Below are 72,089 nucleotides of genomic sequence, written 5' to 3' on the forward strand. Positions count from 1 at the left end.
TTAAAACATAACAGATACATGGTTAACCTATTCTACAAAAAAAGTATGATACATGTGTTAGTTGTGGTTTGCGCGCTATGGCTTATCAAACCTAGTGAGAATAAAATGACAAAAAATCACTTTGAATGGTTGGTGACCCTTTTCTGTGGCACTTAATACCATTTTTATACCTTATTTTGAAAGAGACCACAATTAGGTTTATTTTGATACCGAAATAAGCCAAATTGGTTGAAAAATAAGGTTTCTACACATAATTTTTTTTGGAAGAAAATCTGAGTCGTGAGAGCATGGTTGAGTATTAAAATCAGGTGATTTGGCGTGGAATGACCCTCTTGCCATTTTAACTGGTGCACAGGTAGTTATGCTACTGTAAAAACATTTAATCAAAAAACAACACGAGACCACAGGCAAATATTTTGTCGAGAAAACTCGTACGTAACTTTTATAATGTAATAAATGAATATAAGTGATTTATAAAGTCGAGATAACTTGTATGTAACTGCTATAATATAGTAAATGAATGTAGGCAGTATATAAAATATAAGTTCATGACAATGCGTCTGGAACGTCTCTGCTAAACCATAAAGTGTAGTATTCCCACGAAGCTGTAGTATGAGTTTTCTCGACAAAATATTTGCCTGTGGTCTCGTGTTACTTTGTTTTTTAATTCAGCATTCAAGTTGCAACACGGGTTTTTGATTTAACTGTAAAAACATTAGCATTTAAGGTACTGCAGCACTTGTTTGAACTACAACAGACTAACAGCTACCGATAATAGGTATGACATTACTCTGGCATCTGGAATGTTATTTGAAATGAGTCTGCTTTGAGGAATTCAAATACTTCTGGGTGGCTTGGACAATAAAAATAGGTGGCTGTCGGGAGGAAGAACCAGTTTTTATTTGGAATATTTACAGAAACCAGATTGCATAGTTATATTGGGCAACAACAACAAAATATTGCTAAGTTAATCCTCTGCACTCTTCCTTGAACAGGACAGCCCTGGAATACTGTGGGCTTATTGCAATATATCAGTTATCTATAAAGGAGGTTATTGGAAGAACACAACTTTGCAGCACCCTAAGCAACCACAGGTAAATAGTCCAGGCCAAGGTAATGCGGTTTGTGGGTAGGTGGTTTTAACATAACATTTAACATTACAGTGCAACCTCTACTTACGGACATAATCAGTTCTGGAGGTCCGTCCATAAGTCGATCCAGGTCGCTGGTAGAAGTGCCGTTGTGTGCAGGCTCATTTGGTGGCAGTGCCTAAGTAGAGGTGGCCGTTAGTAGAGGTTCTCCTGTACTTTTTAGTGCTTACATGCAACTTGTTGCTACAAGTACTGTACAGGAAAGTGTGACGTTTTCAGAAAAGAATTTTAAAATGTCCACAATATGTTTTTATGATTGCAATCCCTATGGAATTACCTGTGGGAAAGGTTTGAAGGTAGTGGGTCAAGAAGCCTTCCATTTCTTATTTATTGTCTCTTCCAGGCCCTTTGGATCTGGTACATTGTGTAGTTCTGCTTGGCTTTTACCTGTAAGTCTGGTGTCTAAGGCTGCATTCACAGGTGGTATTGTTCATGTGAGTTATTTGGCATGTCATCAGCATTCTTCTACAGATGTTTCACATACTTGAGAGTGGAGTGCAGTCTGAACAGAACTTCCCAACTTCTAAAAACCACAGTAGGGCAGTGCCTTTATTAAGATAAAAATGTCATGCAATAGTGAGCAAGCCTTTTGAGTTCTACAGAGCTCCTTAGCAGGCTGGATATCAAGCAAAGGTAGAAGAAATTGAAGCCACGAAGTCTGAATTGTTCCTAGTCTTCAGATAGATTTCAACACCTATATTAGGGTAATACCTTTATTTTGTAGAAAGTTCATAGGCATTTTAATTTGTTTTAGTCTATTGTGGTTTTAACCTTCTGTATGTTTTAAACCACAGTAGTAAATATTTTAGTGATAATCTTATTGTTTTATCTTTTTTGTAAACTGCTTTGAGGTTTTTTCTACAATCCAGCAGTATATAAATTTTATGAAATAAAACAGAAATAAATTAGACCTAATATGGTTTTTCAATTTTTTAAAAAAACTAAGCCAGCCCAACTACCATTTGTTTTTAAGATGATATTCAGGAAGAGGTAGCAGACCTAGGCCACTTCTAGCATCTAGCAGAAAGCACTGACTGAGCACCATTTTCACCAAGTGCTGCAGTCCTTCCAGACTATCATCCGAGAGTCACATGCCAGAGGTGCATAGGGAAGGAGTCAAAAGCGGACAGATCAGTGAATGCAAATTTTACCTTTGAGTAGTACACTAGTTTCTACACACATTCCATTCTAGCCTGCACCCAGGCACCATGGGGTGTTGAGGCTGGAGAGCCTGAATTTTCCCATTCATATCAGAGGTGTACCTAGGATCCCTTGCACTGAAATGCTGAGCCGTGTGTGTGTGTGCGCGCACTCTAGGTGTTTTGGAAGGACTCAAATGCCTACTGTAACAGGGAATTTTTGCATCCACTCTGGCCTGTGCTACCAGCGGGGTCCAGTTTCTCTAACCCCTAGGTAGGCCTCTGCCTGCTATACAGCATCTTAAGACTCTGAGCAACATAGATGGGTGTCTTCACTATCCATCTTTTTTCTTCAGCCCCATTTTGCTAGCCCATTGATGATTCTGGAGACCCTGAACACCTTCTCATCACTTAGTGACATTTTGGTTGGTATCTAATAAAGGTGGAACCATACTGTTGATTTTAGAACTTATGATCAAAATAACTGCCTTTGCTTTTTGTGTTTCTTGATGAAGTGCCCCCCCCCCGGGAGAGGCACTCTGTTAAAGGGAGGAAATAGGATCCATGTTCACAACAATAAATGACTGAGGATTACAGGCTTGTATCCTATAGCTGCAAGTTGCACAGCAAAGGAGTCAAGAGGATAAGGAACTAACTGATTTCAAGAAGTTGGCAGTGAGTTCCTTCTGAAATTTCCATGTGCTCCTCTTTCACTAAATATAAATTGTATGGATAGCTCTACGTTGAAGATAAATTTTCCTGTACAGCCTTCTCCATTATTTGAATCGTAGGCACTCAAGCCAAGTAGGATAGTTAGCCCAATGACATACCATATTTGCCCCCCATTTGGATCACTAGCTCTCAGCTAAGCTCTGCTTGGTTTGAGAGCTTGTTTCTATTACCGCTGCTGCTCCATCAGTCTCTACCTCTTGAGCAACCCACTATCTCTACTATGTGCCACTAGAGCTTCCCTCCTGACCAGACACCATCCCAGCAGAAAGCTGCCAGCATTAGGTCCTATTCCACCAGAGAAGGTGATCATACAAAATAAAAATGACTGAAACATCTAGGTTGAGGGAGCCAATAGTTCTTCCTTCTGATTCTTTGCTTCTCACTTTTGTAAATACCCAATTTACTGCTGGCTTTGTATTTTCAAAGGAAGAGTAGCCAATCGCAGTAGCCCTTGATAGAACCTGAAATCATTTTGCACCTAGCACAATCTATCCTAACTAGATACACATAACACCTTGCATCTTCCATCTTAAGACTGTCGCAAAGCAAATGTTTGGCCTTTTCATTATATCCTGAACCCTCCACCTTTCCTTGAAAACTGAACATCTAATTCTGACATAAGTGTTCTGGAGCACTTGAAATCTTTCTCAATACTAAAACATTTAAGTTGGTCACAGTACAATAAGGTATGTGCTTCGACATCAATTCTTCAACACAGTGATCCTGAGAAAGCTCTGCATACTTAAACATTTAGCTCTGGACCATCTTTCCATCTTGCCGCTAGATTGAGATTTATTAGCAAGTGTTTATTTCTTTGAAGTTTAAAATTATACAAAGTTTAGCTTTTTTTCTTCCTCATTACACCAGTTCATAAAAGTTCCACAGTTAACAGATTTACAAGCTAAGCAGTGACAATAATTCTTTGTGAAAGAGTGGTTTAGGAAGGATAGGAACTTGTGGCTTTCCAGATGTTGTTAGACTCCCATCACCTCAAGTCAGTATGGCCGATGGACAGGGAAGATGGGAGATGGAGTCCAACATCATCTGCTGGCTTCTCACACCTGGTTTAGCGGAAAGCAGAAGCTTGATATTCTGGTTCAGCTGCTGTCTGCCATTGCAGTCATGTATCTAAACAGACAGATGCACATGTGGAGTAATCAACAGCCTTCTGGATCTACACAGGCATTTACTCTTCTGTTTCATTGTAGACAGGTGGCAAGATTCTCCTAGAGTTGGCCTTAACCCATGGGTGCGCTATTATTTCTTTCAAGGGAAGCCGCCGGGAAGGTGTACGGTTGAGTACTTTGGATATTAGGTCCTTGGCTCCATCTGACACCCAAGAGGGGAATGAAAAGTTAACCTGGGAAGAAAAGAATGTTTTAAGTTACATTTTCTTATGAAGCTAGTTGTGTCTTCTGCTTTTTTTTTTTAAGCAACTTGAATGCATTACCCTAGTGCCAGTTTATCTGCTTCTCCACCCCTTGCAGCTTTCCTATCTGCACATCAGCTTTGTCCTAAGATGCTCATACTGTTGGACAAGGACATTGTCAAGTCTGTATCTTGTTCAGCACCCCTAGAAATAGGGTTATGTTAACAGCCATCCGTCAAAGGGCGACCTCTCTGTTATGTACTGAGCTGAATCCTAGAACAATAGGATCCAGAATGCAGCAGTCTGGTCTGCAGGAGCCACCCAATCCAGCTCCAGGTGGAAGTGAATCAGCGACCTGATTGGCCTACAGGAGCAGCCCAGAATCAGCCAATCATGCGAGGCCCACTGTGTAAATAATGTATATATAGCAGACATTTTGGGGAAAGATTCATTCTTTGCTACTACGAGCTGAATAAAGAGCATGAAATTCACACTCGACTCCGAGTATATTTCATGTCGGGGGGGGGGTATCGTCAAGGTATAAAAGGTAAAAAAAAGGTAAAGGACCCCTGGACAGTTAAGTCCAGTCAAAGGCGGCTATGGGGTTGCAGTGCTCATCTCGCTTTCAGGCTGAGGGAGCTGGCATTTGTCCACAGAGTATTCCGGGTCATGTATATGTACCAGCAGCCACACGCTAGGCATGTGCATTCACTAAACAAGCAGTACGCACACTCAACAGACACGAAGTCTCTCAGAACTCTGGTGTACACACACATTTCTTGCTCTTTCCACTCCAGCGTTGGGGGCAGGAGGAAACCCTGCCTTTTACTCTTTAAAGAACAGGCAGAGGGCTCATTTTCAGTCTCAGCCAGGGGTCAGCAATGTGTGGACCATGGGCTGGATGTGGCCCACGAAGACTGTTTTACTGGCCCACGAGCTGCCTCCTAACCAAGCTACCTGCTTGGCGAGTCCCGCCCCCATGCGCCAAAGCAGTGCAGCGTGGTGACTCACCGAGCAGCACTGGAAATCGCATCTGTGCATGCACAGATACCGGAAATCAGGTCCGTGCATGTCCAGATGCCGAAAATTGCTTCTGTGCAGGTGCAATTTTCGGCGTCTGGGCATGCGCAGAAGCAATTTCTGGCTCGGCAGACATGCGCAGGCACGATTTCCAGCATCGCGCTGCACCAGTCCGGCCCACAGACTATCTCCGTGGGAGTGATCCAGCTCATGGCTGGTAAACCTTGCCGACCCCTGGTATTAGCACTGTGGCACTAAGATCTGAGATCAAAGAAATTATCTAAAAAGTCAGCCAGAGGGCTCTTTTATTTCCTAATCGGGAGATTAAGCACTCTGTTTGCTCTTTAAAAATTGCTCTCTAAATAATAAAGGCTGTTACCTCCTGACTAGATTTTGAGGAAAAGCATCAGGGGCTGGCAGGCCACATGATCTGGCAGGGTGGGGACAGACCTTGATTGTGGGTTAGCCACCCTGGCTCATGGCTTTTTAGCTTGATGCTATAACCAAATGTGCCCATTCAAGCCTCAAGAATAAACCATCAAGATTTGGCCCCAAGTTTCAAAATTGTAGATTGCAAATTCCATTTAATCTCAAAGCTTTTTGCTCAGAAGAACATACCTGTTTTATTCTTCTGAAAGTCTCCATCTGCGTTGGTGCTTCAAATGGCGCATATCCTGCAAGACACTCGTAACAAAGGACACCAACGCACCACACATCAACATTCTCACTGTGTGGACTCCCCTCTATCATTTCTGGAGCAAGGTAGTCTGCAGTGCCACAGAATGTTGTCCTCCTAATTATTATTTTTTAAATGGGTTCAGTTTAAAGTGTCAGTTTAAACCCAGTTTAAAATGGGTTCACTTTTAACAGGACACATTCTCCCAATCAAAGCATGAATTTTACTGACCCTGTTCTGCCTTTCACGGCTGCCAAATACACAGTAATTTAGCAGGTGAATTTTTTGTTCACATGAATCTTCCTGACAGTACTGAATTCTTAAATATATATATATATATATATGTATACATACCTAAGCGATGGAGCATGCACTGACCACCCAAAGTCTGCCAACTTCAGCTCCCCTCTTAATCCTAACAGGAGGTTTTCTGGTTTAATATCTCTATGGATCACTTTCAGAGCATGGCAGTACATCAGAGCATCAGATATTTCTTCCATATACTGTAGATGTATGATGCACATAAAATTAAAAAAATTAATTAATTCTGGCTGTCAATAGCAGAAAAAAAATCCCTGGAATAGGGTGTTGCACAGGAGAGTTACAAGGGCAAAATAGAGAGGCCTGGAGGGCTATATTTTGTCCCGTGGCGTAAGGTACGGTACTTGACCATTGCCTGCAATGCTCTGACCCCACCCACTTGTGATTTGGCTCCACCTACCACTGGTAGGCAGACTCCAACCTCAGCCAAGATAATGTGGCTTTCGGAGATTCTCATCCTTAGGCTAGAACTTCATTTGGAGAGCAGCTAATGGGGTCTGGAAGTAAATATTAAATTCAATGCACCTCTTCTCAAAAGGAATCTCTTTAGCCCACTTCCTCAATTGAAACAAAGACATAAGAAACTTAAATCTGTGGTCACAGGGGATGACCTTCAAGTCTGCTGTGTCTGAAGTTTGGGTGCAATTCAGCTTGCAGAAAGAGGTTTGTATGGAGTTTGAACAGATAAAAGGACCTCCAGATTCCCAGACTATCCCTGTACTTTTAACCTCTTTGCTAACCTCCATATGCTTTACAGTTTAGATTGATACATTTTAGGTTGCATCCTGTTTACAACTTCTTTCTCACACTTGCATTGAGTATGAGGCCATCCTTGATGTATCTTCTGAGAGCAAAGGGGCAAGTATGGCTTCTTTGTTTCTCCAACTAGTTAGTTAGCTAGGACTATTCCTTTCCTTTCCAGAATGTCCTTCTGTTAATAAGCATAAGCTCTCCTATTTTATACTCCGTCTCAGTCCGATTACCTTCCAATGAAAGGCATGCTCTTATCTCACTAAAGGCAACTTCTACTGTCGCATAAAAACTCCATATGCTAACAGGCTGGACCTTAAGCACTGGTGCAATGGGCTATGCCATCCTTTATGCCCAAATGTCCTTCTCTCCATCTCTGCAAGCAATGGCTTGGTTATTTCACAATGTTTGGGGCCAGTCAAAGCTGCTTCAACATCATAGATGGTATGTTGGTTTGCAGCTGCAGAACCAAATCAGCAGAAGACACAGACAGACACGCATACACGGGCTTGGCTTTGCTCTCCTCACAATACATTTACCTACTGGTACTAGGCTTTCTTTAAGGAATATGCACACCCTCTGAGGCGTAGGTGGCGCTGTGGGTTAAACCACAGAACCTAGGGCTTGCTGATCAGAAGGTCGGCGGTTCGAATCCCCGCGACGGGGTGAGCTCCTGTTGCTTGGTCCCAGCTCCTGCCCACCTAGCAGTTTGAAAGCATGTCAAAGTGCAAGTAGATAAATAGGTACCACTCCGGCAGGAAGGTAAATGGCGTTTCAGTGCGCTGCTCTGGTTCACCAGAAGCGGCTTAGTCATGCTGGCCACATGACCAGCTGTATGCCGGCTCCCTCGGCCAGTAACGTGAGATAAGCGCCGCAACCCCAGAGTCGGACACGACTGGACCTAATGGTCAGGGGTCCTTTTACCTTTACACCCTCTGAGGCACATTAGGCCAACAAACAGGGTTGGCTCACCCATGAGGTGGACAGAAGCAGCCACCTCAGGTGACTGAATCCCCAGGTGGCAAAACGGGAAAGGCTGCCCCACCAATAAATACTGACTACTCCAAGCTCACCAGCCATATGTTCTATGTTTTGCATTACTTCATCTCCAGCCAGCTTCTCGCGTAGAGCAGTAGCCTTTGCATTTGTACTCACAGTGGCTGTTCTGATGTCATCAAAGTGTGTTTTCTTCTGTAGCTCCTTGTACAATTCTCCTCCTGGAGCATATTCCAACATCAGAAAAACCCGGGTCTGGTCATGGAAGTAGTTATACATCCTTAAGATATTTGGGTGTCTAGGCAGTTTTTTTGTTTAAAGGAAAAAAGGAGAGGACCTGTGGTTTAGGTCACATAAGGAGTAAGCTGCTGTGAAAGGTAGACAAATGAATGTACTAAGCAGATTCCCAAATTGCCCCATCCAGGAAGAAGATGCTATTGAGATACAAGTTGAATTTGGATCACTCAATGCATGCTGCCTTCGAAGCAAATCTCCATTATGTTCAGTGGGGCTTACTCTTAGGCAGGTGGTGGGCATAAGATTGCAGCTGCAACTAAGGGTGCAATCCTATGCACCAACCTGGTGTCCTCCAGATGTTTTGGACTACATAACATCTACATAATGTTTCAGAGGTGATATTGAGGCTTTCCAAGTTTTGACAGATTTAGCACAGAGCAGGTATGCAGACCGCGTGACCCTCTAGATCTTGATGGACTATAGTTCCTCACCATGCTTGACCATAGCAAGGTTCCTTAGCTCAGTGGTAAGCATCTGCACTGCATGCAGAAGGCCCTACCTTGTTGCTGTTATGATGATGATGATTTAATTAATTAAATTTGTTAGCCGCTTTTTCTTGCCCAAGGAAACACAAAGCAACTTACAACCAACCAACTCACCAAACCACATAGATACATTAAAACGGGGGGGGGGGGGGACCAGTGCCTAGCATCTTCAGGTGGGGCTAGGAAAGACTACTGTCTGAAACTTCAGAGCTGCTGCCAGTTAACACAGACATAGTACTGCATGAATCAATCAGAGTTGGAAGGGACCCCCAAGGGTCACCTACTCCAACCCTCTGCAATGCAAGAATCTCGGCTAAAGCATCCATGACAGATGGCTATCCAATGGTCTGACTCTGTATGAGGCAGCTGCCTATGCATTCAGTTGCTTTACCTGAGGTGACTTAAGATTTCTATTTCTCTTCTGAGCTGGTGCTCTAGCTGAGATTTTTCTAGCAATGATTTGAAAATGACTTTCAAGGCCAAGATGAAGTGAGTCTTTTTCTCCCGGGCCAAGTACACCGCTCCAAATCTCCCCTTGCCAAGTGGCTTGCCAAATTCAAAGTCTGAGGTGCCCCACATTTTCCTGTAAATCAAAGGGGGCAGTTAAAATCAATCACTAAACCAAGAGAAACATACATTTCCTTTACCGGCATGATAATATCGGGATAATCCCCATCTCTGATGCAGCACTGCTGCCCTCCAGGATCATGAGCCCACATGAATGTGCTCAGGGGCAGGTTGGCCAATGCGCTCAGTGACCATGCTCACGTCATCTGCACAGGTGTGTAGCATGTAAAGGGGAAGAATTCTGAAGACTTGGGCTGAGGTGTCACAGGTAGTCCAAGCAGGGCGTGCTGGAGTAGACTGACACGTAAATGCAAGGCAGTTTTCTTATAACTGATTAGGGGCATTATGATTAAAATATGCCACTGAGAAGATTAAACAAACATCCATCAATATATTGCACCTGTAAAGAAACTAGAAGAAAGGCGAAGGTTGACAAAAGGTACATAACCACAGAAAAAGTTCTAATTTGGTATCAAAGCCATTCTTAACTGCAACATGGCAGAAGATTCCTCTAGTGTAATAGTCATCACCAGACACTTTCAAATAGTTACCTGGGAAGCAGAGAACCAGAGTCACGTTTGGCATTTGCTTGAGATGCATTTTCTTGAGATCCATTTTCTTCTGCAATAACAATTGCACCAACTTAGAGGCATGATGTGATGGGCAGTAGTTATGGATCTAGTTAAAGTACTTTTCATGTAACTGAATTGCTGTACAGTGGACCCTCTGGATACGAATTAAATTCATTCCGGGGGTCCGTCCGCAACCCAAAAAGTCCGTAGGCAGAGGTGCAACTTCTGCGCACGCACATGGCGTGATTGAGCGCGCATGCGCGTGCAGTTAAACCCGGAAGTATACACTTCCTGGTTTGCCATGTTCGTAACCCAAAAGTTACATATCCAGAGCGGTATGTAACTAGAGGGTCCACTGAATACTTAACAAGTACTTTTTCAAAAGCTGTTCAAACTATGTAATTGAACTGCATTTGTTGGTCCTTAACTAGCATAATTTAAGAATTATTTTCCTCCATTTGGGAGGGGGGCAAACTTGTTTATGTAACTCGCTATCATACTGAAAGCTCTGTATAACTACAAACAGAAATACACAAAATCAGTCACTAAGAAGAAAACAAGCATGTTTGAAATTATCATGAAGCTAAACTGACAATATCGTCATACAAAAAGCATTCATAGATATTCCCTCAGAGGCAAAGCCTATATATGCTTTAAATCATCAAAGTGCTGGTACAAAGTGCAATCTACAAAGTGCAAAATACAAAGTGCCATATAATGTTCAGTATAATGTTAAAGATGGTATTGCAAATGTCTATCAGACGCGTGGGCCCATCCTTTAACATTATACTGAACATTATATGGAAATATCTATGAATGCTTTTTGTATGATGATATTGTCAGTTTAGCTTCATATTAATACAATTCTTCCAGTGATATACACGGTTTTGTATTTTATCTGAGGTACAGTTACCGTGACTGTCTGTTGTTTTTACTGTTTGAAATTATCAGCTGAAAGGTGTGGCGATCTCCACCCCTTCCATGACTACCACTTGTAGTTGCTCTGCCTACAATAAACACACACACACACACACACACACACACACACACACACACTGACATAGCTTTATAAATGCAATCCAGGTTGCCCATGTTTGCTGCTTCACACTCAGCATATCTTTTCATGGTGTTTTTCTACATAAGCAGCTAAGGAGTTCTTGTTTCAATTAGCTTTATCAAGCGAATGCAAAAATCTAAATTACAAATGTTTCTTCTCCACAAACAGTGCAAGAGGCTCCAAGGTGATTTAAGCCTCTCGAGGAAACACTAAATTGCACTGCAGTGGTTTTGCAAAAGCATTACAAACCAAACATTACTGTTAATATGCTGGAAGGTATAACGTCGTTCCTCTGCTTACAGGATTGCTATCGTAAAACACAGCTTAAGAGAGAAGGGAGCAATAAGGAAATCAGTGTACTAGCACATAATTTTGTACTAAAGGAGGAGAGAATTAGAGAATTATAAAAGCAATCAAGACAGAAAAAAAGATCTCCAGTTCTGGAAAGAACTAGTAAGTGCAGCACTAAGAACACAAGGAGGTAAGAGTGCTGGATGAGGCCATCTATTTCAGCATCTTGTTATAGGAAGCCTGCAAGCAGGACCTGAGGGCAACAGTACTCTCCCTTCCTGCAGTTTCCAGCAACTGGAATTCAGAAGCTTACTGCCTCCAATAGTGGAGATTGAACATAGTCATCAGAGTTAGGAGCCATTGATTGCCTTATCCTCCCTGAATTTGTCTTTTCCTTTGTTAATGCTATCCAAGTTGCTGGCCATCACAGCCTCTTGTGGGAGCAGATTCCATGCGCTTGGGAAACAGGACAGCAGAAAGATATCCTAAAGACATTAGGAAGCAGAAGAAGAGGAACAGAGCCAAGAAACGCAAGAGTGGACCTAAAATTTCCCACACGTTCCTCAAGAAAGGAGTAACTAATTCATCTTGCCCCTTGCCCATGAAGCACAAAGGAAGCCATCTTTTCCTACTAAGTCTGGGGCCTATTGGGATGAGAGGTGGAAGTTGCATCATAAGGTGGAGGAAGCTCAGGCAGAATGAGGCAGTTACCTCAGGAAGCTTATTTTGAGTATCATGAAAAGGCAAATTGCTCATTATTTCGTTTATTGTGCCCCCAATGAGATACATTTATGGGATTCTCTGCTGCAAAGTGCTGAAATAACTTTTTCAGCCATGACATTGATGCAACTGATTGCTTCTGCTACAAAAAAACATGGCATGATGTCTCCATATTGCTTAACGGATACAAATGTCACTCATTGATAGCCACTCCCCCAACGAAAGGTGGTAGGGCTAGTGGGGGTCTAACATGTTTCATCTCCACAAAGTTGAATGCAACTACAGCAGCCATGATTCCATGCAACCCGTTTGCAACTGCTGTCTTGGTTATAGTTCTGAAAGTATGTTTATTGCCGATTAATGTCTACATACCACCTTGTCAACAACAACAACAACAGCAAAACTACTGTAAATGCTATCTGGACAGAACTAGAAAATTGTATACAATCCCTCGAATCCCTATGTCCTACTGCAGTGTTTATCATTGCAGGGTATTTTAATGCATGCATGGGAGTCAACAGTGTAAATTTGTACACCCATTACAATCAGATTCTGGAACCAGATATTTACTTTGCCAGAGGTACTTCCTGTCTGTCTAAAGATCATAGATGTAATTATTCAGAGCTTTGTTTAGCTTAAGTTGTGAGGCGGAGGGACTTGCTAATATTAAATGGCTTGATAGAGGGAGATTGGCCCGGGGAATATACCCACTTTACAAAGCATGGAAGCAGTGTGATAGATTATATTGTGACCTCACAATTTGCATATTAGTTTGTCATGTAGTTTGAGGTGGGCATAATATTGAAAGTGATCATTTACCTCTAACAATGGTACTAGTAGGCCCAGTATTTAACAATTCTTCCACAAAATCTCAATCTGTAATGCAAATTTAGGTGTGACTGTAGGCAATAGTATTAAGTACTCAATCTAGCCCTGACCCACCTTCTTCATACAGATAACTTAAAGGCTATTCAAGATCAATGGAATCTCCCAGCTGGTTTGACAAAGAGTGCAAGCAAGCTAAAAGCCAGCTGAAGAGAGTTTACTGTAAATATAGGAACTCTAATTTACCCCTCTTAATTAATGAATATGTTTCCCTCAGACAGAAGCATAAACTTCTGCTAAGATGGAAAAAACAGAAAGCCTCTCACGATAAGGACATCTCCCTCTTCTGGCGTACAACTGGTTGGTGGAAGGTTCCATTTGTTATTCCACTTCTGACAGCAAAATATCTCAGGCCAGCCCAGAGAGCTTACCAGGATACCCAGCTACAGCTCTGTCAAAACTGAATGGGATGCAGAACAGCATACAATATAAAACAGCAGGCAACGTACCTTTTGGCTCCAATCTTCCTTTGTCTTTGTTGAGTTGTTTTCTTACAGGCGTCTGCTGTACCGCTGAGCTGGCCATCTTTGGCTTAGGAATAAAAGCATAAAGGGATGAACCAAGAGATTACCTGGTTGCCTATGAAAACAGGATGCTGGACTGGATAGGACTTTGGCTTGATCCAGCAGGGCTCTTCGTAGACACCTTCTCCAGGGGCCATTGACTTTTACTTTAGCACTAATTACAGGATAGTATAATCCACTGCACTCGAGGCAACTGGATGGTTTGGGTATGGATAGCAGGCTGCGTAGCATACAGACAGCTCTGTTCTCCAGACAGGAATACCCAGGGGGCTTCCTCTGCCTGCTCCCAGCATTTGCTGCTTGGGAGGACTGTCTCAGTTTGCCAAATGGTAGGGATGCCCCTGCACCAACTTGTCTGGAATTTGGGTTGCTATACAGTGGTACCTCTGGTTGCGAACAGGATCCGTTCCGGAGGCCCGTTCGCAACATGAACAGACCGCAACTTGTAGCGCCGTATCTGCGCATGTGTGCAGTGCAATTCCGTGCTTCTGCGCATGCCAAAACCCAGAAGTAACCCATTCCGGTACTTCCGGGTTCGGCGCATTGAAATCCCGTAGCGAACGCAACCAAAGGTATGACTGTATGTTGGAAGTTTGGTACTTGGGCAAGGTCCGATACACCTCAGAACCTGAGACACAAAGAGCAAAAACTTACAATTTCTTCCTGAGCGGAGCTTTGACTGTCACAGCAGGCTATGCTGGGCTTCCAATGCAGGAAGAAGGAGCTACACCAGGAAAAAGTAAAAAGTATTGTGGCATCTTACAATAAAGCCTTGCTAATTTATTATCACACACATTTTTGAGGACCGTTTTTGAATCACCTGATGTCATGTCACATGACATTAGGTGATTCAGCTTTAAAAGAAAAACGGAGCAGCCTCTAAATGCATTCCAAAATCTTCCTTTGTAGTCCTGGCTTTGATTCATGCCCCGCTACCATGATTCCTACTAAAAGGAAGCCCCACTTTGGGCAGGGATTAGCTGCCAATTCCAGTTCCTATTCCTGCTTGCAGAGACACAATCAGAAGTTCACTCTAAGGCTGCCACTTGTTCATCTGAGCCACACCTTTACCTGTCCTACACCTGAGATCAGAGATATGCGTCAGATGGGAGCATTGGGGGGGGTGGCCATACATCCCAAATGCCTGAGATTGCCCAGACCCAGTCTACACTGACCAGCAGTGTCTCTGCAGGGTTTCAGGTGGAAGTCCTTCCCAGTGCTACCTTGGAGATGTTTGGGAGAAAAGGTGTTGACTCCTAGTGACTGAAGCAGTTTTGCCCCCCCCCCAGTACTTTTTGAGGGGGCCAGCCCCTCTCAGTTTTCAGAGGATGTTCAGCTCTGCCTCCAGCTCCATGCAATATTGCGTTGGGCCCTCTCAATCCTCTGGAGAAGCTGGTGCCTCTGCCTAGGACTCTCAGACCTTTTACATTCAAAGCAGTTGTTCTAGCACTGAGCTACCGCCATTCCCACAACACTTTATATTTTTGCTGCATTACATCAACACTGCTACCACTCTGGGAATTGCCACAAAGGAAGGCACCAGGTACCTATACCTGTATGGAGTAGAAATGCATACCATTGTTGTATGGAACAGGAATCCACTGATTTACCTTCTTATTTAAATCAGCTGAGGCAGGATGCGGAGTGAGAATCTGGTTAATACCCCTAACAGTTTATATACCCTCCTTGTTGAATGGGAACTGGTTCAACTGCAATGATGTCTAATCCCAGGCAATTGAAAGCCCATCACATAAAACAAGCAAATATCAGCACCAAAAACTTTTCAAAATGTATCATGCAGAAAGCATTCAAATATGTTTAAATTAACATCCTTCAGAAAGTACTTGTTCTCTTAAAATCTACAGAGCTAGGTTACTTGGCATAGCACCCTCCACCACCCTCGCAACACCTATATTCACAGTTCATTACCTAATAGACCAAACCAATTTGCAGAGTTCTTCGCAACTCCAGAAAAAAGCAGGATTTCAGTAGCAGCCTTAGCGCAGGCTTTTTCTAGAGTCACTGTCCTATGAGCTCAGGCCTTTCTGCACTGGAAATGGATTCAGGTGCAAAGACTGGAGCCAAGATGAATTCTTAAAGTCACACAGTTTCTGGGAGTTGAACAACTAGGTGCAAAGGGTTTCAAGGCTCCAATACCTTTGATACAGGGATGGGTAAGCTACAGCTCCCATCATGTCTGACTGTTGGACATACCTGGCTGGGGCAGAGGGAAGTTGGAGTCCAACAATATCTGGAGGGGCTGCCCAGATATTGCCTTAAATAAAATTCATAATATAGCTACCAGTGGTACTGCCTCAAAGTATGGAATGTTCTTTGGCAGGGCTGTAAATCAAACATGACTGTGATGACTTCGTTAAGTAAGAGGTCACAGGTTCCCACCCCTATTTCACTTGTTATGTAAATGACATAATTTTTATGTGCCATAAAAGGGTGTGGAGGGCAACAGCAGCTGTAATTCTGCCCTCCTCCCAACCGTCTGCAACTTTTAAAGGTACAGGGAAACTGTCCTCCTTCACATTTAATCATCCTTGCTGACTCATCGCAAACCTTGTTCTTGAAAGCATTTTTTTTTTAAAAAAGGTCCATCTGGGTGAGTGGTGAACATGCAAATTTGCTGCTTGTTATACAGTTCTGCAGGGACGCGGGTGGCGCTGGGGTCTAAACCACTGAGCCTAGGGTTTGCCGATCAGAAGGTCGGCAGTTCGAATCCCAGCTTGGTCCCAGCTCCTGCCAACCTAGCTGTTCGAAAGCACGTCAAATTGCAAGTAGATAAATAGGTACTGCTCCGGCGGGAAGGTAAACGGTGTTTCTGTGTGCTGCTCTGGTTTTGCCAGAAGCGGCTTAGTCATGCTGGCCACATGACCCGGAAAAACTGTCTGCGGACAAACATCAGCTCCTTCTTCCAGTAAAGTGAGATGAGCACCGCAACCCCAGTGTTGTTCGCGACTGGACTTCACTGTCAGGGGTCCTTTACCTTTTTTTTTATACAGTTCTGCAGAGGACAATTGAGAGGGTTCATTAGATCAGTTAGCATGGGATGGAACAGATGTGAAAAGCAAATCCTCCAACTGTCCCTATGTTCCAGAGATGTCTCTGATTTAGAGAAGCCATCTCAGTTTCTGATTTGATCCCAGAATGTCCCACTTTTCCTTAGGATGTCCCTATTTTCATTGGAGAAATGTTGGAGGGTATGGAGTTACCCAACCCCTAAGCCATCTGAAGGCAATCCTGTATAGGGAAGTTTTAAAAAAAATGTTTACTATTTTATTATGGTTTTACATATGTTGGAAGCTGCCTAGAGTGGCTGGGGCCACCCAGTAAGATGTGTGGAGTATAATTAGTAAAATTATCATTATGGAATGGGCCATCCTATTTTTATTGGAGAAATGTTGGAGGGTATGGAAAAGGCAAATTCATGAATGATGAACACAGCAGAGCTAAAAGGCATACTGTTTTTCTATAAAATGTTGGTGGTGTACAGATGTGGCTCTAATCTTTGATCTGATATTAATACATTTGCCACTCTCCCCCCCCCCGCCCTGCTCCTGTGCCAAGGCTTCTAAGGCTAAACGGTTTGAGTTTCCACCAGGCTTAGGGCTATCAATTGATTTAACAGGTCCTGCTACTGTACCTTTAACAAAAGCCTGACAAACAGAAAGTACGCAAGCAGCTGGAGCTTCCTCCGAAACAGGAAGATCTTCATCTGCTAAATTTGTGTGTGTCAAGTTGTTCTTAAAGGCAGCGGAGCAGGGACAGTGAAGTTGGCAACCAATTCATTCACTCATGAATTCTTTATTTGTTTTAAAAGGACATAAAAGAGGAACCCAACAAAGATTGCTAAGCAGTTTATAACCAGGTGAGGTGTCACTGTGACCTCCAGTTCAAGAGAAAAGAGACAAGCAGAGCCGGCAGCTGCCTCAGACAGGCGGTACCTGAGAGAAGTGGCACCGAGGAAGAAAAGGAAGCTGCTGTCCCAATGCTGCTTTGAATGGCGGGTTGCTTTGAATAGCGGGTTGCTTCCCTTCCTTCTTCTCAAGGTGCCATGACAGCAGCAAGCCTATTCGCCAAGCTCCCAGAGAGCAGCAGGACTGTAGCAGAGCAGCAAGCTACTGCCCCACTTCTGCCACAGCTTCACACAGAGCCTACGACAACCCTGCCTTATGAAGTCCAAGTGGGGCAGCAGCTTCCTCTTCTGCCTTGCCACCTCCTCCTCTGCATGCCCATCCTCTCACTTTCTCGCCTTCCTTCTGCTTCCCACCATCACCCGCTTCCTTGATTTTTGCCTTGGTCACCTCCTCCGCTTGACTTCATATTTCAAATATTGCAGGGCTACAATGGATCTATTGCATTTATGTACCCCCCCTTTAATCCATGGAGCTCAAGGTGGTGTGCATGGGTTCTGCCCCTCATAATTTAATTCCCACAACAATCCTGTGAGGTAGGTTTAGGCAAAGTGTGTGTATGTGTGTGTGTGTGTGTGTGAGAGAGAGAGAGAGAGAGAGAGAGGAAAGGGGGGGGGAGAGAAAGAAAGAAAAAGAAAGAAAGTAACTTGCCCAAGTTCACCCAATGAACATCATGGCTGAGTGGGGATTTGAACTCTAGTCTCCCAGGCCCTAGTCTAAATACTACACAACACTGACTCTACAGAGTCAAGTCATCCCTGACCACTGGCCCTGCTGGGAGCTGGTGAGTGTTTGGTGCTATACAAACATGGAAAATGTCCTATTCAGGTCGCATGTTGGGTGTGGGTTTTGTGGTTCGCCTCAGGCACCAAAATGTATTGGGCAGGCCCTGGAGGCAAGGAAGCAGTTGTGAATAAGCTTACTAGAGAAACTCTATGGGACTCACTTGTAAGAGTAATCAATTTCAGGGCCACGGCAGCACATGTAGTCTAGAGCTGCATTCCAGTATGTGATTTCTCAGGCTTGCAGTTAGAAAATCGTTTTAAAGAGCTGAACGTGGTTTGAGACAGCACGAATTCTTTATGCCCTCTGTTGATTCTGATCAAACAGCTTTTGTAGGTTTTTGAAATGCTAGAAGAAAAAAGTGCGAGTCTTGTTTTTCAAGGGCAAATGTGGAACGGGTACGCACTGTATATGTAATCACCTTTCAAAAGGGTTTCAGCTAAAACTGTATCCATCCTGTGTTAATTTATGGCTTAATTTGAATGTGGCCTCATGGAGTGTTCTCCACCAGGGGGCAGAACAGTGCTGTGAATGGCGCAGGATGGACATAATTAATTGTGGAAAGCCACTGTTGGACTGATAACTAGTGGCTTGCCATTATTTATAGCTGTTTATCAACTATCATACCACATTCTGCCCAGAATGACTCTTCAGTCTTAGCCAACTCGTTTTGTAACGTTGTTGGCTGTGAATGGTTTTATAACAGTTATAAAACAGCTATTGGCTAATGCCAGTATCTTACGGTGCTCTAGATCGAAACAGGCTTTGGTGTCCCGACAAATCCTACATACCCTTAAAAGTAAAAGTACACAAAAACATTGTCAAATGCAGGGTGGGGGGGAGAGAGATATGGTTTTTCTCTTTCATGGGAAATCCTTTTGGGAACCACCTAATTTCCACCTCTGCTATTTCATTTGCTTTTTTATTTTTGTTTTTAAATAAAGGGCTTTCATTTTTAGGACTAATTCAGAGTACTTGCATGCTTTGGTCCTGTAGGACAAATAGCAAGCTTTTAGGGTGTGTGTGTGTGAAGGTTGGATTTGGGGGAAACTACACAAGGAAAGCTGACTGCCCCTTTAGTGTCAAGCTCCTAGAATGGCTGCTTTTTTAAAAAAAATATTTTTATTAAAGATTTTCTTGATTTACAAAGGTAGTGCAACGTCTCTCTCGTATTTTTCCATATAACATTTTTTCAAATCAGTTTTGTTGTTGAGACATTAGGAAGAAAAGGGGGAGAGAGGTGGGTGGGATGGGGAGATAGGTGGGGCGTGGTGACGATGTTTCTTTTTTACTTGATATGAGTAGAGTTTGGTTTCAGCGTTGTTTGTGTAGGTTCTCTGTTCGCTTGTGCTTCTTTGGCGATGAGAGAGGTCGGGGTTGGCGTGGGGTGTGATTGTTCATTTGTGGTTGGCTGTGGTGATCTTTGGTTTCCTGTGTGAGTGGGGTTGGTGGGTGTTTTGGCTCAGGTTAGCCATATTGATTTGTATGCTGTTGGTAGATTTTTGTCATTGTCTTGTTGGGCTGTGTGTGTGATGAAGGGGAACCATACCGGGGTGAAGGTGTCTTCTTCTGTTTGTCCCCGTGTCAGTTTCAGCTTACTGGTTAGTTTTTCTAGTAGGGCTGTTAGAATGGCTGCTTTTAAATTTAAACAAACCAAGAGATCCTATCATGTCTCCCCCAATGTTTCATTTAATATAAACCCTGAATTATTCAGATATTTACAATGCAATCCTAGGCATATTTGCTCAGAAGCAAATCCTACTGAGTTCAATGGAACTTACTAAGTGTGTAGGGATAGGAATGCATCCTAAAATAGAATCTGGGTAAGGGATTGTGGCATTTTAAAACTATTCCTCTTTTCCCCCTTATCCCTTGCCTTCTTAATATCTGTGGCACTTCTCATTTGCAGTGCCATTTCCCCATACAAATAGCTGGAAAACAGCATTTGGGTGGGGGCAATACTAAAAAAGGTATTTGGCCCCCAAAATCAAAAAGCTCAACAACTTTGCCCCCAAAAGAAAAGCTCAATAACTTTTCTGCCCGGATTTTCACTGTTTGAAATATGGCAAATAATAATAATAATAATAATAGTAATAATAATAATAGTAATAATAATAATATGGTTGTGGGCAAGATTCCTGCAGTGCAGTGGGTTGGACGAGATGACCAACATGGTCCTCTTCAACTCTCTAATTCTATGCTTCTATAAGCAACAAAAGCAGGTTTTTTTTTTTTTTTTTAAAAAAGCTAGAACTTTTGTGGCATGAAAAATAGCAAAATTTCAACAGGAAGTAACTGGTTGGACACTGATTAGAAACAAAATAGTATGTCTGCCATGAAACTTCTGTAGAAGCTGCCAACTATATTGAAAACAGGATTGTGTACAACTGCCTTGATACCATCATGAGTACAGAACACAATGTATGCACAATAAAAAGGATATCTGGAGGGGCCCTTGGGTGGCTGTATGTCACTGGTCTTCATCTGGTGGGTCAAGACCCACTAGTGGCCTGCAGCCTGATACAAGCTGGGTCACAACAGGAGCATGACCACCATGCAAAAATATGGCAAAATATTAAGAAATGGGTCCCCCAAAATGCAGGTTTTGGTTAAAAGTAGGTCCTGGTTCTTGAAGAGGTTCAAGATAACCTGCTCTATGCAACTTCATGCCAGACAAGTGCAGACAAGTGAGATATCCTTGCAGCAGAAGGAATGTGAAGAAGATGTGAGAAAACTCACAAGCATTTTTGGTGCAATTTTTGGATCATACTTGAGTGGCGTATGGAGGTTATTGTGTTCAGTTAGGTCTGCATCAACATGGACAGGCAGAGTTCTTCATTTAGTTCCTGTGCTGCTGTTATGAGCTGCATGCACATTCCATGCTGCCAACGATCTGTACAGAAGTTGCTCTTTTATTTGAGTGGAACCTAATAGAAACAGCTGGCTGTGGCTTTGGCTGGGGAATAGAGCCACTCACGGACAGAGGTGCCAGCCTGCTGTTTGAAGTGGCTGTCAGAACGTGTCCGCTATGCCAAGGGCAGCGTCTGATCTGCTGGCAACTGCTGAGTTCGCACTGTTGCAGCCCACGTTAGAAAAAGGAAGGCAAGAGGTACCGTGTCTTCTCCCATCCTGTTCCTGGAAGCTGAGATTATCTTTATTCTGGTGCACAACAAGAAAATAATAGCGAGGACTAGGGAGGCAGCTAGACACCCACTAGAGAGCAGCAGCCAAGGAGAACGTGAATTATGTTTTTCTATTTTAAGGGCAGGAGAAGGGTAATGGGCTCGAAATGGACAGGCCTGGTCCAGCATATCTTTCGTTAGGCAAAGAGGGCTGTTATGGAGTTAAGTAGTTATCCAAGTACACTACAGTACAGGCAATATGTTGCTATGGGAACTAGCCATATTAGGAAACTCTTTTGGAAGGAGAGAGCCTTTTGGGAATCAAGACTTGCCATCCCTCCACTGGGGGCTGATGTCATCAGGCTGTCTGTGGGTGAAAAGGAAGACCGGCAGTCTGAGGCAGACTGAGAGACGCAGACACAGAGAGTTTGTTTTTGGGCTCTGCAGGGGTCCTTAGCAGACTGGGAACAGCGGCTTCATTTGTCTCCTGGAGCACCAATGCTGTGTGCCTCCACCTCTGCGATAAACTCAGATTTTAGGTAAAGGTAAAGGGACCCCTGACCATCAGGTCCAGTCGTGTCCGACTCTGGGGTTGCGGCGCTCATCTCGCTCTATAGGCCGAGGGAGCCGGCATTTGTCCGCAGACAGCTTCCGGGTCATGTGGCCAGCATGACTAAGCCGCTTCTGGCGAACCAGAGCAGCACACGGAAACGCCGTTTACCTTCCCGCCGGAGCGGTACCTATTTATCTACTTGCACTTTGATGTGCTTTCGAACTGCTAGGTGGGCAGGAGCTGGGACCAAAGAACGGGAGCTCACCCCGTGGCAGGGATTCGAACCACCAACCTTCTGATCAGCAAGCCCTAGACTATGTGGTTTAACCCACAGCGCCACCTGGGTCCCCTAAAACTCAGATTGTACACAGTCACAAAAAACCTCCAGTGACCAAACCCAACGTTCTCACTGTTTGGAGAAGGGGGAGGGGGGGCGCTACACAAAACAGTACTAATGGACCATGTAGGAATATGAATGACACCAAGCCTCAAACAACAAAGGCTCTTCCCTGCTACTAGAATTTTGGTTGGTGGCCTGCTTCATCAAATCCTAGAAGTGTAGAGTTGGAAGGAATCTGAAGGGTCGTTTTGTCCAACCCTCTCCCAGCAATGTCATTAGCACTTACTGCCTGTGCCATTGGCTGTTGTGACATTGATGCCGTGTAGGGCATGTTAAATTTTGAAATTTCAATTTCCAAAGATGAGGCGTGCTGAAAATTTATAGCATGATTTGGGGATTCAAAAGAAATTTTGGTTAAATATAACTTAGTTTGCTTGGTAAGTAAATGTGTGTAAAATTGCAAAGAAATCATTAAACATTTGAAGGTATTGGAATATGCGGAGTTAGACAAAATGACAGGGAGAGTTCGGGAACAGCGAGATCAGAAATTCATTGGAGACTGGGAAAATTTTGTAAATTATTTGAAGGAAAAAACACAATTGAATACGTTAATAGGAATGCAAGAGGCTTTGTAGTAAAGAATAAATATTTTTGTTAGATGAAATAAGTAATGATTATGTTAGATATGAATATTAAAGCAATGATATATGGAAGAAATATAAAAACAAAAAGGGAATAATTTTGGAAACCATATGGAAGGATTGAGGGAAGTCCTGGCTAACGGAAGCCAAAATATTAAAAGATAATATGTAATAAATTGTAAAATATATTGTATGTTTGTAAAACTAATAAAAATGATTATGGCAAAAAAAGAGAAATCATTAAAAATTATTGCCAAATATTTCCAGTTATGTCACTTATTATTGTTGTTGTTTAGCACCAGCTGACATTTTCAAATGGTAAAATTTAATTTTTTTGGTTTTCTGAAAGCAGTTTGTGTTTTGTTTTCAATCGTAGCCTTACCAAACTAAATGTTGTCCAATCACAAAAATAATAGACTTGTATTCCTCACACCCAAAAACATATTTTTAAGTCCCCTCACTGAAGAAATTTGTAAAAAAATTAGTTTCATCTCCTAAAATGACATGCCCTAATTGCTGCAGGTTGCTCATGCATATACTAGTGATTCCGTACCTGTAAATGCCAGGGATTGAATACAGAGCCTCATAGGCAGGATGCAGTGTGTCTCTGTGTTTGTGTAAGATAAGATTCATAATGAGTTTCAAATGCTTGCCTTATTATGCATAAGTTAGAAAAGAGTGGATTTTAGATATATAGAAAATAGTAAGCTGCTGTGTATATGCTGTATCATATACAGTAAATGCCAGTCTTTGCTGTCTGGTGGGGGCTCTTCAGGGTTCAGACAGAGTCTCTTCCAGCCCTACCTGGAAATGCTTCTGAGTGTTGACTTGGGGACCTTCTATATTAGAGTCACCATACGTCTGGGAAAATCCATGTCAAAAGTCTAGATTTTGCCGAATTTCCTTAAAAATAGCTCAAAAACTGCAAAAGAGAGAGCTCCACAACTATTGCGTCCCTATTCTATATGCAATGCTGAAATCACAGCCCATTTCTGTTAAGATGTTTTAGATCAATAAACAATGGTTTTATTGTTTTTATAATCTGAATGTGACTCTGTCCAGAGACTGCCTACAATGAAGGGAAGAATGGAAATCTTATAAATAAATAATTAAATAATATATAACTCCTGTCGGTCATTTTTTAAAATGCCACTCCAAAGACACATTTATTTATACATTGGGCTGTACTTGTGGGGGGGAAATCTTTAGCTGCTGCAGGTTTGCTGTTTTGTGGGGTTTTTTTTGGTAATTGTGTTTTCATGCTTTGTAAATCACCTTGTGAAGGCAAAGAACTCAGCAAGGCATCAACATCACTCTCTCTCTCTCTCTCTCACACACACACACACATAAAATAACATGTGATCTGGAGGGTGGGGAGGAGTAAGGTATGCTCACACATTGGGGCAGTTGTGATTGGGCAGAAGAACTGGTAATTTAAAGCACATGAATGTTTTGTTTAATAGCAGCAGCAGCAGCAACAGCAAACCTGCTCTTTCAAAGGCATTTTTGCGTTTTACTTTTGTATAGTTTATTAGAATATTTCCTCTTCTTGCCAGTTCCACACAATTTTATCTTAAATTTTGTGTAAATGCAAAACCAGCATATAAATCTGTGTCTTTATACAGGATATCATCAGTTGGTTCTGAAGGCTGATGGAAGGAAAGTAGGGACAGATGATGATTACCAATCATCAAACAATGTGAAAAAGAACATGATTCAGAAGTCATTATAAAAATACTGGGATAGATTTGCATTGGAAAAGTTTGCTTTGGAAAAACATCGCTGCGTGTCTAATCTGTTTCCTTCCCATTTGCTTCAACATTTTTAAAATTGTTTTTAAAAATGCCAGTCATAAGCTGTTGGTTTTGTAGCCTGCATTCTTGTAGGCGTGTTTTTCTTCTGTTGCAGGCATAAAAGTAATAAATTACACTTGTTTGGCCTTGGCAATCCTTTCAAGATGTTGCATTTTCTTCAGTAGATGTAAGGAACATATGGTGGAAGAAACATCTGTGGTGAAACATTTTTAATGTTCAAATTCTGCACGCAGATGATCCCCAGATGGAGTGATGTGTGCCATTTTGAAGGCAGTCTAGCCCTTTATGGAAGGAAAGCCTGTTTAAAAATGCCCAGTTCTCTCCTCTTTGTGTAGGCTGAAAGGAAGAGCAATATTTTCAGTTTATGGAAAGGATGGGGAGCTTCTGACTCCCCAGGTGCAGCCGGACTGCAGTTCTCATAATCTCTGTCCATTGACCATGCTGGTTGGGGTTGATGAGAGACAGAATATTGACTAGATGATCTGATTCTGGAGGGTTGCACAGGCTCCCCACCCCATCGTTATTGCCAGTGAGTGCTGATGCCACATTGGTAGGGTGGAAGGCAGGGTGACCAAAAGAATGATGGAACCACCAACTTTGATGGCCAACAAATCAGATGGCTTTAAAAAAGGATGGGATATCATTGGCCGCTGCTAGCAGTGATGGCTATGCTCTGCCTCCAGAGGCATAAGCTCACCTGAATGCAGAATTGCACGAACTCAACAGTTTCCATCAATTAACGACATCTGTTAAGTCTAGAAAGAATGTAATATTTTCAAATGACCCATTTCTTTCAAATTTGGCCTCTGACTTCTTTATTTAAGACATTAAATAATGAAAAGAGACAGCAGATTGTGCTCACATGCATTTATAATCCGTACATTTTTCAGAACACCAAAATGTCCTATGCAGATGGCACACAACTTTCTTAAGTGGAGGTGTTTTTTTTTTAAATCTGTTCATGATAGATGCATCATTTCAATTTAAAAAGTGATTCACCATGTTTGAAGTGAAGCACACATATTGCATGACTCATGCTACCGGCTGCAGCTTTTTCAAAGAATTTTTCCAGAATAATGGAAATTCACTGTTAAGGGATGTATTCCAACCTTCACTTTTCATTCCTGGGGCAGCAGAGAGAGAGGGGTAAACAACCCTTTTACCAAAAACAATTAGGAGCGTGGTATCTGGTCAATTTGTGCTACAAATGATTGCAGAGATTAATCAGGTGCATTTGCAAGCTGAAACTCCAAATATTCACCCTTCTACTGCAAGCTGCACTCCAGTGGTGAGCATCCAAAGGCCTCTGCTTTGCATTTATCCTCCTAAGGGTGGCCCATGGGTCGGTTGCTAATGAGCTACGGAAAAAGTGGTGTCTGTGGCAACAGAGCCCACAGGAAGGCCACTGGAGGGGAATCAAAGAAGAACATTGCTTGATCAGATCAATCTAATTCAGCACTGTATTTCCCACGGCAGCTGTAAAGCAAGCTATGAAGGCAATAGCTTTCCCCTGCTGTTGTTTCCAGGATGTGGCCCTACAGTAACACGGCTACTTATCCTCCATGCATTTATTTAACCCTACTTGAAAGCCGTCCAGTGTAGCGGCTGCTATCACACCTTGTGCAGTGACTTCCACACCTTAATTATGTGCTTTATGAAGCACCTCCTTTTGCCTATTCTGAATTTGCCGCCAATCATTATCATTGGGTGAACCCAAATTCTAGTATTAGAAGAATGCATCTCTTTCCATGTGCCCCCTCCAGTGTACACTGCATTCTCCTTGGGGCAGGTAAATGAATTTTTGCTTATGCTAGCCTATAACGCATCATACACCTTGAAGGCACTGCACAATAACAATCGCTAAATTTCTTGGTCATTAATTAAACATGTTCTTGCTGTATATTATTTGGTAAATACCAATACAGCACAGCAGACATAAGCACACAGGTAGCTTTGACCTGAAAAAGCTTCCTATTCCAACACTAGTTCATGAAGCTGCAGTGGCACAATGACCACTGATAACATATGGAAAATGCTTGGATAGTCTGTGTATGTGTGAAGCTATTTGGTTGTATGCATTTCATACTGTAATTTTGTCAGTACATGTGCTCTTATCTGTGGGTGGACTATTTTTGTCACTCAAGAATGTGATAGTGTGAGCCCCAAGAAATAATATATCAGCTACGGCAGATGACTCACATAATTAGATAATTTTGTATCAGGATGATTGCTTGATCTCTGAATTTTACTATGAAATTATACTTTCAACTGAGGGCTTGTCCACACTTATGCTTGTCCCATGTTTGAGTGGTTTCCTGCTTGACCCACAATTTCTAGGCACAGGTCCAAGCAATTTTCCACTTGCCCTGCTCCTTCCCAGGGAAAATATGCTCGTTGGCGCTATATTGTAGCAAATGTCAACCTGGAGCAAATCCAAATTGCTTTTTGCTCTGATTGAGTGCTAAAGAGCAGTTTTTCCCAGGGGAAATCAGCAGGACAAGAGGAACTGTGGATAAGCCCTGAGTTGAGGAACTTCCATTGACTTAAATATATGAATGTAGAAGAAACCATATAAATAAATAATAGTATTATGAAGTGGTTCTCTGTTAATAGAGGCAAGGCCTACATTTCAAACAATATGACTAGATATGAATAAGAATACATCTGTGTTCTGCCACAACAAAAAATCAGGTTGGTGTTTGTATATCAAAAAACCAATCTAGTTCTATCCATGGCAGAGGAAGATATCAGTATGTACTTGGATGCAGCCATACTGTGCAGCCAGATTTCTTCCCTAAGGCAGATCAAATAAATATGGCCTTATGCCTTGTTTGTGTCTTATTCTAAAGTTAGATGAGTTTGCATCCCTTCATAGAAGGGAAAAAAGAGCAATTTCAAAGCTATTTAAAAAGCAGTGTCAGTCAGCCAGTAATCATCCCAGAGCACTGAGACAACTGACTTAACTAAATATTTATCTGAACAGGATGTGAAGGTGCTCAACTGACAACTCTATAATATACTTTATCTGATCTATGAACAGTGAAGTGAATAAATAGTCTTGACAGGCTGAATCTTGTAAGCCATGACCAAAAAATAGTTGGAGTAGACACTAGAATTTTCAGCTTAAAGGAAAATCAAACACGGTTGAAACTGATGAATGAAAGGGGTGTATATTTCTCAGATCATGTATACAATGTACAATAGGTACCGGTAACTTTAGGCTAAGAACATGTGAATAGCAATCCAGAGTTGTTAGTCTTAAATGTTAGTTTGATGTTCCTGCACAATTCTTGAAGTATACATATGGCTAAAACACCCTGAAGCTCAGAGACAGAAGTCACAAGCAAAACAAAAATGGCTAAGTTTACTGTTCTCAAAGAATAAATAAGAGTGAAATGTAGCTGGATTAAGAAAAATAATTTATTATTTATACCCTGCCCACCTGTAGTTATGTCCTCAACATGCTAGCTCTCTCCACACACCCTGTTTTATATCACACAAGATTTCACTTAAAGGAAAATGATTCCCCCTTTCTGGCTGGAGAATATATGGATAAATGGTAGAATGTTGCAATGAAGAAATATTTCTGATAGTTACAGGGCAACATATTTGCTGTGGAACATTCTCTTAATGATTCATTCTTTCAGGAATGAGTCATAATATCCCTTCCAAAACTCATGTAGTTTATGAAAACATTTTGGATTCTAACAATGGATATCCTTGTACTTATAATCATTTTTCTGATAGACTAATCTTAAATCTTCATGCAACAGTAATGTATACTTAAGATGAAGAATACTGTACCAAGAATCACTGCAGGACTTAGATATTTTTACACCTGATGCAAAATGACTGCTCAGGACTGGAATTCATTTAAAACAAAACACCACGATTCAGAGATGGAGGACAATGGAGGCAAGAGAATGAGAACCAGCTGCCTGCACCAAGTACTTCACAATGCTTCATGGTAAGCCTATCATTGACAACGTGAAACAATTAGCAAGATGTCAAAAACCTGATGCTGAGATGAAACTGTCATGCATTATAACAGGGTTGAATGTAGAATGTCCCAATGATCAGGGTGTTAAATCTGTGGCTTTAATCTGAATAATGTGTTAAAATGAGATTTGTTTGCTCATTTGAGACTACACTATAAAATTTTCTGTGAAATGTTACCTGAAAATTACGTATGATTTTCTTTATTCTAGTTAATTGAATGAAATAGTGGGTGTGATCCAGACCCAAATTAAGCTCTTTTAAGTCTAGCTGGTTGAAGCAGGAGATATGTGAGCACTTTCCCCCCTTTGAAATCAATGGAATTTAAAAGTTTTTACTTTGGGGCCAGGCAGGTAATTCCTACACAGTCATCTCATACAGGGCTATGAAGTCAGACTCCTTGATGAGGGAGTGCATTTGTGTGAATTGCTTCTTCCACCAAAGTTTGTGCCAAGGTTGCTTTTAGAGTGGCAACATTTCTTCAAGCTGCTGCTGTTGCTCTCTCTCTCTCTCTCTCTCACACACACACCCCTTCTTCCTATAAATAAAATGTAAGGCTATTACCGGTATTGTGCAACCCCCTTGGAAGATGTGCAGTGCCATTATCCTAGGTTTGCATGAAGTCAAGGTGGGATAGGAAAGCAAAAGAGAAGGCAGGTTGAACAAGTGTTGACTATGGCATGTGAATGAGAAAGGAGGGACACAGGAAATGTGGTGGCTTAAAACAATGGCAGTTTGGGTAAAGAAGGGATGGAGAAGAAAATGGCACTTTTAAACAATGGCAGATGTTTGGATACAGTACCTTCATACAAGAGAATATTTTAGGGCTAAACATCTCAGTCACTTAAGGCAGCTGGGGAATGGAAAAGGGAGAAGTTTGAGTACAGTGAGGAGGAAGAAAGAGTCAGACAGAGGGGAGAGAATGTGTGTGTCTGATCATGGACATAGCCAAGGGGGGCAGTTGCCCTCCCTGGATCAAGTGAAACCATAGAAATAACTAACTGACCAATCACGTCGGTTCTGCCCCCCCCCAACAAAAATCCTGGCTATGCCCACATGCATGATTACATGTATCTACATGAGTTGGCAGTTCAGACCAAGTAGGTCTTCCATGTGGGCAGAACCCACCTGGAGATGTACCCAAGGAGGAAAAAGGCCAATAGCATGCAAGGCTTTCACCAATACTTTATTTTCAATCTTCTGATGATTATAAAATGAACACTAACGTTTGACTTTTAAAATATGAGTTCTTAATATAAGGTCAGAGTTTCTGACAGCTAATATATATTAACCAAAGCTTGGTTTGATGTGATGTCTTATTTAATTAGATGGAAGTAACAGTTCTTTGGGCCCTTTAGTCCAAATCTCAGGAGGCAGCAGGTTCAGCAGGAGTTCTGAAACATTTCAGATATGTTACCACAAAATAGAAGTTCTAGGAGTATTCAGCCTACTGCATGCTCTTAGTGATTTATAGGCTACATTTGGCTAGAAGATTTTTATTACCGCTGGGGGAAAACACAGTAAGATTTTACAATGAGAAATATAATCTGAAAGGCCTGGAAATGGTGCACCGTCAAACATAGAGGAGAATGCTGGCTATGCCTGTACGCTGCCCTGAATTAACAAGTTAAATCCACCATTGCAAATAGGTCTTTAATTAGTTTGTTCCACCTGCTTTGTACATTCTGGACACTATGCTTGAAAACATTTAAAAACAATGTCCAAAAGATTTAAGTCATGCAAAGAAAGTAAGAAAAGCCTGCTGGATCAGGCCAATGATGCATCTAGTCTAGTATCCTGTACTCACAGTGGCGAGCCAGATGCCTGTGGGAAACCCAAAAGCAGGACCCAAATACAAGAGCACTCCCCCTCCTGTGGTTTTCAGCAGCTGCTATTAAGAACACTACTTCCAACTGTGAAGAGCACAGCCACAATGCCTAGCAGCCACTGACAGACCTATCCTCCTACACGACTTCAGCATATTCACATCCAAGGTTTTAGTTCACAAGACCTGAGATAAAAGGGATATTTGTTGAAATTAAATGTTCAAAAGTCTCATTCTGGATTAGTTCTAAGGGAAAGGTTGCCTAGCCTTCATCAAAAAGAAAAGACTTGAACACCTGCTAAGGAAATCCAAACTCCTCCTCTTCTTCTCCTCCTCCTCCTCCTCCTTCCGATTACTGTCTTGGAAATGGCTTATCCATTAATTATGAAAAATCTAAAATCTTAGTATTCGAAAGAAGCTTCACCCAGCTTAAATGGGTGCTGGATGGCCATAACATTGAACAGATTAAATACTTCAGCTATCTAAGGCATACATTCCATCATACAAGATCTTGGAAGTACACTGGCAAACCTCCCTTCAAAAGGCGGAGATCACAAAGCAGCCTTAAGGGTTTTCAATGCAAAATCTGTCTCCCAACTCCTGTACGCTGCAAATGTCTGGCATAATGGGGACCTGCCCAAGCTAGACGGCTTCCAGGCAAAAAATTTATGATCTCTGCTGCAGGTACCCAACTGTGTCCCCAACTCCATACTTTTGCTAGAAGCTGGTGAATGCCCAATTTCAACTAAGGCTGCACTAAAACATTGGCTCAAGATTGCAGTGTTTGATCTAGGGAAGGGTTTGTATCAACACCTGACCAATGGGGAGTATGTCAGCAATTGGCAGAAAACCATGGCTAGAAAAGCCACTTCTATTGGTCTGTCACCTCCCCCCCCCCCCAACTCTATTACCTGGTTATGAAGGTACCCTAAAGACGTTAAAGCAAAGATTATGGGATAATACATACAGTGATTTGCAATCTTGATCACACACAGTATGCAGTCCATTGGCAGTAAGAGTACAATATGGGTATGTCTTTAAGTTAACATCTTACATTAAAAACCTGACAGTACCAAATTACCAAAGGCTATTCACCAAAGCCAGACTAAATTTTTTTCCTTTTGCAGTGTTGGATGGCAGGTTGAGAGGAGTTCCCTACCAGGACAGACTATGTTGGTGTGCCCAAGACACTGATTCTATAAAACATATTTTTCTGCACTGTGTGAAATTCAAGCAAGCCAGGGCTGAACTGATATTACTCTTGCTGGTTCCTTTCCCGGGAAAATCAGAGGCTTACTATGTCAGGTTCCTATTGGAAGACCGGAGAAACGCTAGAACATTAGCAGTGGCGAAGTTTCTATCAGTGGTTGCAAGAACCAATGATCCCTATCTCTAAGTCTGAACAAAATGCTTGTGAAACCTGAAGGCAGGTTGTCTGAATTGTGTATTGCTTTGTAATGATTTGTTGGGTCTCTGGACCGTAATAAAGATTGTTGTTGTTGAAAAGACTTGATTTATTCAACTGGATCTTGTTACATGCCACAACCCTGATAGCCGCTTGTAGATACTATAATTATTTAAAAAGAGGTAAATTGCATCCTTAGTCCTATACAGATTCATGACTGATTTAAGACTGACACATTTATGGGTATCTGAAAAAGTGTGCATGCACATGAAAGCTCATACCAAGAACAAACTTAGTTGGTCTCTAAGCTGCTACTGGAAGGAATTTTTTTTATTTTTTATTTTGTTCTGACATTTATGGGAACGTTTAGGATTGTATTTTAGGAACATTTAGGATTGTAGTTCATATTCACCAAGATTATTTATGTGAATTTGTATTTGGGTCTTGCTCACAGGCTCAGGAAAAGGAACAGAACATGTCAAAATACAACACATATAAAGACCCACTCACTTTCATTAACCCTACTAAGCACAGTATAGAGCCGTATTTATTTTAACCTTTTAACTAAGGGCTTGTCCACATTGGAGTCTACTGTGTGTTTGCAGCTGTTTGCATTCCAATTTAATTTGCACAGTCCACAGTCATAAAACACAAATCTCAATGTTTCCCCCCTGTAAAATTGGGTTTACCCAATCTGGGGATAATGCAAAAGTGGGAAATCAGACTCCACACTGGTGCACTAGATGTCACAGATGATTTGTTTCAATGTTTTGAGGTGACTGGATCAATTGCCACTTCCTGCTACGGTACTTCCCTTTCTATGCCCACTACTTTCTCTCCCCCCCCCTTATTCTCATAACTATTTCTGGTGCACTCTTGCTTTCATTTCTCTTCCAGTATGCTATTTAGTGTGCACCAAGAGCTTCTATATATTTCTTTTGATCTCCTAGAGTTGCAAATAACCAGAAAATTGCACAAGAACATTTACAATTGCCTGACTGTGTACACTTCTTAGGTGGGTATTTTAAATAAATAAATAAATAAATAAATAAAAAACAAGGTGCAGATGCAACTATCTGTGCATATGCTCTGTCTGTACTTAACTGGCCTATCAAAATCAATCAATTACAAGATAGGGACAAACACAAAAGGGAACACATACTGCCTTAAGTTACCATGTATAATGCACACATTAAATATGTATGTAATTCAGTGTGGTGTAGTGGTAGACTCGTAATCTGGGGAACCGGGTTCGCGTCTCCGCTCCTCCACATGCAGCTGCTGGGTGACCTTGGGCTAGTCACACTTCTTTGAAGTCTCTCAGCCCCCCTCATCTCACAGTGTGTTTGTTGTGGGGAAGGAAGGGAAAGGAGAATGTTAGCCGCTTTGAGACTCCTTCAGGTAGTGATAAAGCGGGATATCAAATCCAAATCCAAACTCTTCTTATATATACCCAATTTTCCTATACAAAAATTAGTAACATTGTTTAAAGCACTGTTAATCTGATTTGGTACATTTCCCCACTTTCTATTTTGATGGCACTATATATTACGTGTCGTGAGAAAAGGCCATTTTCAGTAGACTTAATCTTTAAGAAGAGGTTGTTACGAATGCTTTTATCTTGATTAAAGTTTCACTCTGTTCCATAAGTGAGCTTGCACTTTTAATGACCTTATACTTTCCCCAGGTTCTTCTCTATGTGCATTTCCTTTTACGTTTTGCTGGAAGAGAAAGAAAAGAACACTAAACTTTAGAATATTTTCCTACATATGGGAATGTAGAACCCTCCCACAAATGCTCCCCTGGAGAAGTGTTCTGTGTTTCCAGACCTGGAACCCACTTCCTTTAACATGAATTTAGGGAACCATTTCTTAATTTTTGTACCATATATTTGTATGGTGGTAGTGCTGATGTTGTGACCCAACTCAGGCTAAGACCAGGCAGTGCGTCCTGACCACTGACAACCTATGCTCTTCTGGGTTCTCTGCTTCCCCCACTTGTAACTGCTGATGCTGTGCTATTCATGTTAATATGAGTTCCAGCTGGACCTCACATGCAGCTATGTAGTGACATGCTTCTCTCCAAGTCCTCAGTGTACAGAGAATTTCAGATGGCTGTGGAAGTGGCTTGTGTGCTGGACTTCTAGAGAACTATGTGTACTGGGAGAGCACCTCATGAGGTCTGAAATGGTAAAGCTGTTGCAAAGCATTTAGTACAGTGGCAGCATGGCTGGCCAAGAATCTTTGGGGTGAAAGGGAAGGCTCAGCAAAATGACTGTGGGAATCCCTTCAGTGCCCAAAAGTGCACCCAAGAGGCATTGTATTTATCACTATAGTCTTCTTACAAGTGAAATAGAACTTGCTTCTGACTGAACACATTCACAGCTCAGTCTTAGACAAGTCATCTCAAAAGTTAATTGAATGCATTGAAATTACTCCCAGGTTAAGTGTCTTCATGACTTCAGCGTTTCTTGGGGAACCAACTTAAATGACTCTTCTCACTTATGCATTGAATATTGGGAAATTCCATTCCTTGTGCCAGCTACAGCACTGAAAATACAAACAAAAAATCCTACTTACCCCACAAGAGTTTTGTTAGTTGCTCCCCAACGAAGTAGAAGATTACCATTATAAGAAAAGCTACGGAGATAAATATTGCCCGTCCACAAGGAGAGAGAACTCCTAAAACTGGATATGCCCAAATCCCACTTGCATAGTTTACCCACACTATCCTAGAAACAAGGGGAGACAGAGTCACAAATAGCCATAAATTTTATAGGTAGATAGTTGATTTCTGAAGTTGCATGGAAAAAACTATTGTATATTTGCTGATAATTACAAATACAAAACTGTAAGTGCATAAATTTGGATTTCCTTAAAAATATAGAAGTACAATTCATACTTGAAAGCAATATTGATTTAAATGGAGGACCATATGAACTATGAATATTTTACTTCTGCTAGATCATCTCCTAATTTCCTAAAACAACTAATTTTTCTTCATTAAAAAATAAAGATTATTCAGCAGAAATTTCTGAGTGAAATGGGGCTTGGTAAATATTTGTGAAATCTTTTTAGCATCTAGAAGAAATATAAAGCATGTGAAATCTAATGTACCGGTAATGTTCCACACCATCCAGTTGGTTTATAATTAATGCTTGACATGGTTAAAAATGGGTTTGCATTGGTTTGAGGTAGCTACGGCTAGAATCTCTATCAGGATACCAACCACAGTACCATAAAAACACCAGACAGCAACAAGTACTGTATATAGCTTCCTCTTCAGAGCTCCAGCAACTGCATGCTAAGGAAGCTAATGTAACAGACACTGAAGGGCAGCTTTATTGAGCCCTCAGGCTTCTATTCTTAGGAACCTAATGTCAAGGGACCACCAGGGAGCAGCATAGAGCAAAGCGGGGAGGCGCAAGGGCTCTCAGATGCTGGAGAGTCTGAGCAAGACCAGAGCAGTCAGGCATCGTCACTCAGAAGCGACAGGCAGGAGGGGAGCCCGGTGGAGGGGGTCTCTAGCCCTAGGGAGCCTAAGAAACACTTTAGCAGTTCTGGGACGGAAGGGGAGGTAGCAGCCCCTTCTCCGCAACTGTGCAGAAGTCTCAAACGCAGGGAACAGAAGCGGAGACTCGCGGTACCCAGGTTACTTTGCTGGAAAGGATCGCGGAGGCAACTACTTCCAGGATCTGAAACTGACTGAAAGGATGTGTGAACTATGGACTCCGTTGTGTTCTTTTGTACATAATAAATTCCTGTACTGTATATATGTACCCACAAGAGCCACAGTGTTTCTTTGCGGAAAGCCCCTAAGATCCCCTTACACCTAAAGGAATGATATGCGGTTTCTGAACTGTGTATTTACACCAGCTACATGTGGCATCTGTTGTCAATATTTAAGACTAAAAAAGCTATTTGCCTGTGTGCTGCTCATGATAAATTAATTTAACTAATAATTTAACTAGTCAAAAATACTAACTAAATGGCTACACTAGAATTAATCTGTGCCTCCTACCACATAAATAGTATTTTAAGGTCTTGCATAAATGGATCAAATTGATGATAGTAGGACTATGTTCATGGTAATTAAAGAAACAGTAATGGAGCAATAGGCATTAGCAGCGTAATATTTGCTTGCAATATTTTATGGCTGCATAAACAGTCCAATGAATTACAGAAAATGAGTTCAAAGAAGCCAAAAATTGTTAGAGACGTAATACAGTGGAACCTCGGTTTTCAAATGTAATGTGTTCCAGAAGACCATTTGACTTCCAAAATATTCTAAAACTGAAAGCGGAAGCCTCAAAACAATAGGGAAACTCAAAATGGCATGTTCGACGTCCGAAAATCGTTTGAAAACCAAAGCAGTTATTTCTGGGTTTTTGGTGTTCGAAAGTCAAAACGTTCGACTTCCAAGATGCTCAAAAACAGAGGTTCCAGGGTGGGGTGGGGATAAAAAACAAACACAAAACAAAAAACAAAAACAGAGGTTCCACTGTATAATTACATTGCATCAATTACAAATTATTTTAGGCTATTTTGAAAATGATGTGTGATCAGATCATCATAATTTATTGAGAAATTAACTGCAGCAAAAATGTTAATTAATAGCTGCTAAGTGGCACATTCATAAAATATCAACAAGAGTGGCTTAATAAGATACCAACACTGCAATGACCTTTAAACTTATTAAAATGGTATGTTTAAGAGAAAGGAGGCAAAACCAAGAACAATTTGGGAGGCTCTGGTCTAATTTTATTAATTATATGAAACAAATAGAATATTGAATATAAGCGTTTTCATATAGTTTTATACTAGATGAGTTTATCAGACAATTTATGATAAAATGTTGTATGTTTAAAGTATCTTGAGATCAACATGGTAAATATAGTAAAATAGTTACTTTAAAGCAGTGTTTTTCAACCACTGTTCCGCGGCACACTAGTGTGCCGTGAGATGTTGCCTGGTGTGCGTGGGAAAAATTGTGTTTATTTGAATCCTATTCAAGAGAATTACTTTATATATAGTCAATATAGGCACAGAGTTAATTTTTTTAACATTTTCTAATGGTGGTGTGCCTCGTGATTTTTTTCATGAAACAAGTGTGCCTTTGCCCAAAAAAGGTTGAAAAACACTGCTTTAAAGAAGCCATTGCACATACAGATTCCAATAGGCAGCATGCACCATATGTTTCCTATGCTTTTTAAAATTTATTTTAAAAAAGGATTTGTGAATATAAAAGGAACAATCCAACTAAAATGATCAAAAATGCTTTATATCTGAATTGTATTTGAAAAAGATACTTGATACCTACCATGAGAGGTATACAACTGCAAAGACGCAAAGTCCCAAAATTCCTCTTGATCTACGAGGATACTTATGATCACAAATGAACAGTTCTATGAAAAGCAGTGGGAGGATGGTGGTATGCTAAAAAACAAAACACACACACACACACACACACAAATAAATAAATAAATAAGATGGAAACATATGGGAAATCAAAACAAAGTTTTATTGTTTGTTGTATTGTTTTCAGTAGTTGTATTAAATTACATTTTTTGAATTTCTATTACATGTTTTATTCCAAGTAAATATTTTTATAGTCTAGCTTAGCTGTTCTCAAATTTACTACCCTTAGGGCCCACTTAGGATGGTTGAAAATGACTGAGGTCCACTGTCACATGCAGGGGTAGCAGCACTTACAAAATAGTGGCACATGGGGGCATTTTCAATCAGCTGGCAATTACTGACATCATTTTCTATGGCTGTCTGATCCATCTTGGGAAATTTATGAACTCTTTGCCACAGTGGTTTCCTCCCTGACACAAGCAGTTCCTTAGCTCAGTTTCCTCAAGCAAAGTCTTCTTCTTTGGCAATCACTTGTAATATCACACCCTGAGTGAGGACAAAATTTGATGCCCCCAACTTTGAATAGGTACCTGTATAAATATGGGTTAGGCCTTATTATCATTAGTCCCCTCGGCTCAGTAGGGGAACCATCTGCACTGCCCTAAATCCGCCACTGTCATGACCTGCTACACCTGCTATTCTTTTTTTTTTTTTTTTTAACAGAATTTATTGGCATTTTCACAAAACAACATAAACCCAACCCCCACACCTACAAATATCAAAACAAACACAAATACAAATACACATACACATAATGTCAGGATTCTTCTTCTTATCTGTATATCTTGCTATAGAAAAAAAAAAAAATTCTGGTTCCGAATCTTGACACTTGACTTCCCCCGCCTATACACCTTCGGTTTTAATACAATACACTTTCTCCTTAACATCTTTTCTCCATAGAAGTTTAACTTATCTTGATATAGAAAGAAAAAACACCTTTGTCTTATCTTTTGCATTATAACCTAAAACTTAACCAAATATTCTTAGAGCTAAACTTATTTCTTCTATCATTTAGCATGCTGCTTTTAACTTAAATTCAATATCTCCTTACTTATTTAAAATAAACTTATTTAACAAACTTCACACTCCGATTTCGGATACCATGGCAGACCATCTATGTTATACAATGATTAATTCAACCCACTCCCCTTTTGTCCATTGTCTTCTCCTGTCTTTCACCAGAACCGAATCCCCTATTGTATGCTTCTGAATGTCCACAGATCCAGGTTACAACCACAACAAACCCTGCATCGAGCTCCAAGATGTTCATCCTCTGCATTCTGAGCTTCTCCGTAGCTTTGTACCAAAATTCTTCTTCTTGTAGAAATCTTAATTCTCTGTCCCTCGACCCCGAGCTGCCACCTCGGAATCTAGATATTAAAAAACTTTCCGTTTCAGGGTTTCTGCCACCCCCTGAAAACAGTCCCTGTTCCAATCGGATTTGCTCTACCATCTCAGACCATCCTTCCAGCACATCTTCCAGCTCTTTGCAAAAGTCTGTTTCCATTGAGTAGATTTTTTGGAAAGCCTCCTCTGTGGAATACAGATTATTTCCATTTATAATCCCACACAAGACTCTTAATTTTCGATTAGCCAGCTCCAATTGAAAGACAGTGAGCTTTTCCTCTACCTCCCAGTCCTTCTGTGCCAGCATGAGCGCAAAGTCCAACATCTTCGGGGAAGGGAGGTGGGTATCAAATTACATTTCCTGTCTTTTTCCTCCTTTGTCTCAATTTTCTCCTGCGCAATTCCAAATCGCCGCCATTTCTTCCGAAGCCAGAGTATAAAGACCAAAACTTCAAATGGAGATATTTTTCCTCAATTAACCCCTGAGAGGGAATCTCTACAGAGTCAGTTTTCAAATTCCAAGCACTTTCAAGTGATTAGTGTAGCAGCAGTCACTTAAAGAGTTAATTCCTTCCAACCCCCGAAGGGAGAGAGGCGGGCTGCCTTTTCTTTTGATCCCAGAGCTTTTCCCGAAGTACAAAGAGTCAGTCAATTACTCACAGCTTCTGGTTTCTTAGCAACTTCTTAATGACAGGTAGAACAGAGACGCTCCTCACGGACTTTGCCGCCGCATGTAAACATCCCGGTTGGGGCATGTCCCCTGAAGCCCGACTCCGTGGTCCCTTCACCCCCACTCCCCCCTTACAGGGGGCGCGGGGGAAGGGTTCGGAGCACAACGGGCATAGCCGGGGAGCCCAGGGCGCGGGACGCTCTTCCCGCGCCCCAACCAGAGCCCTGCATGCGGCTGCAGGGCTCCTAACCCCCGGGATGAACTGGGTGCCTCGCCACCGAAGCAACCCAGGACCATCCGCAATGGCGCCAGCCGCCGGAAGTCTGCTACACCTGCTATTCTGCTGTCTCTGAAGCTACTTTCAAAGGCCCAGGAGTTCTGTTGGAGTGACTGGTTGTCAACCACATACATGTGTGTTTTTCCTTTCAGAGTCTATTCTAGCCCTGAGAATGTCAAACAGAGGCTTTGATTTTGTTGTTTAGAGTTAGCATATAAAATAACATTTTCCCACACCATAGTTCAATCTCGCTTTGACTGGTGGAGTGGGTGGGGGTAGTGACCCCTCTACCACTCTCTTTTCATGCAGGCTCTGGGGAATGTCAGGGAGTAGTCTCAGCCTGCACAAGTGAGACAAGGGCTGTCATGGTATAAAAAGTAAAAGGTAAAGGACCCCTGGACAGTCAAGTCCAGTCAAAGGCGACAATGGGGTTGCGGTGCTCATCTCGCTTTCAGGCCGAGGGAGCCGGTGTTTGTCCGTACACAGTTTCCCGGGTCATGTGGCCAGCATGACTAAACTGCTTCTGCTGAAACGTAACACCGTGATGGAAATCAGAGCACATGGAAACACCGTTTACCTTTCTGCCACAAAAGTACCTATTTATCTACTTGCACTGGCGTGCTTTCGAACTGCTAGGTTGGCAGGAGCTGGGACAGACCAACGGAAGTTCATTCTGTTACGGGGCTTCGAACCACTGACCTTCCGATATGCAAGCCCAAGAGGCTCAGTGGTTATATGAAGCAGCTAGCAATGAAGGGTGAGTGGATGATGTCGTCTGTTTATGGTGGGAATAAGGAGATATACATCTTAAAGGGGTCTATCTGAATGTTGTGCTACATGCCCTCTCCTTCCTTCCCTTTGCTGTAGAGTCCAAATAATGGATATGAGGTATGTTTGCATAGTGGTATGAGGCAGGGGTCCCCAAACTAAGGCCTGCGGACCAGATAAGGCCCAAGGGACTTGTTTATCCAGCCCGCAGCAACCCCCACCCCCCACTGCCGCCGCCTGCTCTTACTGGTGCTGCGCTACGCGGCTGCCCACTTCCGGGTCGGAGGAGCACTGGAAACAGCTTGTGCGCATGCGCAAGCATTATTTCCGGTGCACATCCGTGTCGGTGGAGGCCCATGCACATAAGCTATTTCCAGTGCTCCTCCGACCTGGAAGTGTGCCAGAAATAGCGTGTGCCCACGCATGTGGGCACGCGCTCCCCCGCCCTCCGCACAATCAGCACTGGAGACACCATCCCGAGGCACGGTAAGTTTGCTGACCCCTAGTATAAGGGGATTCAAATTCCTGTGTGCAGAGATTCCACAGGATTCATAGTGGCTGGGTTCTTGCTGTGTGCCCCACAGTAGTTTGGACATAACAGGGTGGTCCATTTAATTTAATCCTAGAAGCATGTGCTTCTGATCTCATCTTTGGCATGATCCAGAAGAGGAAATGGGAACACATGACCCAAAGATTCACTGCAGCTTATGCACACAATGTTAAATAATCATCTCACCTATTACATTTGAACTGACCCTTATACCTAAGTTCTGCAAAATATTATGATCAGATAAACAATAAATGAACTGAACACAGCAAAAGAGATACCGGTACCTGAAAAACAAATGTTGTACACTTACCATAGTATGATTAAGCCAAATTGGATTGACTTCATCCAGCTCTAAAGGATACACTAGTTCTCTGTCATATGCATAAAGGCTCCAGAAAGCAACAGGTACAAACTGTCATTAAAACATTTGACAATTAACACTTGTATCCTCAGACAAATAGTAACAATAGACAGTTAATGTTTTTCCAAATCAAATATTTGTTAACCTTTCCCCTTCTTTCTTACCACAGCCCGCTTATTACAGTGAATAAAACCTGACTATTGTGAATACAAAATAAAAATTTCTTTCCAGTAGCACCTTGTGAATACAGTATAGTTTTCTTTTATTTCTCCAGATAAAAATAATAAAAAACCTTAACATCCAACACTCTGTATTAAGGGTCAAGCTTTCTTGTTTTGCAAATAAATAGCTGCAAGGAAACCTAAGTAGTGAGTTTAAGTGTTTGTCCACATTTGAGCATCATTTAGCCATGAATTCCCTTCTCTCTCACCTCATTTGAATAGGACTGAATTAGTTCACATCCAAATGTATTTCATAGAATCATAGAATCATAGAGTTGGAAGAGACCACAAGGGCCATCCAGTCCAACCCCCTGCCAAGCAGGAAACACCATCAAAGCATTTGTATATGAGGTACAACTTCAGACTCTCCCCTTCTTACCAGCTGGTGCTCCCTCCTGTGTTTGTCACCTCCTAATTTGTTTATTTTGTTATGCCAATTAAGTACAGAAAGGGCACTGATTGCTTTTACTGTCCGTTGTTCAAATTCTTAATAAATAAATAACATTGAGGAAGCAGTGGATGTGAAAAGGGGAGTAGCAGAAAGTGATGAATGATCCACCCACCTTAAAACACAGAAACAAATTGTCTGTGACCCCAAGCAAAGCATCTTGTAGCCCAATTTCCCAGTTTACTGGATTGGTGTTGTTTGAGGGTAACATGCATGCTTTGCAAATTAAATAGGTGAACAGTTGCAAACAGAATAGTAAATTCATGTGGACAAGCCCTTACACACACTCTCTCTCCCACGCAGTCCTGCCAAAAATGTTCTCTGAAGTTGCCAGAGATGCCAATGAAGACTTTCATTGAAATGCAAATAGTAGCTTTGGACAGGCTATTATTGTTAAAACCAGGTTTCCCTACTGCTTCCTTTTATCAGGTTTTTCTGCCCCAGGTGAAGCCTCCAGATGGGTGCTATTGAGGTTCCTAGCCTCAATGGTGAGGGGGTACCAAACTGGGAACTAGACACCTGGAGGGAGTCTTGAACCTACTAGGCTTTCTCCAGTGGCATCTATGAATGCTTGTGCTAGAGACTATCGTTAACTATAGAATCATAGAGTTGGAAGCAGGGCCGTCTCGTAATAGGGGCTGGGTGGTGCGGTGCACCAGGGCGCCAGGCCCCCCAGGGGCGCCCCCGCGAGCCCGCTGGCATACCGGGCGCTCCCTCCCCAACCCGCGCCCGCCCTCATGGGCGGGCGGGCGCTCGCGCGCCGGCGGGCAAGCTACAAGCCGGCTGCCCTCCGGAGCCCCAGCTGGAGCGCTGGGAAGAGCGCGCAAAGCCCCGCGCCACTCCAGCGCACGCCCCTCATCCCCCGCTCGCCCACTTCCCTGGGGATGACCACAACGGCCATCCAGTCCAACCCCCTGCCAAGCAGGAAACGCCATCAAAGCATTCTATAGCTCTGTTAGCTTCATTATTAAAACTGAACTATCTGGGCTCTTCTTCTCAGAACAAAGTTTCTGATTTAAATGTTAATGTGGTAGGTTTTAAGAATGGGATTTGTAAAGCCCCACACTCATCTTAGATTCAAACCATTTGGAGGGAAATCATCCCTTTTTAAATATACCAGGTGACAATCTACTCAGCACCCTTGGAATGCAGCAAGATAATTAAATGAAAACTACACCACCAGCAGCATCAGACAGCATCTTAAAAAGCAGAGACATCACCTTGCCAACAAAGGTCCGTATAGTTAAAGCTATGGATTTCCTAGTAGTAATGTATGGAAGTGAGAGCTGGACCATAAAGAAGACTGATTGCCGAAGAATTGATGCTTTTGAATTATGGTGCTGGAGGACTCTTGAGAATCCCATGGACTGCAAAAAGATCAAACTTATCCATCCTTAAAGAAATCAGCCCTGAGTGCTCACTGGAAGGACAGATCCTGAAGTTGAGGCTCCAGTACTTTGGCCACCTCATGAGAAGAGAAGACTCCCTGGAAAAGACCCTGATGTTGGAAAAGATGGAGGGCACAAGGAGAAGGGGACGACAGAGGATGTGATGGTTGGACAGTGTTCTCGAAGCGACTGAGAGGCAGTGAAAGATAGGCGTGCCTGGTGTGCTCTGGTCCATGGGGTCACAAAGAGTCGGACACGACTGAACAACATCACCACCACCACCACAACCGTTACTTCTTGTATTTTAAGAAATATCAGTACTGTTGGTTTCATTTAGACATGCGAGGCTCTTTGTGACAGTCTTTTAGAAATCTGGAGAACATCGCCCATCAGACTTAGCCAGCAGGGATAATGGAAGTAGTTCCAAATATCAGGATGCATCAGGTATGAGGAGCGCTGTTCTATAGTACACATGTATTTCAATAATAGAAACTGTAGTTACTTACTAGGCCAATAGGAAACACATATGCAGAGAAGATGAAATCTCTGAGAGGCACCACCACTGATGATATTCTTTTCTCTAATGAAGGTGTGCACAGAGCTACAGTATCAGATATGACACACAACAGATACAGGATTGTCTGGAAAACCTATGAAATCACAAAGAAGCTATTAAAAATGTGCATGGGGCTCAGTATGTATATTTTTTCCTTTTCTGGTTTAGTTTCTTAACAAGGGATGCACACACCATAAGTTTAAAGCACATTGCTTCCACCCCCCCCAAAAAAGAATCCTGGGAACTGTAGCTTACTCCTGTAGATAATGGTGGGATTATCTATTTATTTATACCCGCCTTTTTCCCTGACAGGGACTCAACAAATAACAATAATAAACGGGGGCATGCGAGTCATAGCGTACTTGCAGCGTAGGAGTGACAGAAGCGAGTTACTGTGATTTATAACTAATTTAATTACTTTTTCCTATAAAACTCACGGGACACACACACAAAAGAAACTAAATTTACCTCAGCGAGTAACCTATTTCAACTCTCTCTCTCTTTTTCTCCCCCTCCCCCACCTTCCCGCGCGCGCCGCCCTTCACGTGCGGCTAAGAAGCGCTCCATCTGCGCATGCGCGGCGTCTTCCCGCTCTCCCTTCCCCCTCGTTCCCTTTTCGCAGCCGCCGCCACCACCACCTGGTTCAGGAAGGTCAGGTGTTTCCAGGAGCCCCCGTAGGTGACGTCCGGTTCCTTGCGGACCGACCTGGGAAACCCCGCGTTCTGGGTGACGGCGAAAACCGCCCAGAGGAAGCAGAGGAAATGTAGGAGCGTCGCGGCCCGCTGGCCCCGCAACGGCACAGCCATTGTGGCTCAGCCAGCGCTACGCCGGGCGAGGGGACTCGTATGGATGTGGTGGAGAAGCGGCGGCGGCGGCGGCTGCCCACCCGCCCGCCCTGGCTGGAATGGCGGGTCCGGGCCGCAGCCTCTCGAGGCCGAGGCGCCACCAACGGCGGCCGCTTGCGCCGATGGTGCCCTCTGCGCAGGCGCTGCAGGAGGTCGTCGGCGCTCAGCCGCCCGCCGCCATCTTTTGGCGCCTTTCTGCCTTGACGGAGGTGAGCCTGACTGGCTCCTCGCGACGCCTCCTCACCTCACAGAGGATGGACCGTACCATGTCAGCGATTGCTCTGTCTTTTCGCCTGTTTATGTGTGTGTGTGTTTGGGTGGTGGTAGCACAGTGAGGTGGCCAGGGCCGCCCCCCTCCTCCTCCGCCCCGTGTTTTCTTCGAGAAACCTTCATGGCAGGTAGGCAGTCAGAACACTTAAAACCCTCTTGATCCGTGGCAGGGGTTGACCTGGGTTTCCCGCTCTGACAGCGCTGCTCGGATCCTTACCCCCGCCCCCAAATTAGAAATGGTCCTGACCTCGCCTGGATGCTGTGGGCGGGGCTTGAGCTGTGACGAGGGTGGGCGCGTCGTCATTTGGACCCTGTTTGACATCTGCATGGAAGAATGGGTTGCTCTCGCCAGAGGCTGTCAGTGCAAGGTACTCCTGCTGAAATTGCCTTTTTAATTTTTTATTTTAAACACAGCTAGTAAGTGCCCTGCTTTTTTCTACTTGGACCACCCTACCTCCTAAAGAGTTCTCGAACCTAAGAAGAAGTTTGTTACTTGTTTAATAAAATTAATAAAATTTCTATACCAGTTTGATTGTAGGGAAAAAATCTCAAAGCTGTTTACAGAAAAAGATAGCAAAACAATAACATGATCACTAAATTTTTTACAACTGTAATTTTAAAACATACAGAAGGTTAAAACCACAATAAAATAGACTTGAGTTTTATCTTACTTGGTGCAGTATATCTGCAGAAGACCCAGGGGGTATCTCATTGCTGAACATGGTTTCACCTGTCCTGTTCCCAGCACCTAATTTGGCAGCTGTTCCTAATCAAGTTTGAGATGCACGTGGCTTTAAATACCACTTATCAACCATAGATTTTTCAAAAGTGCTTTTGTAATCTGCATTTTCCTCAGAAGTGGGATGGGCTTCATTTGTTTTCTTAAATATTCCATATTGTATTTAGCATATAAACTGTATGTATTCACTTCCACAAGACTTATTTATAACACTTGCATCCTATCACTCTTAAGTATAACTGAAGGCAGTGTAGGATGATACACTAGGAAGATCCTTCATCCAAGCATTGATTAGACCCACTGATTTAGGTGACTTGAAAAGGGAATTAGATTCATGAAGGATGACAGGCATTATCAACTACCATTATTCCAAACCTCCAGTGCAATGACCTTAAAGGATGAGCAGTTGCTGCCCATGATAATCCCATGCTATTGAAGGTGGACAGGTGGGTTGCACTGCCTGCCAATTAAAATGAGTGTGTTATGCTGGACAAGGCCTTATACAGAGCTTGTTCCAAGCCTTGGCTGAAATCTCATGATGGTTGGGAGCCTTTCCCAGTTTGTAAGAAAGAGACAGATACTGATTTCCGCAGTTGTCTTTTAAAGCACCCCTAGCTATCTTGTCCCACAGTTTAGTATTAGATCCCACCTTTCAAAATAATGTCTAATAACTTGTCAACAATCTGTAAAAATAATGTTCATAGTAAGTAGTAAGTAAGTAAGTTTTATTTACGGCCATTGGCCCAACACATAAAAACACAATTCCAAAACACATGTAATATTTAAAACCTTCGACAGAGGCTGAACCCTCTGCTCGTTACTAAATAAAAGCACAGACTGTCCGACTATATTTTCGCATTTTGGCTCCTGGGTTAGTGGGTTCTCCTGACCATACCAGAGCCCTTTTCCTTCTTTAGAGCTAAGACTCTGTTCAGGTATTTGGCAGCAGTTCGTGATCTAGATGGATCTTCGTCGTTCAATAGAAATCTCAGTTTGGTTTCTTTGGCATCACCTGTGCATCCCACTAGATATGGAGCAAGTAACTTACCGGTACTCCTGAGCGAGGAATAACGAGGACAGTTAAGGAGAATGTGATGCAGCGATTCAGGTGATCCACAGTTACAATCACATAAAAGAGACATCTGTCCATTAGAGATTCTATTTTCCATTACCTTGGAAGGGAAGGCGTTGAATCTTGCCTTTATAAAGGCATATCTGTGGGCTGCTACAGAAAGAGAATCCAAGTACTGCAGGAGTTTTTGCAAGGGCAATAAGCCAAGATTCAAGGGGGAACAAGTGCCATTACCCAGTGCCATCTTCTGGAGCAAAGCTATCTCATCTAGTTTATAAATTACTGTTATTTTGTCTGAAGCTAGATCCTGCTCCAGTAGATTTGATGGAGAGAGTCCCATAGCCATAATTCTCAGTTGCAGTGCCTTAACCCATGGGCTTTGGAAATCATCCCTCCACATACACTGTATCAAATACAGATTTGAGAGGTTATGCCAGAGCGATACCCAGTGGCAGAGTATATGTTTCCAAAGGGCATTTTCAAGGGATGTGATATTAAGTTCCATTCTTATCGCTGTATTGCTTACACAGTTGGGTAGTTTCATTAATCTCCTCAGAAATAGATTTTGTATTACTTCTAGTTCGGGTAATTTAACAAAAGACCCCCAGACTGAAATCGCGTAAGCAATTGTTGGAACCACCTTGGCCTTGAACACTTTCAGTGCTGATGGAATGTGGAGGGCCCCCTCGGAGAAGAAGTATCGCAGAATTGAAAATGAGATGGTTTTAGCTCTGTTTGTAACATAGGCTAAGTGAGCCTTCCAACCAAGGTTGTATTGGAGCTGAACTCCCAAGTAATGGAAACTGTACACTTGCTCGATAGACCTCCCATCAATTCTCCAGCTGTAAAGTTTCCGGCTCTTGGAGAAGATTAGTATCTTGATTTTACGTAACTTATTGTGAGAAGGTTTGAATTGCAGTATGACCCAAATCTTTTCAGTGCCCTCCTAAGACCCACTCTGGAAAAAGATAAGACCATTGCATCATCAGCATATAATAATAGGGGGCAGCGGAATTGTGCAAGGCGGGGAGCATGAGGTTCATAGTAAAGGTAAAGGTAAAGGTCCATGGCTCCTGGATTAGCAGGTTCTCCAGACCATACCATGGGACTCTCAAGAGTCCTCCAGCATCATAATTCAAAAGGATCAATTCTTCGGCGATCAGCCTTCTTTATGGTCCAACTCTCACTTCCATCCATCACTACTGGGAAAACCATAGCTTTTGTTATTATAACTACTTACCGGTAATTCCTGAATCTAGGTCACAGGCTCACATCCTGTTCATATCTTGAATGTGCCCTTAAGACAGGATTTGTGAGGAAAGAGACAATGGGGAGATTTCCGACTGACCTTGCAGAGAAATATTTGAGGTCAATTGGTTCAGGACCTTTTCTATGGGGTTTCAGACATGTGGTTTATATATACAGTTATGAACATTTTTTAAATATATATGACAAAATTCTTATAACACCCATATATAGTTTCAAATTAGGGAGTGGAGTTGTTAGCTATGAAACAATAAATTGTGTGGAGCCCCCTTTTTCAGCTTATTCTTCAGAAAATAAAAACATGAAATCCATTAGTCTATTTCTCATTTCCATATTTTCAGCTGTGGGCAAATTTTTCATCATGTGCCTGTAATTTTTTCATTGTTGTAGATTCTGTCAGAGCTTCAAGCTTGGTGTTAAATCCATGAAATAGCTTCTCCATAGGGCACAGCAGGGTCTTAATTAAACTCTTAAGTGTCTCCTGTTGATTTCCTAATAAGACTTGTAAGTTCTGCCCTTGTCATATCAGCAACAGAATCTCTTGCTGCAGCCTGCTTAGGGTTTCATTAACTTGTGACCCCAAAATTCAGGATCCCCCCATAACTGATGCCAAAGTTGTATGTAGTTTTGTGCTGTGAACCCCGTGTTTTATGTGACTACCCCAACCAAATAACTTCTTAGAACTTCTTACTAATTGGATGTGTACTACTTTTGAACAGCTACCGGTACCTATTAATAACTTATCCTGTACAAACTTATCCTGTACAAATTAGTCTAATCCTTTTTAAGGTATCTAAATGATTCATAGTAATGCATTTCATAAGTTAGTTATATACAGTTTTACCTCAGGTTACAAACGCTTTGGGTTACAAACTCCGCTAACTTGGAAGTAGTACCTTGGGTTGAGAACTTTGCCCCAGGATGAGAATGGAAATTGTGCGCTGCCGGTGCAGCGGCAGCACAAGGCCCCATTAGCGAAAGCGCACCTCAGGTCAAGAACGGTTTTGGGTTAAGAACGGACCTCCAGAACGAATTAAGTTCGTAACCCGAGGTACCACTGTATTGTACAAATGAATACTTTCTTTGTCCTGAACCTATTTCTGATCATTTGGCTGATAAAGATAACTCATTTTTGGCACATTATAAATCTCTGTTAAGTTCTTCTACGTCCCTGCTAAAAGGCCTCATCTTCTTATGCCATTACTTCAGACCTAAGACAATGTTGTTTCTTGATCTCACTTTCTCTAAGTATATATGCCATGGCACGTGTGAGAGCGCTGTATTGGGGTTGGTTTATTTATTTGTATGAATTTCTATACTCAATATATAAAATACCTGAGCCATGTACATTTTAAGACCTGAAAGCAACAAGCAGAATAAAATACATGAACAACTGTAAATCTTCTTTAGTATGGACATACTTTCACAAAGTACAGCTGGGTGACACATAGAGAAATACCATGCAGGTATCAGTTCTTGTTTTAGTCTACAGCTGATTGAACAAGGAGACATAATGCTCCTTGTTGTACTGAGAAGTGCATTGAGTCGTAGTTCCTCCATTTTGCAGCAGCTTATATAAAAAATAATTCCCACTGAGTTCAGTGAAGCTTTCTCCCAAGTTACTGGGTATAGGGTTGCAACCTAAGCACATCCATTGCTTTTAGTCATGAGCGCTATATACTATCTCCAGAATCAAAGTCATGCCTCTGAGTACTGATCACTGGTAAGCAACAACATACGGTAAGCATGAGAGAGCTGTTATCCTGCTTGTGGACTGGGTTGACCAAGAGGAAATGGAATTCTGGGCTGGGTAGACCTTTGATCTGATCTTGCAGGGCTCTCTCTATGGGATAATTAGCTGAGTCATGCGTCAAATCCTGCAGGGCTCTTCTAATGGCTAATATTTTAAATTTTCAGCTGTGCAATGCTTTAACAGAGGAGGCAGGATTGCCCTTTCCTCATTCTTTAGCTAGTGCTAAAGCTGTGGTTTTCCCAGTAGTGATGTATGGAAGTGAGAGCTGGACCATAAAGAAGGCTGATCGCCGAAGAATTGACGCTTTTGAATTATGGTGCTGGAGGAGACTCTTGAGAGTCCCATGGACTACAAGAAGAAGATCAAACCTATCCATTCTGAAGGAAATCAGGCCTGAGTGCTCACTGGAAGGACAGATCCTGCAGCTAAGGCTCCAATACTTTGGCCACCTAATGAGAACAGAAGACTCCCTGGAAAAGACCCTGATGTTGGGAAAGATGGAGGGCACAAGGAGAAGGGGATGACAGAGGATGAGATGGTTGGACAGTGTTCTCGAAGCTACCAACATGAGTCTGACCAAATTGCGGGAGGCAGTGGAAGATAGGAGTGCCAGGCGTGCTCTGGTCCATGGGGTCACAAAGAGTCAGACACGACTAAACAACAACAACAACTATCAGCTGACCCCCAAGCTGTTGATGACATCTTTTGCAAAACATAGCTATTGCTGGTAGTGATAAGTTAGAATAAATGTTGTTATAAATCTCAGCCGAATTACTAAGGTTTCTCTGTAACTATGGAAACACAGTTCTAGACATTACAGTGCAAAAGTGAGAATCTTAGTGTTACTGTGACAACTGATAACTACATGAAAGCTAAAAAAGTGACGGAATTTTTACAATAAGATCATATACAAGCCTGGTAAAACTGTGTATGCTTGAGTGCTGAGATACTGTACAATCATGTATATACAGGTGATACTCAAAAAATTAGAATATCGTGGAAAAGTTCATTTATTTTAGGAATTCAACTTAAAAGGTGAAACTAACATATGAGATAGACTCATGACATGCAAAGTGAGAGATGTCAAGCCTTTATTTGTCATAATTGTGATGATTGTGGCGTACAGCTGATGAAAACCCCAAATTCACAATCTCAGAAAATTAGAATATTGTGAAAAATTGCAGTAGCTACTCAATCCATAACACCTGCAAAGGGTTCCTGAGCTTTTAAATGGTCTCCCAGTCTGGGTCAGTAGGAATCACAATCATGAGGAAGGCTGCTGACCTGACAGCTGTGCAGAAAACCATCATTGAGACCCTCCATAAGGAGGGAAAGCCTCAAAAGGTAATTGTGGAAGATGTTGGATGTTCCCAAAGTGCTGTATCAAAGCACATTAATGGAATGTTATGTGGAAGGGGAAAACGTGGAAGAAAAAGGTGCACAAGCAGCAGGGATGACCGCAGCCTGGAGAAGATTGTCAGGAAAGGACCATTCAAACGTGTTGGGGACTTTCACAAGGAGTGGACTGAGGCTGGAGTTAGTGCATCCAGAGCTACCACACACAGATGGATCATGAAGATGGGCTTCAGATGTATTCCTCTTGTCAAGCCACCCCTGAACAAGAAACAATATCAGAAGCATCTTAACCTGGGCTACAGAAAAAACTGGTCTGTTGCTCAGTGGTCTCGAGTCCTCTTTTCTGATGAGAGCAACTGTTGCATCTCATTTGGAAACCAAGGACCCAGAGTCTGGAGAAAGAGTGGGGAGGCACACAATGCCAGATGCTTGAAGTCCAGTGTGAAGTTTCCACAGTCTGTGTTGATTTGGGGAGCCATGTCATATGCTGGTGTTGGTCCACTGTGCTTTATTAAGTCCAGGGTCAACGCAGCCGTCTACCAGGAGATTTTGGAGCATTTCATGCTTTCTTCCGCAGATGAGCTTTATGGGGATGCTGACTTCATTTTCCAGCAGGACTTGGCACCCACCCACACTGCCAAAAGTACCAAAACCTGGTTCAATACCCATGGGATTACTGTGCTTGATTGGCCAGCAAACTTGCCTGACCTGAACCCCATAGAGAATCTATGGGGCATTGTCAAGATGAGCGATATGAGACCAAGCAATGCAGAAGAGCTTAAGGCCACTATCGAAGCATCCTGGTCTTCCATAACACCTCAGCAGTGCCACTGCCTGATAGCATCCGTGCCACGCCACATTGTGGCAGTAATTGATGCAAAAGGGGCCCAAACCAAGTACTGAGTACATCTGCATGCTTCTACTTTTCAGAGGTCCACTATTCTATTTGCAATCCTTGTTTTGATGATTTCATTTAATATTCTAATTTTCTGAGATTGTGAATTTGGGTTTTTCATCAGTTGTATGCCACAATCATCACAGTTATGACAAATAAAGGCTTGACATCTCTCGCTTTGCATGTCATGAGTCTATCTCATATGTTAGTTTCACCTTTTAAGTTGAATTCCTGAAATAAATGAACTTTTCCACGATATTCAAATTTTTCGAGTATCACCTGTAGGTACCCTTACAAGGGTTTCACATTTCATCTGATTATATATACAGTTGTTATAATATAGCTTGTATGCTTCAAGCATATGTATGTTCATGGATGACTGCAAATCTTCCTCCTCAAATTAAGAACCAGGGAGGGACTATCACTCACTATATGCTTTGTGAACAGAAGGTCTCAGGTTCAAACCCTGGCATCCTTTTGTGGATTAGGCAATAGGTAATGCAAAGATCCCTACTTGAGGCCCTGGTGATCTTCTTCTGGTCAGAATAGAGTAAATGGAGCTGGACTGGACAGATAACTTGTCGGGCAGTGGTATAAGGCAGATTCCTATGTTCCTAAATAAGCAAAAATAATATTCATTGCTGTTGGGTGTTCCACTTCTGACAGTGTTTGAATGCGTAAAAAAGTCATCCTGTGAAGGAAGCTTTTACACAAGTGAAAAGTAGTTGAACCTTCTTTCTTTCTTCCTTCCTTCCTTCCTTCCTTCCTTCCTTCCTTCCTGATCATCTATCTGTGTTTGGGGAATTTCTTCTTGATGGATCATTCAAACATGATTCTTACATCAGTAACCTCAGATTGTACAGTTTAGGAAGTGAAGCACACATTTGCATATTTTGAATTGGCCCAGAGGCCGCTTGAAGTATATGAAAGTGAAACTAATACATGCCAATATTGTCTCCCATCTGTGCTTTGGCTCGCTTTGCTGGCTTCCATTATTGGGAGACCCAGTTCCCAGTTTCAGAGAGATGAAAACAACCCATTTTTAGACTTTCCTAGTTATGATAAATTTGAGTAAGTGTACATTTGGTTTGCAGTCTATTGGGAAGTACGGTATCTTAATTTCTTGCTACTTTCAGTCAGTGAGGCACAAGCATCTTTGTTCATGACACCATACACTTCTGTGCTTTGGGGGATTCCCATATGTATTTCTATGAATGTATACAATGCAACTTGAATTTTATATTTAAAAATGGATTTCAAAATGCAGATGTTTTCTGTTTTCAGATATAATGGCTTTTCTAACCTGGATTTGATATTGGCATGAAAGTCAAATGGGGCCACCCCATTTGATAGGATAGGAGAAAGAATTAGCCCACTCAAGCCTTATCAGTCTGGAAGCGGGGGATTAGGTTGGGGAGAATGTGTGTCGCCCAGAGTGGCTGGGGAAACCCAGCCAGATGGGAGGGGTACAAATAATAAAAAATTATTATTATTAGCTTAGAAACTTCAGGGTTTTACCATGGCTTATGATCAAGAACAAATCATGGGTTGTTGGTTTGGGTGCAATGGTAAGCTGGGGTTTGTTTCAAAGCAGGAAAGGAGGGAGAGTTTCACTAAACAAGAGTAAGGAGAAAGGGGAGGAGGAATTTGTAATGGTAAACCTTCCAAAATTCCCTGATACTGAGTCAGATTATTATGACTGTATGATACATCACCTTGGTTAGCAGTTAGTATGCAGTATGAGACAGCTCTGACTTAATTTTTACTTATTAAATAAAATGAATCTGCTTTCTGAAATGTATATGTTTTTGCTTTTGGAAAAAGTAGTTTCATGGTAACATCTTTCATATGTGTTATTTGGATTAAATTACAGGCTTAAAATAGACAGCATTGCTTATATGTAAAAAAAAAATAAAAGCTTCATATAGACTGAAACATTCAAACAAATTTTCTGTGAACGTAAGCTCTTTCAAATCTTTAATAATGGAAGAAGATTGCATAGATGTTAGAATGATTACTGGCCTCAAGGCAAACAGTGAAATTAAATGAGTTGCCTTTATATTTCTAAACCATTTTGTCTGTAGCAATACTGATCTAGATGCTAAGCTGCAACAATAGAAATTGTAGTGTTTCCCTGACAACTGAGAAAAACAGACATGCATAAAAACTGAGGTTGAAAGATGCAGCACTCATAGATAGTGTGGGTTGGGATGGCTTCTTACCTCGCTTGAGACAGCAAGTAAAGAGTGGGGGGGAAATATTATGAGAAGAGTAGTTCTAAACTCTTTGGCATCTGGATGGGGCTTCAAGAAAGCAAGTTTCTGTCTCATACATAAGAGAATGCAAGATCCTGGCCAGATTTGATTATAATTTGGTGTGCTTCAGGTAAGTTTTCCTTTTTGCACATTATATGTAGAAATAATCATAAGTCAGATTCTTGTCTGTTCATTCCATTCTCAGTGCAAACCCATATTCTTTCTACTCCCAGACCCTTCCCATCCATGCCACTAAAACTTACTTCTTAGTCTATAAGCAACTACTTCCTGAATTTGCAGCAACTACCCGTAATCATAATTTTTGTTCAGTTCATTTTGGCCTCCTATCATCTTTCTCTTATACACAAAACAAAATAAAAAATAAAAAAATCCTTCCATTAGCACCTTAGAGACCAACTAAGTTTCTAAGGTGCTACTGGAAGGAATTTTTTTTTTTAATTTTTAATTTTGTTTTGACTATGGCAGACCAACCCAGTCCAATCATGACTTGTTGGAGCAGTGTGAAAAATTGAAACCTCAGTGGAAAGAAAAGCTCGGTGAGCACAGTAGGGTGAGTGATATAGGAAGCACAGAATTGCTGTGCTAGCTCTTGAGTTACAGTACTCTCTAGCTGCCATGAAAAGTCTGTGTGCTGTAAATGGCTACATGCAGAAAAAAGATTTGCAGATGTGATAAGAGAAGTCATCCGGAAGGAATTAGTCACAGTAGGCTGTTGTGCAGGTGCTGTTACCATAGCAAGGAACGTGTGCACATGTGATCCTTTTTTGAAATGCAGTATAGTTGCTGAGGAACAATTAGCTGCCTGTCTTTACCATAAGGATATAAGTGAAACTGGGCAACTCATGAATGCACCTGCTGTACTAACAACTGTTTTCACTATGAAACAAAGTGTTATCTATGAATTTATCAGTAACTGATATCAGTTTAGATGTTTTGACTTTGTATGTTTTTAGGTGCACGCAAGATGCTCCTGGGTGGGTTTGACTTTCCTGCTAACTTTAAATTAAATTTCCTTTCTCCAGCTGAATGTTGTGCTGCCTGCTCTAGATGGGGATCACACTCCCTCTAAAGGATCAGGTTTGCAGTTTGGGTTCACCTTGATCCATTGCTGTCACTTGAGACCCAGGTAGCTTCAGTGGTATAGAGTGCCATAAGCTTGGGCTGGTGCCCCAACTATGACCCTATCTGGACAGGGATAACTGGGCTACAATGATAACTACTACAATCTACTAACCAAGATTGGATTAGTGCAACATGCTTTATATGGGGCCACCTTGGAAAACAGTTCGGTTCTATTAGTGCAGAATAGGGCTGTCTATTGACAGATTTGAGAGGAACAGTTCATATAGCACCAATTCTGTTACAAGTACACTAGATTGAATGAATGATTATGGAATGAGAAAACTACATGTTTTTGCTGCAGAGAGGGTGTACAGTTTATACATAGTGTATACTCAGCTCTCTGTGTGTGAATGAAAGGTAGGTGTTTGTATGAATTATTTTAATGTTATAATTTATGTTTGTTTTTAAATATATTGTAACTCCAAGTGGCGCTGTGGGTTAAAACACAGAGTCTAGGGCTTGCTGATCAGAAGGTCCGCGGTTCGAATCCCTGCCACGGGGTGAGCTCCCGTTGCTCGGTCCCAGCTCCTGCCCACCTAGCAGTTCGAAAGCACGTCAAAGTGCAAGTAGATAAATAGTGACCGCTCCAGCGGGAAGATAAAACGGCATTTCCGTGCGCGGCTCTGGTTCGCCAGAAACAGCTTTGTCATGCTGGCCACGTGACCCAGAAGCTGTCTGGGGACAAACACCAGCTCCTTCGGCCTATAGATCAAGATGAGTGCCGCAACCCCAGAGTCGGACACGACTGGACCTGATGGTCAGGGGTCCCTTTACTTTTACCTTTAAGTTGTTTTGAGACTTTCAAGTAACAAGTGACTAACAAGTCTAAATAAATAAATGCATGTCCAGAGCGGTCGCAGATGTTACACTGAATGTGGGAATGTCTGAAAGTTGAGAATGGGCATATTCCATGTGTGTACTGGAGATTCCATGTTTCATTGGCGAAGGGGAGACAGAAGAGGAGGTATGGGAAGGCCTGCTTCAGCCACCTGCCTTCCCCACTCAATCTGCTGGCCTACTCAATCATACTTCATCTCCCAAAGCAACCAGTGGCAGTGACAGGGAAAGCAGGAAGGGTTGCAAAGCCCACTGCACACTGATCCACCTGCCTGCCTCTGGTTACCTCCTCATGACCAAGGCTGCTTGCCTGCTGGGGCAGCTTTCCAGTGACAGGCCTGGCTTGTTGCCACTTTCTTCCTCCTTGACACCTGATGCTGCTGGGGCAGACACTGTGTTGCTGGAATGAGGTATGCAGTTGCAGCAGCAGAGCAGTAAGGTTGCTCAGGGGCTGCCCTGGCTTGCCTTAGCTGTTCCTTTGCAGCTCATCTGGGCCCACTGCTTGCCTGTCTGCCTGCCTGCTGCTCTGTCATCATCGGTGTGGCCACCTACTGGCGACCATGGGAACTGCAGCATTATGACATTCTTTGATTCAAAAATACAGTACATGTAGGGCCTGCCATCCAAATGCTCGTTATATGAAAATTCACTTATCCAAACATGACAGGTGCTGTCTCCAATCCTGTTTCAGTAGCTGAAACCTCTGCTTGTGCAACTGCAGCTAAATTGTTACCATTGGATCTGGTTTGTCATCATACCATGATTGGAGATCATGGAATGTTAATAGTGGAGCACCACTTCATCTTTGAGACTTCCAGGAGAGATTGTATGGATGCTGTTTTCTTGAGAACTGGCTCTAGGTTTTTCAAGATAGGCATGACCTGGAACAGGTTTGGCCTCTGCTAAATGTAGATCAGTTTATCTGTATACAGTAATGATGTTGTTTCTCCAAATCATTTCAATACATTCTCCATAAAGACATGTTAGAATGGATAGCCTTATTTGGTGCCAGTGACTTCATTTGTTTCCATGGTGCTTTTAATTTTTGCCAGGCAAAATTATTTGCAGTTTTGAGCAAGTTAAGTGTCTTTGCTGTGCCTTTAATTCTATGCATACACAACTATCAGTTTTGCCAGGATTTGTTTATTCTGTTTGCTGGTAGAAAATTTTTTCTGTATTCCTCTTTGTTAATATATTTTCTGTTCCCCAAATGGAAATACAATTATTTATTTTAAAGGTAAAGTGAACTCAAAAGGGAACTATAACCTCATTTCCAGCAAGATTCACAAAGATGCTTCATTTCTGCAGAGCAATTAAAAACTGATCTTTCCCCCAAAAGTTGCACTGATGATAATCATGGGAATACCTGATTTTGTGGATATATTTTATTATGTTTTCTTGTATAAGAATAGTTAACAGTGTTTCTATTCTTTCAGATTAACACTCTTATACACAGATAATAGCAAGGACTCTACTTTTCAAGAACCCATTATTTGATTATGCATGTGCAGAACACAAGTGGTAAAAATTAATCTTTATTCATGAAGTGCTCTGAGACCTTTATTCATGAAGTGCTATGAGTTGTAGGAGTACAAAGAATTATTCGTGTGTCAATGGGAGAGTGAAAATACTCAAGATGCCAGTGTAATGGAATTAAGATGCTTCACCTATTAGGTTGCTTTAGATTAGTTAGCAAGAGCCTGAAATTTTCTTATATTTAATTGCAGTGATTCATCAAATTGGGATGGGTGAAGGGAGGGAAAGTGGGTATTATATTTATGATTCCTTGAATCCTAGTGAGCTTGATAGCAAATCCAAGATAATGGATATTTGTAGCAAAATAATTTGTTCTTTAATGGCAACTAGCAACTTTTGTTGTTTCCAGTGCTATTAAAACTTATCATCCTTTCATCGTGCAAACTGAATAATTTTATTCCTATTCCCTGCTTCTTGTTCTTTGGCCAGTTACTGATCCATAAGAGGACCTGTCCTCCTATCCTGTGACTTGCTGAGCTTGATGAATGTTTTCCAAGGGTTGGATCCAGTGGCATATATGGCCACATCTGCACAATACATTTAAAGCACAGTTTTATCCCTTTAACAGTCATGGCTTTCCCCCAAAGATTCCTGGGAACTGTTAAGGGTGATGAGTTTTTAAGAGACCCCCATTCACCTCACAGAGCTATAATTCCCAGAATTCCCTGGAAAGGATTGAAAAACAACTATGGAGAGCCACTACTAGTCACTGTATAGTATTGAGCTGGATGGACCTATGGTATAAGGTAGATTCCTATGTCATTCCTAAATCCTGTTTGTATGCCAGATTTCACATACTCACAAACCATTACAACTCTGATTGTGGTTGTGCCAGTCTGATGGCCATGATAAAGTGACATGTATGCATTGATTTGATGCAATAAAAGAGTTTGACAGGTATTTGTGCAGCAGCTGAACACTAGCAGCATAGTATATGTGAGATTTGTTGCTTTGAATAATAAGGCATCTTGTGGAGTTTCAACCTCATCTATTCCAGGGCTAGGAACCCTGTATTCCAAGAGTCACATGCAGCTCTTGACCTGATTTCATGTAGATGGGGGAGCTGGAAGGGAAGGAGGAGGAGAAAAATGGGGCAGTGGTTGAGAGGAATAAAGTTGAAGGGGCTCTTTGAACAGTGTCTGCAGTAGAGAGCAGTTGTATATTGATTTAGAATAACCAGAAAGTGTAATGATAATAACCAAATGTTTTCCAAAAGACCCTTAAAATGAGGGAATATGATGACTGTGCACAAAACAGAACCATAAGAAGGAATTTACTAGTAATTTTTGACTTGACAAGGCCATGTGATAGTCTTAATGAAATTGTACCACCTGAGAAACTGCATGATGAAATATATCTCTCCTCATTTAAAAAACTCCCAGCCAGGTACAAAGATAGCACCTTTGGTTGAACACTTCAAGCTTCGTTTGAATTTTCAGGTGCTTTTAAAAACACACAAGTCCTCATGTGCAGAAAGGAAATGGTATGATTCTCTGTGCACTGCTGAAAGTTGGATTAAATTATACTCTCAATTAACAAAGATAGTGGAGGAACTTGCCTCTATGTGAGAGGGGGAACAGTCACTGTCCTCAGTCTGAAATCACATTGAATCATTGCAGTCCTGACATTTGATTAAATATCTCAGAACTCTGAGGCAGTAAAATGGACTTTGGGTTCAGAGACTTGCATGCTCGAAATGTTCTCACAATTGAGACTTCCGGCGAGGATGCCATTGCGGGCGGTCGAGGGTCGTTTCGGTAGCGAGACGACCCTGGCCTGCCCCGGGGGTAGGAGCTCCGCTACCGCACAGCGGGCTCCGCTAAACCGCGGGTCGAGCGTCCCGCGGCACGGGCTCTCCAGCGAGCCCACTATGGCGCTGAACCCTTCTCCCGTTCACCTTGTAAAAGGGGCGCGGGAGTGAAGGGACAACGGCGCCGGGCTGTGGAGGTAATGCCCCAACCGGGCAGGCGAAGTGGCGGCTGCCGCCTGCACTGAGCGCGTCGTTCTACCTGATTTGGAAGAAAAAAAGAAGAAACCCGTAGGCCGTGAGTACGGAGTTAATTGGATTTAAAATTTCTGACAATTGGCACTCCGGGAGGAACGTGAAAAAGGAAGCCCGTTCCTTCCTTTGTTGAATGAAGAAAATAACTTTGTTTCTAGCTGCTGCTGCAGTAGCGGATACAAAGTTTCTATGGAGCTTTTTGACAAGCGAGACCGGCTAAACCCCTTTTAGGGGAACTAAGATGTTGGAAATATTTCTTTGAAGTTGTTGGATTATAATCTTTTCACCCTGATTTGGGGGAAAATGGCGGCTGAAACTTGTGGTTAAAGATGGAAAAGTACTGAAACTTGATACCCTCTGCCTACTTCTACCATGCTTGGTTTCGTTTTTAAACTGGCTTTAGATCCGGGCCTGACCCATGAACAAAGGATTATTCTTTTGGAGTTAGAACTGTTAAACCAGAAATTAAATTTGTTGAAGCAGGATGTCAAGGAAAAGTTATATGCTACAGGAAAGACTCTTGAGAACTTTGTTAAACTGGAAGAAAACCTTGCTAGGGAACTTGAGGAAGTTTTTGAGAAACAAAATACAGTGACTATGCAACTCCGGGAAGATGGAAAATCCTGTGGGTGTGAGATACCCAGGGTTAGAAGACAATTTATATCCAATTTCTGGGGTGAGAGCCCAGAAATGAAGGGAAAAAGACTTTTGAAACTACAACTAGAAGTTGACTGGAATTCTGAAATGGAGATGCTGGAAGGTGATGATTTGTGTTTCCTGGAGCTCCCTGCAAGGATGATTATGGACTGCGTCTGGACCTTTGGTTTTAAAGAAAAAGAGGACATTCTGGACAATGATGTTGGAGGGAGATGGAGAAATGTCTGGGGGTGATCCCGAGATGGCGAAGGAAAATGGTTAGAAGAGGGATAGGGTGAGAATATTTAAAATATAACTAGGATGGCTCACCATGGTACCCTGAAGTCAGTGTGTTAAGAATTTAAGATTTTGAACTAGTGAAGAGATATGTGAATTGTTTATCAGCAGCAGTTTAAGTAAAATAAGATGTAAGATTTGAGTTAAGAAGTAATAGGTCGTATTACGAAGTAAAAATAAATATTAAGAAGTCTGTTTAGATATTATGACGGTGATGATTTAAACTTTAGAGATGAGAAGTTATTAAAGTAAATTAGAATTGGAAGCAAAGGAGAGAAAACGGGGGAAGTCCCCCTATGTAGATTCAAAACAAGAATTTTTTTTTTAAGTAAGAAAAAGGAATATTGGTGTTCTAGTTGAGGTTTGTATTTGTTTTTTTTTATTCTGTTTTGGTTGTTGTATTTGTTGTTGTATTTGTTCTGTTGTGTTGTCTTTTGTTGTGTGGAAAACCAATAAAATTTTTGTAAAAAAAGGAAAAAAAAGAAATGTTCTCACAATTGTTATAAATGGCCTTGATACATATTTCACCAGTAGAAATTTGAATGAGGAACTCTGTAAAGTGTTTTTTTTTTTAAATAATGGGTTCCATTCCTCATTTATGAAGGTCATTATCTGTAGACACAATTGCTTTACTTTGGGGAAGCTACTCTTAGTCTGAGATAATATTTTTTGTGGGATGGGGGGCACACTCTAATCTAGACCTTTGAGGATATTTATATAAATGCATGTTGTGGACTACCTCCCCCCAATAACGTCCTTATTCTACACCTGTTATGCACCATTTCCTGGGAGCTTAACATAGAAATTCAAGTGTGGTTTTTGAACTGTTAGTTGCTTCTGTTTCTGATTTCCTTTCATCTTTGTGGTTACAAGCTATTAGCTCTTTCTGATCTCAGGGTGGTTCACAACATTGAAATACAAGATAAAATACATAATAAAAACAAGAACAAAAACAAACCTCATCCCCTCTCGCAAACATATTTAAAAGGGTATCAGGTGTTAATCAAAGGCCTTGTTGAAGAATAATGTGTTTGCCTGCTGCAGCCATGGAGGAGTGTTGAGGGTTTCATTAATTCAAATTTCAAAAGCATTAGTTTATATTATCCAATAAATATTTATATAGTTCACTTTTGTGCACAAGTGGAAAAACTTCATCATTCTTTAAAAATTATCTTTATGCAGGTGGGACCTGCAACAAAATGTATTAGTGTGGAACATCCCTGCCTTCTTAAAACCCTGCCTTCTTAAAGGATACTCAAATTCCATGCCTCTGCTCCAGTCCTCAGCATTTCATGACCACTGGGCATGCTCAGTCCTCAATTGTGGTTTTTTGGGGGGCAGGGGGATCCCTCCCCAGATATCTTTTCCTAAATATTCTTTGTATTTCTGTAAACTTCGAGCTTCTTCCAGTAAGCTGGCTGATACCTCTCTCTGTGTGGATAGTACTGTTTTGGCTACATAAGAACAGGCACTCAGAGAATTAAAATTACTGTTAGTACTGTATATAGCACTGGGTCCCTGCAACAAAGGAAGTGTATGTGTATGTGCTGGGGGAGGAGGGGGAAGCTTCCCTTTTCAGGTAGGAGACACTCTAGATTGTGAGAAGGTGAATTTTATTGTTGTTTAGTCGTTCAGTCATGTCCGACTCTTCATGACCCCATGGACCAGAGCACGCCAGGCACTCCTGTCTTCCACTGCCTCCCACAGTTTGGTCAGACTCATGTTGGTAGCTTCGAGAACACCATCTCGCCCTCTGTCGTCCCCTTCTCCTTGTGCCCTCCATCTTTCCCAACATCAGGGTCTTTTCCAGGGAGTCTTCTGTTCTCATGAGGTGGCCAAAGTATTGGAGCCTCAGCTTTAGGATCTGTCCTTCCAGTGAGCAATTAGGGCTGATTTCCTTCAGAATGAAATATGAAATAAAAAAATAAAAAAATCCTTCCAGTAGCACCTTAGAGACCAACTAAGTTTGTTCTTGGTATGAGCTTTCGTCTGCATGCACACTTCTTCAGATACACTGAAACAGAAGTCACCAGACCCTTATATATAGTGAGAGAGTGGGGAGGGGTATTACTCAGAAGGGTGGTGGGAATGGGTGATTGGCTGGTAGGTGTGGAAAACCTGTTGACGACTGTTAATGACTTTTTAATTTTTTAATTTATATTTTGTTTTGACTATGGCAGACCAAAACTGCTGCCTACCTGTTCCTTCAGAATGGATAGGTTTGATCTTCTTGCAGTCCATGGGACTCTCAAGAGTCTCCTCCAGGACTATAATTCAAAAGCATCAATTCTTTGATGTGTGTCTCTGTGTTTTTGTCATCTTCCTACTTTTCCAGCTATTCCATTGCCCATCCCTCTCCTACCCCCCCCCATTGCCAGCATTCTATAAGCATGGGTACACTCGGTTCTCACTAGATTCTCTTTGGAGGGGCCCTTTTCCCCAGTTATGTAAACCTTGATATTATCCTCACTTGGTCTGCTGATGCTTCTCTTTTGTATGGGGCTGTTACTGTTTGGGCTATATAAGTGAGGGCACTTGGAGATTGGAATTGGAAATGGAATTAGAATATAGGGTAATTATTACAGAGAGCCTAATGGAACAAATGGCTGAAATGCCATTTGAAACACCTAACAAAGAGCTTACAGAAGTAATCCATACAACATTTATTACATGAAAAAGTTACCAAGTCTATTCCTATGTATTGCAGCTGATGATTGTGTTTTACAGGACCAGAAGGAGGGTTCTGATGGATTGAAAGGGTATTAGTCCTGCTGTTTCTTTAAAGTGGAAAAAAGAGATTTTTTTCATTTGTACCTGATGGTTTTTTTTTTATCTGTTTGCAAATGTTGCTCTAATGGTTTGAAACCCAGTCGTGTCATTTCTTTACGCCCACACAGAGCTGCAGTAGTACAGACACTGTAGCAGGAAAACCATATTACCAGCTAGAGCCATTAAAACTCTTCCCACGCCAAATGTGGGTTGAAATCACCCTCTTCTTCCCTCCCCACCCCAAAGCCCACCGCCCACCACCAAACCTGTGCATCGAATTTTTGTTTTTTTACACATTTTAAAAAAGAGAGCCAGAACAATTGAAAAGAAGACTCTGAATCCTTTGTTGTTGTTTTTACACATTTTAAAAAAGAGAGCCAGAACAATTGAAAAGAAGACTCTGAATCCTTTGTTGCTGTTGTTCCAGCGCTTTCCCAGAGAAACCTGAAGCACACCTCTGGCCTATGGACTTAGCCATCTAAAGGTTAGCAAGAGCTTTGTTGTTAATCTCTGTGCTTAGTTTTGATGAGAGACCGCAAAGAACGAGAAGGGTTAAGTTGTGGGTATTTTAATGCAGTGACTGTTAGGATGGTTGCTTTTCTCTGACACACACAGCACTCCCCCCCCCCCGCCCCCAAACAAATAACCTTAAATAGGGCTTTATTACTGGTATATTTTGCACCTTTTGCTCAAGCATTAGAAACTTTGAAATATGGACCAGGTTTGTTTCTGTGCTTATAGAAAAAGCAAGCCTGTTGATGTGTGGTATGCATGCTAAGGACAGTTAACTCTTTTCTGGCACTGTAAAGCACAAGTGATGTTGACCAGAATAACTTGAAACTCCCTTTTATGCACGTTTGCAGGAAAAAAGCTTGTTTGTGCAGCTTATTATGAAAATGCTGAACACATGTATAAAATTTGTTTTTCCTTTAAAAGAGCTGATCTAAATTTAATTGCCATGAAAATAACCCAAATCGTGCATACTTTATGTAATTCAGTTTGCATGAATACCGTTGCTAGAATTAGTATGGGAAATATATTCATATTGAATTAACAGTGGTCGAGGAGAAGGCAAGTGCTCTAAACAATATTTGCTTTAATACTTATTGTGCAAAGGGTATTTTTATTGAGGTCAGCTTTTGAAATTTCCAGCTTTGCAAATGATCAAACAGGAGAGTAAAAATAAGAATGGTTTTTTTCTTACATATTGAGATGAATCAGAGATTCTTATTTCCTTTCCTTTGAATTTTTAATGAACGGCTTTAGAATCTGCTCTGTATCCCTTTGTACTAATTGTAATAATTTGCTCTGTCATCCTATTGCATGCTCTGAAGTGACTTTTATTACTCTAGGATAAGAGTTAAGTAATGGATAAATGCTTTTACGTTAAAATAAGATTGGATGGGACTGTATTGTGGCACTAGCAAAGGTTGGTATTAGATGTTTGCTACAGTATCTATAGAAAGTCTTGCCATTCCCATGACAAAAGCATGTTTTGTAAACTTCCATAAGCATGTATATTTTACTAGAACAAAATACAGTTTCTAGCACATTTTGATATTACAAGCTGTCTCAGGTGACTCATAGGCAAGGCTAATTAATTATTCAAAATGGTTTTAACATTTACAGATACAGTCGTACCTCGGGTTATGTACGCTTCGGGTTGCGTACTTTTCAGGTTACGAACTCTCATAACCCAGAAGTGTAACCCGCCGTGTGCGTGATCCGTGCATGCGCAGAATCATTCTTTGTGCATGCGCAAAGCGTGTTTTTTGGGTTACGTACGTTTCGGGTTACATACAGCGACCTGGAGCCAATTAAGTACGTAACCCGAGGTACGACTGTATATAAAATGTGTAACCTAGATTCAAATTCCATAAGGACAATGAGCTTCCTTGGTTACTGTTAATTTACAAATAGAATGCTGGGCTGCCAGGCTATGTTAGCAAAGGTGCTGGAGACAGCAAAATCCAATAATCTCATGGAAGTATGGTTTTAGTACCATAAATCAGGCCCACAGATTGGTCCTGAAAAGAGAATATTACAGCAGTTGGTCCATTAATAAGGTTTGGGAGGTATTGTGAACAACTGCACTGAAACTTTTAGCTATAAGATACTGGAGGATGAAACAATTTACAACAATGAACAGAAAATGGGAAATGCCAGAAGAAAATTGTTTGCAGTTGAAATAGATAGCAGGGGAAATATTTCTACTCCAGCTCAGAAATCTGCAACTCTCCAGCTCAGAAATCTGCTCTGTAGATTGCTTACTGTGTTGTACCGTATTTACTCAAATCTAATGCTCACCTTTTTTGGCCAAATTACATTGCGAAAATTAAGGTGTGCGTTAGATTCAATGGGGCATTAGACTAGAGTAAATACGGTACTAAAGACAAAACATTCTTCTTGATGCCCTGTTTTTGCAGTGGTCTGATTGTATCATGCTTCGATTGTTGAGGTTGTGCCTTAGCTCTCATGCCTTGATCTCCTCCTTCACTTTCTAATTTTTAATAACTTTAGGGCTGTCTTAAGCATATTCAGCGCCGTGGTGCAAATATATCTCTGGTGCAACTCCCCCCCCCCTGTTTCCCAGAGTTTTCCCACGCCCTTCCTCTTAAGCGCCCCTTACCTACTCCCATCTGGGGAAGTCTGCGGAACAGGAGGGCCAGCAAGCATATCAGGTGGCTTGCCGGCTGTGCCATCCTTGCTCGGTGCTGGGATTGCGCAGGGCACTTCCCTGCTCTGCTCTGCTCGCAAACTCCACAGGGAGGCGCGAAGGCAGCGACGCGGCCAGAGAGCCCATGCCCACCCCTGATTGCGCCTGCCAGGTGTTCAGGTAGCCCCGGCAGGAGGGGATGCAAAGTGGCTTCCCTGAGCCGGACGCAGTGCACTCCAATGGGCGGCTGAGAGGAGGGAAGCAGGCTGCCCCAGAGTGGGGAAGGGAGCGTGCCCTGACTCTCCTTCCTGAACACTGTTGAATCCAAATCAGACAAACTGCTTGCTTAGCATTACCACAAACCATAATTTGTGCACCGGAATCCCAAGCCCATTGCAAACTGTACATTCCAACTGTGGCATGGAAACAAACTATGGATTTCAGTAATGGTAACCATAGTTATTGTAAGTGAGGGATGAAATTGGAGGGAGAAAATTGGAATGGCTGATCTGTTTGACAGTATTATACTTGTTCAGTTGCTCCTTTATTAAGAAGCAAGTCACAAAACTGACCAGGTGACAATGTTTGTAGTTATTCTGGGCTGATTTTGTGGCATCTATAAACAACCTCACAAGACTTCCTGTTGTTCAGGAAATACTGTATGTTGCAGTACAAACTTGCCGGAACCCCAGCATGCTGGAGAGCTGTATGTATTTTTTATTTCAGATTTTTAAATTCTAATGTTTGTTTATTTATTTTCAACTTTTGACAAGAAAGATGATGTTGACAACAGTATATGCAATGATGGTAGTACAAAAAGCGGGACATGTGCTTAAAATACCTTAAACTTCAAAATTTGATCATTGCCCCTTCTAAATACCTCAAGTATTATTACATACTGTATATCTCTAGCACTTAGTTTTTTGGGAAATGGCCTTTACATAGAAATATATATGAAGCTGCCTTATACCCAAAGTCAGATCTGGCCCATCTAACTACCCTGTTTCTCCTAAAATAAGACATAGCCATAAAATAAGCCATAGCAAGATTTCTATGCATTTGCGAAATATAAGCCATTCCCCAAAAATAAGCCATACCCCGAAAATAAGCCATAGTGACATGGTACCTCCCATTAAAACAGCCTGGAGAGGCGTGGCTATGCAGCATACCGATGCGACGCGGTTAAAATAAGACATCCCCTGAAAATAAGCCATACTGTGTTTTGTTGAGCGAAAAAAAATATAAGACAGTGTCTTATTTTAGGAGAAACACGGTAGCAGTCGCTCTCCAGGGTTCCAGGCCAGAGTCTTTTCTACCTGTAGCTTTACCTGAGGATATCGGGGATTGAACCTGGGACCTTTTTGCATGTACTCTGCCACTGAGCTGTGGCTCTTTCCTTTAGTACTCATGATTGAGTTTCAGAGCATGAAGTCTCCCATTTCATTTTGAAATGTGATATAGTACTCATAAAGGAGAAAATGATTGCAGTACAATACAAAAGGTGCTTATTGTCCAGCTTGGTGCATCCCCATGCATTTTGAATGCTCACTTTTCTATGGCTACATGTTTGAGTGTTAAAACCACAATCATAAGCTTCAAACGCTTATAAAAGTTGTACTCCTAATGAAGAGCACTGCCCATTTGTTTGCTTCCAAGTCTACAGGGCCCTCATCTATTCTCCAAGAATTCTCAAAGGTTAGGGGAACATTTTAGGGACCTGGTGTAAATGCAATACAAAGTCAAACCACGGCATAGCATGAATGAGTGGGTTCCCAATGTAAAGACAAACCATGACCCTGGGTTCAGCTGTAACATGGACATTTGGTTAACCATGCTTAAGCTATGGTTTGTCTTAGTGTTAAGTGTGAACCTGGCCATAGCTTGTATCAGTAAAACTTGGATATGCCACTCACTAAAAGGTATGCTTAGGTTTTATATCTCTTAGTGACAGCTAGAGGTCTTGTTCATGGTTTTGTGCAACCGTAAATCCACAGGGCCCACATGATATGAAAGTCAGTAGGTTCTCTGCATTGCATTGTTTGAGCAGTGAAAGCAAGCAAGCCTGGATTCAGACTTAACAATAAACCATAGTTTATCAAGAGGATGAATCTTCATAGGGTTTAGAAGCATGTGTTCCCATTTCTTCTTTGTTTACATTCACGAAGAGGAGCTAGGAGTTAGTTATGAAGCAGAAGTTTTCATTTTCCTGTGATGTCCAAAGTTAGGGAACCATAGTTTGTTTTAAGTATGACCACCAGGAAGTAAGGATCAGATAACTAAAAATTGACAAGGATTCAGAGGGCTGCATTTTGCCTACAATATGTACACAAAGGGCTTTTCAGATTTTTTGGCTGGAGTCTCTTCAGGTGAGGTGCAAGATCAAGGGAAGTAATTTTGCTCTGCATTGATCAGACCATACCTGGAGTACTTTGTCCAGTTCTGGGCGCCACAATTTAAGGAGGATATTGACAAGCTGGAATGTGCAGAGGTGGGCGACCAAGATTTTAAAGGGTCTGGAAATCAAGCCTTATGAGAAATGGTTGAAGGAGCTGGTTATGTTTAGCCTGGAAAAGATGATACCCATCTTTACATATCTAAAGAACTCACATGGATGATGGTGCAAACTTGTATTCATCAGGAATAACTTTCTGACGGTAAAAGCTGTCTAACAGTCCCTCGGAAGGTGGTAGACTCTCCTTCCATGGAGGTTTTTAAGAGGTTGGATAGTCACCTGACATGGATACTTTAGTTGAGATTCCTGCATTGCAGAGGGTTGGACTAGATGACCCATGGTGACCTTGCAACGCTGCAATTCTATGATTCTATAGGAAGCCACCCCCCGCTGAGTCCTGGGCTTTATAGACTCGTCTACCCATGTGAAATATATGCCAGGTGTGAAATATATTGGCATTCTTTTCAGCTCACCCCACTATGTAACCTTTGTTTCTCTGTGGCCTTATCCACACTTCCATTTGCCCCACTATTTCCCCCCAGGAAAACCAGTGGTTTAGTTCTGAATTGGAGCAAACGGCAATTGGTTTTTCTGTGGATTGCCATTGGTTCTGATTTATTGCTAAAGAGTGGGTTTTCCAAGGGAAAGTGGTGGGGCAAAAGCAAAGCCACTCGGACTCTTGCCTAGAAAGCACAGGACAAGTGGAAAACGCCTTGGACCCATGCTTTCTAGGCATGAGAGAAGCTGGTGTGGATGAGCCCTCTTATCCCTCACCTTCTCTCTCTCCCTGCCTTCTGTTTTTCTTCATACCCCTCTTTTTCAGTTTAAAAAGTCATTGTCCTGCACTTTAGGATCCCTACACACCAATTTAGGATCAGTGACAAGACTCACAAAGTATGAGATGGTTCTTCAGCATAGGTGTGAGATCTTTCCCCAGTGTTTTTGTCTCCAACCCATGGCTGCCTTTTACAGTTACCGCTGTGCAGTAGTGTACATATAACCTTTGTGCTGATTCTGTGTCAATATATAAAGCTCTGGTTGTCCAAATAGTTAGGTTGTTTCCTGCCTTCAGATATTCAGCTGTGAGATTTCTCAGCATGTGATTCACAGTGTGCGTTTAAAGAAGTATTCAGATATTCAGCTGTGAGATTTCCCAATATTCAGCTGTGAGATTTCCCACAGTGTGTGTGCATTTAAAGAAGTGTGGAAAAAGCAGAATGATTGTGTGTGCATGCATGAGCAAAGCACTGAACATGCTTTCTGTACACGAGACATTGCCAAAAGATGAGGAATCTCTCAGCTGACTTTAAGACGCCTGGACTAGCTTTTGAAAACAACCACCCAGTCACCTGAACATTTAATGTTTGTGTGGGTTGTATTTGCTAAGGCCCATTGGAACAGTCATTATTATTGTCTGTCAAACAGTTGAAGAGCACTTACTAAGAACATGTAAATAATTCTCCATGCAGCCAAGAATTGACCGTAGACATCCTAAGCTAGAACGTCAACACAGGCAGATCTCAAAACAAAATCAAAAAGTCTTTCCAGTAGCACCTTAGAGACCAACTGAGTTTGTTCTTGGTATGAGCTTTCGTGTGCACACGAAAGCTCATACCAAGAACAAACTCAGTTGGTCTCTAAGGTGCTACTGGAAAGACTTTTTGATTTTGTTTTGACTATGGCAGACCAACACGGCTACCCACCTGTAACAGGCAGATCTCTCATGCTTATTCATGAAGGATCCTCTCTACTTATCTGGAATTGCTGGAGAAATAAACACTGGTGCTTTTGTGCATTAACCAGAGTTTGCAGTACTGTACAAGACAACTTCAAATATTTTCACAAGTGCATAGGTAATCCTATTTTCTTGCATTTGATGGGGGTATTTGTTACATTTGTTTCCCACCTTTCTTTTAACTAGCTCAGTGTACAAACATTGTTCTCCCACCTCATTGGGATAAGCATTACCACCTGCCATCATTGTAGGGGTGCTAGTGCCCTTGTGCTGATTGCAGTGTTGATGGTGCTGTTTCTGCTCACCATTGTGGAGGGCGGGCATTTTGCCATGGCTATCTCAAAGTTAGAGCCTACAGTGATCCTAATGTGAAATATGATAGATTTCTTCATGATAGATTTAGGTCACCCAGGGAACTTAATAGGTGAGTGGGGATTTAAATCTGGGTCTCCCCGGTTTGAATCTGACACACAAAGGTCTAACGCAAGTCATACCTTTTTTTTAATTGCCTTTTCACTTCTAGCACATGCTGCTACTTTCCCTGTGCTGTGGAGTCCAAATAATTCGGTGTTGGTTGGGCTTTCAAAACCTGTTGTTTGCTTTCCAATCCAACACTGAATGCTTGTGCCCTTTATATTCTGCATTATTATGGTATGCTCTGAAGTGCAAATGCAAGATTTTTCCAGATAAATTCGTCTCAGTATGGAACAAAGCTGGAGATGTTGCCGATTAAATTTAGGACAGCAGAACAGAGCACACTATGGCTGAAAGATCAAATGAAAATGCTCTTGTTTGTTGCTTAATGATGCCATTTGCTTGGCTGGATAAATAAATAAACAAATGGTAGGCCTGGAATGGAGGCGGGAGAGGGAGAAACCACAAGGAAGAATAGATTAGTGAGCGAAACTCAGGACTCAGCAGGGTGTCTTTTTCTCAGCTGTCTGCCCCCCCCCGTGCCAACCCTGAAATTAAAAGTGCATGTAAACGTGAATGTTTTCCAAACATTCCTTACAGAGATTCACTTGGGCAAGAAAATAAAGTACCAAGAAAGGCAAAAGCATGATGGAACTAAAGAGGTGCAGTGTTAGGCCAAGCAGCTGAGTCCAACTTTTCATATTGGGCTGCCCAGTGCCTTGTCACGTGGTGGGCCACAATTTGATGCCCCCACCAGTCCTCATGCTGCCTTGCTAATGCTGGATAAGTGAGGCACTGGGCTTTGGGAAGGAGGTGCAAGGTTCTGGCAGGGGCCTATAGCTCTCCCAGTTCCTTCCCAAAGCTGGGAAGTACTAACTAGGTTTTAGGAAGGAGATGACAGAAGGACTCTAGGACCTGGTCAGAGCCCCCAGGCCTCCTTCCCAGAGCCCAGCACCTCACTTACCTGACTTTGGGAAGGCACTGTAAGTGTTTTGGTGGTAGTGGAGCATCAAATGTTGCTGAGGGCCGCCAAAATGGTCTTAAGGGCCACATGCAGCCTTTGGGCCACATGTTGGACTACTCTGAGAATAGATTATTAGACCTCCTCCCTGCAAAATGTGGAAGCTAATCACTTCCATTCAGAGCCGTCTTAAGGGGATCTGCCGCCCTGGCGCGGCTATCCCTCCGGCGCCCCCGCCATGCC

The 72,089-nt window shown here is 42.0% G+C and overlaps 2 protein-coding genes across 4 annotated transcripts; both read right to left on the bottom strand.

Annotated features, from left to right (window-relative positions):
* Window positions 1-4,075: 4,075 nt before the first annotated feature.
* LOC117049051 (aurora kinase B-A-like) lies at window positions 4,076-15,585 on the bottom strand. 3 transcript variants are annotated; one of them, XM_033153647.1, is made up of 9 exons: window positions 15,482-15,585; window positions 14,207-14,276; window positions 13,478-13,553; window positions 10,055-10,124; window positions 9,328-9,519; window positions 8,314-8,452; window positions 6,442-6,590; window positions 6,030-6,204; window positions 4,076-4,382 (listed from the first exon to the last, which is right to left on the bottom strand). In XM_033153647.1, the coding sequence occupies exons 3-9, from the start codon at window positions 13,551-13,553 to the stop codon at window positions 4,209-4,211; spliced, it is 975 nt and encodes a 324-aa protein (XP_033009538.1). In that variant the 5' UTR covers window positions 14,207-14,276; window positions 15,482-15,585; the 3' UTR covers window positions 4,076-4,208. The 3 variants fall into 3 exon arrangements, with proteins under 3 accessions (XP_033009538.1, XP_033009537.1, XP_033009539.1); XM_033153646.1 differs by lacking the exon at window positions 15,482-15,585 and adding an exon at window positions 15,106-15,173; XM_033153648.1 differs by lacking the exons at window positions 10,055-10,124; window positions 14,207-14,276; window positions 15,482-15,585 and having other exon boundaries at window positions 13,478-13,552.
* A 17,958-nt stretch (window positions 15,586-33,543) lies between these two features.
* LOC117049052 (androgen-induced gene 1 protein-like) lies at window positions 33,544-44,879 on the bottom strand. Its single transcript, XM_033153650.1, has 6 exons — window positions 44,596-44,879; window positions 43,908-44,051; window positions 41,294-41,395; window positions 37,274-37,389; window positions 34,534-34,685; window positions 33,544-33,675 (listed from the first exon to the last, which is right to left on the bottom strand). The coding sequence occupies exons 1-6, from the start codon at window positions 44,761-44,763 to the stop codon at window positions 33,650-33,652; spliced, it is 708 nt and encodes a 235-aa protein (XP_033009541.1). The 5' UTR covers window positions 44,764-44,879; the 3' UTR covers window positions 33,544-33,649.
* Window positions 44,880-72,089: the final 27,210 nt, after the last annotated feature.

Source organism: Lacerta agilis, chromosome 6 (genome assembly GCF_009819535.1).
Source record: "Lacerta agilis isolate rLacAgi1 chromosome 6, rLacAgi1.pri, whole genome shotgun sequence".
Taxonomy (NCBI): Eukaryota; Metazoa; Chordata; class Lepidosauria; order Squamata; family Lacertidae; genus Lacerta; species Lacerta agilis.

Bases quoted from the DNA above. Each gene is read 5' to 3' on its own strand.
- LOC117049051 (XM_033153646.1), bottom strand. From the start codon at position 15,131: ATGGTATGCATTTCTACTCCATACAG. The intron at 13,554-14,206 runs GTAAGTTTTTGC...CCTAAGCCAAAG, and splicing joins GCTCCGCTCAGGAAGAAATT to ATGGCCAGCTCAGCGGTACA. The intron at 9,520-10,054 runs GTAACTATTTGA...TTTGATTTACAG, and splicing joins TCTGGTTCTCTGCTTCCCAG to GAAAATGTGGGGCACCTCAG.
- LOC117049052 (XM_033153650.1), bottom strand. From the start codon at position 44,763: ATGGCTGTGCCGTTGCGGGGCCAGCGGGCCGCGACGCTCCTACATTTC. The intron at 44,052-44,595 runs GTGGTGGTGGCG...GTGATTTCATAG, and splicing joins ACCTGACCTTCCTGAACCAG to GTTTTCCAGACAATCCTGTA. The intron at 41,396-43,907 runs GTAAGTAACTAC...TTTTAATGACAG, and splicing joins ATGTGTTTCCTATTGGCCTA to TTTGTACCTGTTGCTTTCTG.